This window comes from Coloeus monedula (assembly GCF_965178545.1).
Source record: "Coloeus monedula genome assembly, chromosome: 10".
Taxonomy (NCBI): domain Eukaryota; kingdom Metazoa; phylum Chordata; class Aves; order Passeriformes; family Corvidae; genus Coloeus; species Coloeus monedula.
Genome location: NC_138790.1, coordinates 8,986,791 through 9,057,093, shown reverse-complemented (window position 1 = coordinate 9,057,093; position 70,303 = coordinate 8,986,791). Strand labels below are relative to the sequence as shown.

Below are 70,303 nucleotides of genomic sequence, written 5' to 3'. Positions count from 1 at the left end.
CTTGGGAGAAACAATTGCTGTGTGTTCATCCAGCTCCTTTAATGACTGTTAACAAGTTTGGTTGAGTATTTATTCAGTCCTGCTGGAGAGAGTTGGTTAAATGCCTGAAGTGAAGCTGCTTTCTTTCAGCTCATATGTCAATTGAAATAAGACTTTTAAATTAGTCCGCCAGATGACAGTGGCTGGAAATGTCAACATCTCAGACTTGGAGATCTCCCTGAATGTTTGTTCCAGGCTGACTTTCTCTGGGCACATGGGCTGCCCAGTGCCTTCCCGTGGGCTCAGGGGATCTGAGGTTTTTGGGCTTAATACAATGACACCAGCAATGCTGTGAGACTGCTCTTCAGTTTTGGTCCCTTTAGCTGTGCTTGCTGCTGGTTATGGCTATTCACAGAAGTGTGGTCTGGTGTCTAAACTTCCTTATGCTTGGTATGTCTTTAAAGAAACTACAGAATCAATCTTGCAACTGCAAGAAGGAGCCTTTTGGACTATACATTATTGCTGTTGAAGTCAGGCTTCAAAATAAACATTTGGAGGTGTCTCATAGGGAGTGCTGTCATTACAGATATCTAAAAATCTATGGACAGTTCATTATTTCACCCTCAATCCACTGGAAAGTGTTCTTCAGCCTCTCTGGGAAAGGCCTTTTCTCCAGCTTAGATATTAAATATGCGTATTTTTTCAGATCATGTTTTTGCCTCTGATCTTGAACCAAACTAATTTCTCTTCTTCCTCTTGGGAAGACTGCAGCAGCTTTGTGTGGCTCTCTGAAAGTGAGGTCCTTCCTAAGCTGGTTTCTTCCTGTAGGAAGATCTTCATTATTAGCAGTTTTTTGTGCCTGGGGCTGAAGATGTAACTTTTCCCTGCTCTGCAAATGCTTTTCTAGACATAGATTAAACAGTCCATATTAATACAGCTTTGCTTTTGTAATAGGCATTCTATAAATGCAGGCCGAAAGCATTAATGTCCTCTTTGTTAATATAACTACTTCCATAATAATTTCATCCAAAAAATTTAAACTAGGTACTGTGGGGATGATCTGAATAGCTGAGCCTAGTGAGAGTTGAATATGCTGCCCAGTATGTCTGAGAGTTAGTGTTTGCAACACCAACTTGAAGCTGAGGTCATCCCAAGATTGGTAGCCTGAAGACTTCATTATCTGTCATGAAACAACACAGAACCATTGGTGTAGATAGGACATGCTGCTGTTTTCTTCCTCTGCCTTCCCCAGAGCTCTGTGCCTGACTGGAATAGTTGTCTAAAAATTCTCTTGTGGCTCAGGCTAGGCTCTGCAATTAGATAGAGGTATAACTGGTACTTCAGTGTGATGTATGGGAATTGGTGTGCTGCTGTTCAGTGAGGCAGGGGGAGTTGAGTTCTTGGTGTGCTTGCTGTGGAAATGGCATCTCTCATACAGCTGAATGTGTGACACTGATCTGTTTTGCTCAGAAATTCTAGCATTAGGGTTAAGAACTGGGTTTGCATAACAAATTGCAGTGCATGATAACACTGGCTACATTTCTTTGAGTTACTGACAGTATTTCCATTGCGTGTTAAGAAGTTTAAATTGTGGATGTTGTCCTTCCTGTAACTGCTCAGTCTAAGAAGTGGGCAGCCTACCCTTGAAGAGGGACATTTTTATGTGCTCCAACATCTTTCAAAAGCCCACATTTATGTAAATGAATTCACCTATACACCCTCCTTCTTCTCAGTGAACTTTGTAAAAAATATAACGGTCATAGGCAAAGAAATGCCTGGCTTGTATTTTTGTTTAGTTTTCTGAAGCATTAGATTCAGATTTAACTATCACTAAGGTTTTAGCTTCAGTGTTATGAAAGCTTGTTGAAAGCTTGTTGATATTCTGTATAGCAGGTCAGCTGTTTTCCATCCTACACATCATACATCCTTTTGGATTTCTTCCCTCAGCACTGTACTTAAGCTGTTTCTTTCAGGATATGCAAATACACTTCTTGTTACTGAACCGAAGTTGAATATAGTGAAATCCATGATGGAAATGTTAATTACAGGGATGCCACTTCTGCTCAAAGATCCCGTTATCTCTTCAGTTACCTGGTTAAGTTACGCAGTGGCCATAGCAGGACCAGGCCAAGAAGTGACTGCTCTGTAATTTGTGATAAAAAGTGCTCTTACTCTTTTTCTGTGCTCAGAGCACTGCATGACCTTGTTTCACTTATTGAATAGGTATCTGCTAGAGATTGTGCTCCAAAACAGAGAACAACCCACCTTAATGGTGTGTCAGGAGGGAGAGGTTAGGCAAATGTGGAGAATTCTGGGGAAACAAGATGTGGGATGTAATCGGTTGAAACAAAAAAAGAAAACCCACCAAAATTCTGCAGCAGTGGCCTTGGGAGCATAATTGGGTTGTTTTGACAAGACTTCACATGTCATGGGGAAAATGCCAGGCTGTCACCCTGAGTCTGGCAGGGACTGTCACCAGTGAAGTAGAAAACTTGGAGACTTGCAATATATTCTGGGAAAGGCAAGAAGAGAAGTGTCTGACTTCCTTTAGGCTTGTGCAGATGAAGTGTATAAATGACAATGAAACATTGTTTTAGTTGATTTCAAAGTCTCCTGTAGTCTTGCCATGCTTCTTGCCGTATAATGTGTCAAGGGTAGATTGCACTCAAAATACCAGAGTTTCCTTTGGTTTACTGTCAGGATCAGGTGGAGCTGCCTTGGTCAAGAGCAGGGTTTTCAAATTGCAGCTCAAACTGTGCTCTGTGATTGTTATCTGGCATGGTCCCTGTCCCTCACTGCATGGGACAGGCTGTATTGCACTAACATGAACCGTTGCTTGGTTCTAAGTGCAAATAGTAAGACTCTGTAATAGTTTTACTGCCTTGAAGTTTCTTTTTGCTGAGATACTAGGTCAAGGTATAAGTCTGCTTAATATCGGGATTAAGAATTTGTTTAAATTACCCCTTAGGTTTCCAGGTTAGGGAGAAGAGATGGTCACCAAACCAAAGAAAACCCTTAGCCCTAAATCTAGCTTTTCTTGGAGTGGTAAGCCACATTTGCCTCCTGCAAGGCAGCATTGCTATCAGTGTGGAGCTGCTGCCTGTGAGAGAGGGAATCCTTGCCCTTAAAAACAAAACTAGATGGTTCAGGTGGTTTGTGTTAGTATCGAAGAACACTGAAGAATATTCCTTAACAATTTAATTTTTTTTTTTTTAAATGCAAGTTTACTTTTGCTGTCAGGCTGTTGGCTCTCCCCCATAACATCTTCCTGCTGTAGCTGGTGGTGAGGGGTGCAAGACAAACCTAGGAGTGACTAGTGTAACCTGCCTCAGGGGGTCGGGTGGTGCTTGGGTTTTCTTCCTGCAAGGCTCAGCTGCAGCTAGCCCAATCCGTTTTAAATTTTGGGCTAACCTTGAGTAGTTGCAGTTGATGGCTGGTATGAAGCTCCTTTGGAAGGAATTGTACTTAAGTGACTTCAGAATTGCTTGGGGGATTAGTAGGTTGATGGAAAAGACTTAATTATTGGGTGGGCTGTTACCCCGCTTTGTAGGACAGCGTTTTCACTTTTTCTTGCCTAACTTAAATCAGTCCAGCAAGTTCCTCTGGTCAGAAGTATACTAAAGTTGGGTTCTGGGGAGAAAGATGTTTAAACTCCTGCATTATTGCATGTTTAGCATTTGGTTTATTCTGTGCTGCAGTGACAAACTTTGACAAAGCCAATTCTGTCCCCTCAAATGATGTAGAAGAAAGTGGAAATGCTGTATTTGTCACTTTCAAGTGTTTTAGCACAGTTAAAGTACATGCTATTAAAAGATGATTAAAGAAATCTGTACAAACACCAGCTGGTTTTCTGATAGTCAAGTGCTCCAGCATGGTTTGAACTCAGTGTAGGTAGGCTGGCGATGGCACAGCTCCTTGGGCTGTGTGGGAGGAGGGTGGGAATGACAAGGCTGTGGCTCTGCTGGGCCCCAGCACCCTGGGGTGCTGCACCTAGAAGAGCAGTGTGCCATGCTGCACAGGGGGCTCCGGGGGAGCAGAGACCTGTTTTTGTATTTGTTATGCATATAACACTTCATTCAGTTGCACACCTTCTGCAGTCTTTCTTCTGAAGTCAGCTCGGTGAGGAAACAGGCTCCTGGCTGGTCTGGAAGTGGAAGTCAGTTCTGTTAACTGTGCAAATGAAATGTCTTTAAAATATTGTGAACAGGGAATGTAATTTAATGAAATTGGAGATTATTGCATGTTTCTCTAAGTGTCTCTTCGCCCTAACAAAAAAAGGGGTTGAATGCAGTTTCCTGAGGAGGAAATACAGCCTAGTAGTTACAGTGCTCAGTTGTTGACATTTGGGCTTGGTTCTCTATGATCAGTTGCTGGGAGGTCCTGAACAAAATGTTGCTGCTGCTGCTGCTTCTTGTGCTTCAGTTCTTAGGAGCTCATGGGTCATGATACTGAACTCTGTCAGGTGTTAGACCTGCAGATGAAGATAGGCCCATTTTGAATGTTAACTTCATTGTGTATTCATTAGGTGCTCTATTTTCTTAAATGGAAAAGTACAGGTTGAACCCCAAATTTAACGTTTGCATTTTAAAATCTAAAATTTTCCTCTACATTCCTGTTATTGAGAATGTCAATTATGCAGCTAACTCTTTATTGTTCTAGGCTGGTGTAAATTCCCACAACAGAAGATCCGTTTGCATTATGTATATATGCTTCTGTTCACTGCAGAAAATTATCTGAGGTGTACTGTGCATCACATTGTAGTGGGTGAGGACCATACTACAACACTTCTCAGCACTCAATTATTCTAAAGGGCAATCTAAATAGAATGCCAAGGCTCGTTTAAACTGAAACATAAAACTGTCTGAACTTGGGTGTTAGTCTGCTTGGGAGGTAGTCTCCTAACTTGGTGGCTTTTGTCCTTTATCTAGGCACTGATATGTAGCTATGTCATGATTATCACTGCATCGGAAATCCCTAGACTTAAAATCCTGGTAGTGGTAAGTAAAATGAGGTGTGAATCCCATTGCCAGAGCTCTGTGAATGGTGTGTGGCATGTGTGCAAGACTTGCCTGCTCTTCAGGTAAATAAGAATTTAGGTTAAAAATGCTGTACTTGTGACAGCTGACTTAACTTTCCTCTCTGTTTTCTTACAGGTATCTCCAACCAGGAATCATGAATTGGCACTTTTCACTCCTCTTTGTTCTTGGGACTTTAATGTCTGTATGTTCCCAGTTCAGTTTTTACCCTCTGGAGGAGCTAAGCTCTGATGTTGGAATCCAGGTCTTCAATCAAATAGTGAAAGCTAAGCCTCAGGACAATGTTGTTGTTTCTCCTCATGGGATTGCGTCTGTCCTGGGGGTGTTGCAGCTGGGAGCTGATGGCAAGACAAAGAAGCAGCTGACTACTATGATGAGATACAGTGTAAATGGTCAGTGATCCTAAGGTGGTTTTGGGTGTGTTTTGTCTGACTCTTCATGATGTATGAGATGGCTTTCAAAGTGTGGTAGATTGCATCATGCACCAATTAGCTCTGTTTACCAAAGCACAAAATGGACATGCTTCAAGTTAAATGGCAATTTGAGCATGGGCATGTATATATACCTAAACTGGCTTGTAAGCAGCTTGGTTAATGACCTCAGGGCCCTGTCTAGAACTGCCTTTGTCCTTGCCAAATTGGTATTCCAGAACGGGGTGGATGATGGTCCACTGCTAGCTTTGAGCAGGAAGGTGGCAGTATCTATTTCAGGCTGTACTGAACAACCTTTAATGTGCCACTCCTTAGATAAGAGTGAGAGGATATTTCTTGGCACCTCACTGAAAGCAGTGCAAACTAACCATACAGTTGATACTTTCACTTTACTCTTCAGTTTTGTTTGTGTTTCTGCTGTCAAAATCCATGTATGTGTAGTTCTTGTAGTGCCCTCTTCTAGAAACAGCCATTTCTGCTTGCCTGTGCCTGACACTGCATGCATCTGTGTTCATATTCTTCTGCCAGTGTCTGCCCCTTGAGAGGGAGTAGGCTGAAGATTCTTCCTGCTTTAATTTGCATGCTATTTTTGTGAGTGTTTGCCAGCAAGACTTAACATCTTAGTGCCAGCATTCTGCCTTACTTCCAAGAATAGAAAACCCTCCAGGAGGTAAGTGCACATTTAAATCTTGAGCAGTAGTGTCATATAACATGTTGTCCTGTCTTCATTTGCTTTGCTGTTTTGGTCCTGAGTTTAAAGTACAACAAAATGATTTGACACCTTAACATCTAAATGATGTAGATTGGAATCTCTTCATGGGATAATCAGCTCTAGGAGCATTTGAATGCTCAAAATCTAAGTACTTGCAAAAATGTTAAAGCATTGTATCAACTGGTTTTATTTGGCCTGCAGACTTCCTAATCCTAACTGTGAGACACAGAGGTTCTCAAACACTTTAAAAAGTAGCCACTACCTGGTTAGAGACTTTTTATGGGATGCTACCTATGTCCTTGCACAGGTTTCCCCTGCTCTTGTTCATGACTGCGTTACAGTCCTTTGGCAACTGCAGCAACTGCTTCTTCGGGAAGGTAATAGTTGAAAAGTATTTAATTTGTCTTTAGCTGTCTTTTAATGCAATTTAGCAGCTGGAAGCAAAGAGGAGAGCCAGCATCATGAGACCAGCCAGCTCTCCCCGGACCACCAGAAAGTGCTCCGTGGACCACCAGTGGTCCACAGAATACAGTTTGAGAACCTCTGTTATGGTATGTTCTCCAAAAGAATTTGCCCATAATATTGGAGAGTGAACATGTAGAAATTCATACTAATGGTGCTGTTAAAGCATTCGTGATATATGAAACAGCAAAGCCATCTGAGGCTTTTTCTTACCTGCAGCTAAGAGAATAACACTGAACTAATTTATTCCCTTCATATCTCTTGTTTGTCTACATAAGAAAGTAGTCAGGAAATGTTTCTGCCTAAATTGAATTGGGAAACAGAGGGAACCCATTAATAACAGCAGTAAAAACAGCCACCCAAGGATGCTGTTCAATACAGTGGTTGAACATGAAGTTGCCTGCCTGGCATTAACTTCCTTGTGTAGACAAGCACTCCCTGATAAGCCATAACATGGGAGAACTGGGTATGGTGAACATAGCAGTTCTTCTGTGCTGCCATATGCTTTCCCTCACACACAGTGAAGGAGCTAGCAAGCACTTTATACAATCTGCTTTCAGGTCCTAAGGATCTTGACTAAGCGCTGGAACCATCTTTTCTTTTTTAGAGGCAAGCTCATGTGTTAAGGGATTAAGTCCTGCTTGTAACTGTTTTAGGCCAGGACTTAGTCTTTGAGAAAACTAAGATTCAACTTGAAGTTTATTATAGAAATCTTGACAGCTTCCTTTATTCTTCAGTAAATGGAAAGGAAGTAAAGAAAACAATTTTTGCTTTACATTCTGAGGCTCAGGACTATTTGGTACGCAAATCCTGCTGAGCTCTCTGAGCAGGCTGACCCTTTGACTTTCATTGTCACTGTCACAGAACTGACAAGGGACCTGGCTTACATGATATGAAATATTTTTGGAACAGTTTGTTCTGTGGAAGAGCATGATTTGTAGCTCTACACTAATATTTGAACCTCAGTGTAATCCCAAGCACTGTCTGTAACATTCTGAGCAGACAGCTAGAGGTGCAGTGGGCATCACAGTGGAAGTTCATGTTTTTGCTGGGAATCAGTAGCGTTCTGCAGATGAGACATCAAAAATGGGTATTTTGGAAGTCCTTTCAGAATGCTTGCTTTGGTCTTTCTTTTCTAGTCCAGACTTGATGTCTGACCTTTCATGTCATTAATAGTTGCATATAAAGTTACTGTTGGTTTATCATGTTATTCTAAATTAAACTTGCTGTTTTTTCCAACTAGGAGTTGGTAAAGCCTTAAAGAAGATAAACAGGCTCATAGTCTCAAAAAAGAATAAAGACATTGTAACAATTGCTAATGCAGTGTTTGCAAAGAGTGGCTTTAAAATGGAAGTGCCTTTTGTTACAAGGAACAAAGAGGTGTTTCAGTGCAGTGTCAAGAGTGTGGACTTCGAGGACCCAAATGCAGCATGTGATTCCATCAACCAGTGGGTGAAAAATGAAACAAGGGGTGAGTATTGGTGAGTGCCTTTGTGGTGTCTGAGACCTCCAATTCAGATGGAAATACTGGAGAAAGATGGGGAGGTAGAGAAAGCTCTGTCCTGTGGCTTAGAACTGTCTTTTAGCTGGCATTAGTGTGATGTTTTAGAGCTGGTGTGTCAGGAACCAGCAGTCTTGTTGCCCCAGAAGATATGCCTGTCTGGTAGCCTGGAGGGATGTGTGTCCATCTGTCCATGGGATCAGGGGAGCTTTTACTCTTCTTTGCATTCATATAATTGGTGAGAAATCCAAGCAGAGTTCTCTTAGGTCCATGCTTTATCAAGCACAGAAGATGCTTTCAGGAAAATCAGATGTTCTACTCAGCAAATCAGACTTATGAGAAGCTGTAGGGCAGTTCAGCTTTTGCTCTGACTGCCCTAAACTGTCCTAAGATATGACCCTGTTCTTAGGACTCGCATTTGGTGGAGGATTCTTAACTAACCCTGCCTTGACAGAACTCCTCATGCTTCAAGCCTCTTGAACCAGTTGTCAAGCTTACATACGCTAAAGCCAGAGATCGTGTTTTGCAGCATGTTCCCAGTCCAGGTGAACTACCTGTTTGGTACCTTTTGGAGCTAAAGCAAGTCCCTTCTGGATGTGAGGAGTGTGTTAATGATGTTGGATGTGGTATTTGTGAAATGAGGCTGTCAAATTCTTTCTCTACCACATCACCAGTTTTGCATAGTAATGTTGCAAGCAGTGTGTGAATGGGGAGGTGTTTCAGCTGAAACTATTCCAAGTAGTCTTGGATCTGCTCACATGCTGGAAAGGGTAAAGCCTTGTTAGTTGTTAAAACATCAGACTGTCAGCAAGATATGTTTGATTTCTAGTTATCCCAAACAAAGGATACCATTGACTTTATGAATTTTAAATATACTGCCCCATGAGGAGCTGGCACACTCACAGATCAAAGGGTCTAAAGTAATACGTGTGTCAGGTTGTTCAAGAACAGTTGTCCAGTGTTATGACAGCAAATGCTCAAGAATTCCTTTATTTCTTCTAGGTATGATTGATCAGATTGTAGCTCCAGATGATATTGAAGGCAGTTTGACCAGACTGGTTCTAGTGAATGCTGTGTATTTCAAGGGCTTATGGAAATCACGATTTCGACCTGAAAATACAAAGAAACGCCCATTTTATGGAGCTGATGGGAAGACCTACCAAGTTCCTATGCTGTCTCAGTTGTCCATCTTCCGCTGTGGTAAGCTCAGTGACTCCCACTACCACCAACAATGGGTGTAGAATTTGCTCTTTTCCTCAAAGTGAAACAAGAGCTTTCTGTCTGTGTGGTGTTTAATGGTGTTGCTTCTTGTAGCTGGTATAGAGGGATTGTGTTAGAGAAGTGTCTCCTGCTGCTGAGGCATGGGCAAGGTACTTAAGAGTTGCCTTAAGGTTGAACACTCTGTCAAGTATTGCCTTATCCTTTGCCTTCAAAAAGGAAAGTCTGAAGTACCCAAATTGAGAAGTTTGCATGTTAGTTAAGCTTTGGTGTAAGAAAAAAAAGTACATGTTTATAAGGGGTGAGAATAAAGGAAAGCTGCTAACAGGCAGAGTGGTGGAGGTTTACCTGATGGTGAGCTGTATATAAAAGAGAGATTGGAGTAGAATCAATTTATATTTCGCTGCAGATAGAGAAATGGGACTTGCACAGTCCCCAGTCCTGTGGGAGCCAGAGGAACACAAGGTTAGAATGTTGGCTGTATCTCCCGAGGTGTGAAACTGCTCTTCAGATTGAGTCACAAGTGAAAAGAAGTTCAGCAGGTTCTGCCAGACTTCCATCAGAGACTCTGAGCTGACACCAGCAGCTTGATGTGACTGACAATGTACTTCAGAGCTCCAGTTTGCAGCCTTATGGGGATTTGAGTGGTCAAAGTAAGATGGATGCTCTGATAAAAACTTGTCTTGCATCCCCCTAAGAAGTGCTGCCTGGAACTTACTTCCATGTGTACTAAATACAGTCTGAGACATAGGCCTGAGAATACAGCTTGCTATAAATCAAAAAAAAAAAGACCCATTGTACCTTTAAATGCTTAGTTTTACTGTCAGCAGTGCTCAACTAATATTAGTAGATTTATGTTAAAGTAAACAGCTGTGACTCTGTCCCAAACCTGTATATTAGAGCAGATGTAATGTAATACTTCAAGTAACTGCTGAAAGTGTGAGCAGGGGGAGGTAGGGAAACCTACTGCTGTATATACTAATAGTGGAGTTTCAAAGAAGTTCGTAACTTAAGGTGGGATTTAGCAAGAGTATTATATTGAAGGCTTTTGACTTCTGATACTGGTTAAAATATCCATTCTGTTGGCCTATGTTTAAGCTAGAAAAGCTAGAAAGGCTAGAAAGGAAAAAAAGAAATATTGCTGAGTTAGGACTCATTTGAGTTTGTGTATCTCTGGATTTCCTAACACAGGGCTTCTATTTTATTCATGCTTGCAAAGGGATCTTTAAAAGTTTAAATTTCTTAAGTATCTTCCATCCCATCAGCTGACTGAAGCTGAACTCCCCTCCTGTTTAGTTTGCCTCAGTAATGACAGCAGCATGTAGCAGATCAGGAAAGCAGCACGTACCTGTTGGACAGTTGGCCTTGTGTGACTGTCCTGAAGCTGACTTACACAACCAGTGTTAGGTCTGTGGGCTCTAGCCTGAGAACCACTGCCATAATAAAAGGAATAGTGAAACTGCCAGCTTTGACATGATTCCTGCACAATAGAGGTGCAATACTGCCAGTTTTGTAGCAATATGAGCTTAGGGCAGGTTTCATGACCCTGGCAACAAGATTAAATTTGTAATGAAGCTGTTGATTTTCAGCTTGGGCTGACAAGTACAGATTTAGATGAGAAAAGGGGAGAGACAATAAGATCTTGCTGCTATCCTAAAACTTTGCCTGAAATCCTATCTGTAGCCAAACTGACAAATTTTAACTTGAAACTACTATAAAAAGCATTTGCTTCCCAGGCACATGCCAGAAATCCCACATTAAGCAAAGGGAACTTGGAGGAGAGGGCTGCTCAAAGACAGTCTTGCTGTAACTTGGACGCATTGCTATCTCCCTCTAGCTCATCTAATTGGCCTTTTGCACTGCCTCGAAGTGGCTGCTTTCCACTATCTTGAAAGACATCAGATTGGTTCCTAATCAGATCCTTATTAAGCAAGAAAATTAAGCAAATGCAACAGACTACTTCAGAAAGGAACCAGGAGCTCTTGCAATAACTCTTGGAGGAAAAAGCTTGTCTGCAAGATCTCTTCAGTTTGGAAAGAGTCTGCTGCTATTCCTTGCTTTTTTAATTCTCAGTTCACAGTTGGTTCTGGTACAGCTGAGATCTGAAGCAGAGATCCAGCTAATTCACAGACCTGATCACTTCTAATGTAGCTGGCTTGCAGCTCTGGGCTGCTGAGATTTGTCTGGGAAAACAAGTATGTATGTCAAATGAGTATTTGCTCCATGGTGTCTGTGCTTTATGTCAGACTAGCATCTGTACAAAACCCATGCCTTTCAAAGAGCTGCCCAGAAGGAAGTCTGGGACTTTAGAGTCAGTTCTGAGATGTGGGCAAAGCTTTTCTAACAGACTCTTCTAGCAGTAGTTGTGTAAAGGTAGAGATTTAAGGCTGTAAGGGCTACAGCTCATTAGTTTGTTTGGGTTTGTTTCTATTTTTTTTAGGCACTACAAGTACCCCGAATGAGCTGTGGTACAATATCATTGAGCTGCCATACCATGGGGAAATGATCAGCATGTTGATTGCACTACCCACTGAAAGCACAACACCGCTCTCTGCTATCATCCCCCACATCAGCACAAAAACAATAGGAAGCTGGATGACAACCATGGTAGCAAAAAGAGTGCAGGTTATTTTACCAAAGTAAGTATTTATATAATTAATTTCTCCTTCAGGTAGTGTTTGGGGAGTTATTTATGTCTCTCATCTGCTACAGGAGAAGGAATACTTCAGGTGACTTTCCTGCATAATACTGATGGATTTTTTGTTGTTCCAACCAGATTCACAGCAGAAGCAGAAACAGACTTAAAGGAACCTCTGCAAGCACTTGGTATTACAGATATGTTTGACCAGTCAAAGGCAAACTTTGCAAAAATAACAAGTAAGGGGATTTTTGTTTCAATTCATGGTGGTCCTTCATAGTTTCTAGCTCTGAATAAAGTGCTGCTTTACCAATGCAGTTGTCTGCTTTCTCTTGGCTAAGTGTTGCCATGACACTGGAGCTGGTTTTATGTTGTAGCCAGTGAGGCATGACTGCTTGCTTCTGTTCAACATTGCAGTGGCTTTTTTTCTCCCTTATCGTACATTACAGCAGTAAATCATGCTGGTCAGCTTCTTAAGACTTGATATTGCAACCTGAGGGTCTTGAGCATTGCTAAAATCTTTGGTGGGACTTAATACCATACCTTAGTCTGTAGCAAATACTGCAACTACAGTGTATAACCTCTTCTGAAGTATGTGTTTAGTGACTTTTTCTTGAGCTGTAGGAAAGCATGTATGAAAAACATTCACACTTTAAGGGACTGAACCAACTCACAGCTGTGAATATTAGTATCTGAAAATGGGGTGTAAACACTTTTGAACTCACGGCTGTAAAATGTCATCTTACTTCTCTTCTCTGCTTTCATTAAGATCCTGATTAGCTTCTATAGAATTGTCTAACAAAAAAGCCTACCTCATTCTGTCTTAATTTGAAAACAAATTCCTGTGTTTCTCTGAAAGCAAGGTGTGTTGCTAAGTGCTTTTTTTTTCCCCTGACATTGAGACAAATGGGAGTGTAACTTAAATTCAGATGGCGTATTTTCTCGGGTTTTTTTTAATTAAAACAAAAAATGCATGTGAACACTTCTAGCTTAAGCCATTGATTAAAAAAAAACTTAGTAAATGGGGAGGAATGAGGAATAAGATATGTTATTCCCTATTTTTGTAATTACTCACTTACCGACTATTCAAAGGTACTGCAGTAGTGTTCTGCACTGCAGCTTTGGGATTCCAGCAGGATTGTAGCAGCTTTTAGTATTCTGAGTCATGCTAACAGAGCCACTTAGCTACAAAGTACTTCAGGACTCTCTCAGTGAGTTTTACTGAAGGTGCTGTTCTCCTTGCGTCCTTCAGGAACAGAAGGTCTTCATGTATCTAATGTTCTGCAAAAGACAAAAATTGAAGTTAGTGAAGATGGAACCAAAGCTTCTGCAGCAACAAGTAAGCAACTGTACTGGTAACTGTCAGACTTGGGAAAACTCTGTTAGAAGGCTATTGCACTAAGCAAAGATAGCCCACTTGGAGATCATTGCAGGAACATACATGGACTCCAGATCAGTTACTGGGTTTTATGTAATATCTCAAGGAAATCTCAATTTGTCAGTGTTGATCATTGTAAGAAATATTAACAGGCTTACTTCTAGAGAAGTGCCTTCTCATATCTCAGACTTTGTATCAGGCCACTGACAGCATGTTCTGGCTATCCAGGTTACAAAGAGGAGTAAGCTACTACAGCCTTTGGGTGACAACCCAAGACTTCCAGCTTTCTGTTGGTCTTGTGTTGTGTCTTTTTAATATGCTTCCTGTAAGAGTATCATGTGACCTGTGTGGCTTGAAATGTCCAAGTTGGTAGGTTTTAGGCATTTGTCTGCTCCTGTTCAAGCCTATATAAATATATATACACACACATACCTGTATATCTACAAGGAAACTTTACTTTGATAGAGTATGTAATGTGTTGTGGTGCTTGATTTGTCTCACTCTAAACCTTATTTTTTTTGCAAGCTGCAATTTTAATAGCCAGGTCATCCCCTCCTTGGTTCATAGTAGACAGACCATTTGTATTTTTCATCCGGCACAACCCTACAGGTAAGCAGCATTTGTAAGTACTTTTTGGCTTAGAAGTTGAGTATCAGCTATGTAATAGTGACAAAATAAGTCTGGAGCTACTGAATAACTATTAAAAAAATCCTGCAAGTGCATTTTTATGCCTTTAATTTTAGATTATTTTGTTGGGAATACAACTTGGAACAGGGGAAAAAAATACATATTGGCTGCCCAGTTAACAGAAACAAGCATGGTAGGTTTGTGGGTATAAAAGAAGTCTTTAATTGTCATAGTTCCCCTGAGTGCAGAGGAAACAACTCTTTACTGATAGTGAATTGGTGAATTGCTGAACTGCCCAGTTTTCTGGGCGGTCAGGTAGTGAGGGCCAAGGCAGAATAGGGCTTTGGGGATCCAGGGTGCTGCTCGAGCCTGCTCTGACCAGAAGGGAGTGTTGCAATAGAGTGCTCACCACTTCTTTGCAGTATGGGCTGGCTCTCCTAGAGCAGAATTGCCCTTCTTGTAGTGACATGCATGTGATCAATATGTCAGTTAGAAGGGGACAAGGTGCAACTGCCAGCACTGGGGAAGAGCAGGCTGCTGGCAGTAGTCCCCATCCTGAGGCTCTGCAGAGCATCAACAGAGCTGTGTGTCTCTAGAAATAGGAGGTGGCCACCTATGCAAACATGCTCTTCCCTGGGCTCACAGACCTGGGGTAGGCTGGACAAGAATGATGACACGGCTTGGATGTGCTCTGTGGACTTCATGCTTTCATGGGTAAGTTTATTTACAGATGTTGGTAATCCTTGTTTTTGTTTCATCCCTCAGGTACAATCTTGTTTATGGGACAAATAAACAAACCTTGAATGTGGAAAATACTTCCTTCAAGAAGTAAACAGGCACACCCCTGTTCTGTTAAATATTTTGTACACTACACTTTGACTTCACTCAAGAGCTAGTTTTAACCACCGACTAGGTTTTGAAACAGGAGTCAACATAGTTCTGGCGTTGTGGGGAAAATAGATTGAAAACTACAGTATCTCTTCAAAATGTCTAAAAGATTCTCTAAACTACTGAATGGTTACCTATGCTAACAGCTTTTGAGCTTTTTCTGTATCTACTAAGAATTTTATGTATGGATTTTTGTGAGAGGATTTTAACAAAGAATGTTAAACGTTTCTATTAATGTTGGTTTCTTCTTGTGTGTGGAAAAGGTCTAATTTTGTAGATACCACCTATCAAGATTACTTTTGGTTCTTGAGTATCTTGGTACCTGGACATTCTTGGTAGAAATAGAATAAAAGTTCTAGCAGTTTTTATATAGTGCATGTATCACTGAGAGTTTTAAAACGAATGTGGTGTTCAATACACATCGCATTGTCCTGTCTCATTGTAATGTAAACTTGTCATTGCTAGTATACACTTTCTATTGGATTTAAATTTTATATTTGTTTTTGTACAAAGGAAAAAATAAAACTGCATTATGAACAGTCAGTGTTGTGGATTGTGGATGTGCTGATGGATATTGGGGTCCAGAGCCCCATGTACTTGTTTGAGATTTACTTCTAAGAAGGGTGAAGGAGAGTGGTTCTCTGAGACTTTTTTTTTTTTGGGGGGGGGGGGGGGGGTGTTGTTTGGGTTTTTTGTGGTGGGTTTTGTTTGTTTGGATTTTGCTTGTTTGTTTTAGTCCCTCCTTGTGATGACCTTTTTTGCTGAAGTCATTCTGCTGTGGATGAATTATCCATAGGCTTGGTACCTGAAGAGAACTCTATTTTGCTGTGCCCAAGTTACTGCTGAAAACTGCCCTGTGAGGACATCTTGGTGCACCTTTGGGGCCTTTCCTCCTGTTCACCGTGGTGCAGTTTATATGCACATGGGCATCTCTTCATGCCCTTTGCAGGACTCCCCTGAGTGCAAAACTCTTTTCAAAAGATAAGCAGTAAATCTCTTTGGCTTGTCTCAGATGGTTCTTTGTTGTACTGCTTCTGTGGCAACTGAGGGATTTGGGAGGGTGAGGTAAATCTTTGGCTGCTCTGAGGGGCACACAGGGAAAGGAGGCTGCTGGTCTGGGGGGAGAAATTCCTGCAGACTCAGCCCTGGTGGAAGTAGGTGACTGTAGCATGTATCCATAAAGTGGAAGGTGAATGAGTGTTGAGTCTCTTGGTCAGGTGAGAAAACAAGATGAAGAGAAAATGCTTCCAGCTGAAAATACCTGAATGCGTTATGCATGGCCAGTCCTAACCCAGTACAAACCCCAGGCTGAGAGCTCATAATATGATGCCAGATATTGAGCCAATCTGCTTGCCTCTCTTTTCCTGCTTGAGTTAAACATTGCAGTCATCAAGAAGAATAAATCTGTAGGTGTTTTATGGGATGTATTAGCTGCCTACCACCCAATTCTCATAAACTGGGAAAGGGGTGCTCCTGCTGCATGCTGAGGACTAGGTCTGCTGCAGTAGGTGAATGGAGAAACTAGCATGGCCTCATTATCTTCCTATCTTGTTGAAGAGAAAGTGAGCCCTGCAGGTGGAGAAGGCAAAAAAAAAAAAAAGACAAATGCCAAAGCAACAACCAAAAATAACTAAGTATGTGGGTGGTGTAACTAAAGAGTCTGGTGCTGAGCAGGAGAGCTCTCCTGGCTAACCCAGACATACCTGCCTTCAGTTCCTTGTGTCATGGAGGGAAGGAGCACAAGTAACAACGGAATAGTTACTGGGTTGTAAAGTTACAGTGACACTTGCATTGGTTTGTCTTGCATCCATCTTGGATATGGTTTGTCCTGCAAGAATAGAAAAATGTTGCCTCACAGAAACTACAGAGCCAGGACCTGAGCTGGGCTTACCTCACACATGCATTGTGGTTTTTTTGACTACTGGGGTGCAAGACATCATCTTTGGGCTCTGAAGCAATTTGGGATTGTATTTTAGAGTAACAGCTGCTGTTTTGATACCAAATTAAAATTGCAATATGAGAATTAATTTTCCAGTTGCTTCTATTTAATGTTTGTGTTAAGAATTCAAATATTACAGGGTTGGCATTCAAACTGAACTCCCACAGGACTTACACACAGCAGCAGCATCTGCTTTGGGGCAGCAAGCAGGCTTGGGATTAGGTTTGGGCAAGGAAAAAAGTGCAGTGACATAAGCTTTCAGGTTTGCCTTAGCACAGTTTCTGTGTAAACAACTGTCAGTCCCTTCTGTTAGTCCTGAAATAATTGGCAAAATAAGATGATTGCTTTGGAGCAAGAGCAGTGAGTAACTGGGTATTTTGTTTTTTTTCCAGAAGTGAACAGTGAAGAGGGTGGCTTGGCAAAGGTGAACAAAATTATTTAGTCTGCTGGAGCCAGGACTACCTGCCCAAGCTGAGCTCTGAGCAAACTGATGAGGAATGTCACATGTAGCAGCTACTCCTGGTGAGCTTCAGGGTCCTGCAGTACAAGGGTGAAATAATGTCACCACTCAGAAAAAGGGGGCTTTCAGCTCTGCTGCTCCTAGGCAGCACTTTTTTTCACTGCTGGAAAAGAAAAGTTAAAGTGCAGGTTTGAGCTAAAATGCTGGTGGTATTTGCCTATAAACTGAGTAGAGGAGCTCAGTGTGAAGGGAAATGAATTAAAAGCCTTGGAAGGTGGGGGGTCAGGTTAGCTGGTAAAAACTTCCTCTTTAGTAGTGCTGTAAAAACACTGTCTGTTCTCTTCTATCCTGGGAGTTGATTAATATCAAATTTCCAGTCCTGCTTGACAGAGTAATGAGTTCAGTGTGAGGTTTTAGCATTAAGGCAGTTCTTACTATAGTCTATTAACCCTTAGTGTAGCAGTCTGTCAGCTGCTCTTGAAAGGCTTTGGGGAATCTGATTGCAGTCAGCAGAGGTTGCATGTTAATTTTTTCAAAGTCATCTTTGTCTCTAGGACTGTCAAGTGCAAGGTGCTCATGCTGCTTGGTCCAGCCTATCCCTCCTTTACTCCCAACTGCTTCACAGTCAAACTTTGTCTTCCTAGCAAAGCTGAGGTTGTTTTGAACCCCTGAGCCCTCCAATGCTTGAGGGTAGGAGGGCTGGGAAGGGACCGTTCTCAAGGAAGAGCAGAGACCATGAATGTGCAAAGCTTAACTTATTATAGTAATGGATTGGTAACGTCAAGCAGGAGTTGTAGAATTGCTGCTCAGATGGTCTCATTATCTGCTGTTCCTGGCTGCTCTCTACTGCCTCGTTTTCTGTCTTCAAAAGAGATAACACATCCTTTGTAAACTTTCCTGAGGTGGAAAGCCCTGAGAAAACTGATGGCTCTTCAGCACTGAGACTGAAACCCTGGGCAGGGAATGACTGTGGAAAATGCTTATGATTACAGTTGCTTTAGCCTAGAGATTAAATAGGGAGAAAGAGTTTGGTAAACCTTGCCATACATTTCCTGAGCCAGATCTGTAATAAACAAAGTGGTTAGTCATGAAGTAATTAACAGGTGAAATAGCAGGCTATTAATCTGCCAAACCATGTCTTAACTTTGTTTTCATAACTTCAGAGAGCTCTAAAAAGGCTGTTCTTCTTTTACAACTTCCACATTTTCATTAACACTGTTGTTTTCAAATCCTTTTTGCTGGACAGAGTGGAGAGTGTAGGGAAGGGCCAGTTTCTCAGCCTGTGTAAAGGGATAACTGTTGTTCACCCTTTGGCATCACAGCACATTTCCTGCTGGCAGCCTTCTGACAGCAACCTCTCCCTTAAAAACATGGGTGCATTGCCTCCCAGCAGCAACGAGGCTTAATAAGAAAATGAGCAAGAAATGAAAAAGATGAAAAAGAGCAACAAATTCAAATATTTCTTTTGTAAGCAATATTTTAAAAACTTTCCCTTGTGCTTCAAAGAAAGTAAAAGCCCTTTAGCTTAGCCCCACCAGTTTAAACTATGTGCATTTATTAGTAATGCCAATACCTGCAGTGGTTGAGACTTGTCTAACACTAGCAATTTCCATTATTGCTGTGGTACCAGGAGGCTGTGACGGTCTTGTGTTGGATGTGATACCCAGGGGATCAGCCCCTATCAAATGCTGTAGGGGAACCTAAAGGTAGAAGCTGCAGGTGCCCTCCTCCCCAAGAGGGTGGTAGTGGTGACAGAGTGCAGCTCTCCTTGATCTAGGACTTCTGGGCTTGCTGCTATAGCCTGGTGGGCACTGTTCACTTACTAGATGACACTTCTCTGTGCTGCTACTGGAGCAGTGATGGGTGTGTATTGCCAGCTCACAGCAGGATGGCCATCTCAGTGCTGTGCTGTCCTCTCTTTCCTTCACATCATGCTCAAGTTCCCAGGGATGCTGATTTTTGCTTTCAAGGCTGTGGTGAGGATAACTGCTACAGACTGGAAGAAACATTGGGCCCTGTGGGATGCATGTGCCATGCATTGTGCTTTAACCCAGTGTCATTTCCATTCCAACATGCTGCCAACGCACAGTCAACCCTGATCCAAGGATTATCTTCCCAAACTTTTTGGGTTGCTAAGTCCATGGCATCTCCCTTGAATATTGGGCTCCTAATACACCTTGGTCCCTGTAATTAAGTGTATAAGCTCCTGAAGGGTGCTTGTGCAATAGAGGGAGTGAATCAGATGATTTTTCTTTGGGGCACTGAGCACCTGGAGCCTGTGGCCATCAGTTAATTACACTGGCTGTGAGCCACCCTGTCCTAGACAGAAGGGCTGGGTTTGTCTGCTTGGATCCCAGGCAGCATTTGTTTCACTTCCAGACTAAAGCATGTCGGCTGGTTTGGGATCAGAACAGATGGTGGAGAAGGGGGAAGGCAGGGCTGTATCTTTTACTGTATCTGACCAACCTGGGCTCTTCTCCCTTCCTGAAATGGTTGAGGTGAGGACACTGCAATTGGCCTGTTCAAGGTTTTGCTAGCAGCTGTGTGCCCGTGGGAAGCACAGCCCTGTGTCACCTCTGGCCCTTCTTGCCTCTGGACCGGCCTGGCTGCTAGCTGTCCCCAGCAGCACTTGGACTTCAGGGGCATGGGGCACTGTGAGTGCCTCTGAGAAGCAGTCCCATCCTCGATGCTCCACCTTGGGCTTAAAAAAGTTCCCAAACCAAAACAATGACAAAAAAAACGCAATCAAAGAAAATCCCCCCAAACCCCTCTAAATCCATTCTGAGGCAAAATGATGGCATTTGAACAGTTTTATTCTGACTTTTGGCGTTTTTTTCTGTTGGTAGCTCTTACCAGTGTCCTCTAAGCACTAGGGTCAAGCAGAGGGGGCTGAACGGGTAACTTTCCTGCCCAGCTGGCCTCTGCACAAGGCAGTGATTCAGCAGGAGGTTCTCCATGCCCTCCTGTCCCCATATCCCCCTGTCCCCATAGCCTCCTACCCCCCTGTCCCCATCTCCCCATATCTTCTTCTCCCTCTCTCCCTCTCTCCCCCTGCTCCATATCTTGCTGTCCCCCTCTCGCCACATCCCGCTGTCCCCCTTCACCGTCTCCCCATCTCCTGCTGTCCCTATCTCCCCGCCCCCATCTTCCCCGTATGCCCATACCGTGCTGTTCCTGTCCCCATCTCCCTGTATCTTTTTGTGTCTCTTCCCCTCTCCCCCTGCCCCATATCTTCCTGTCCCCATCCCCATTTCCCCTGCACCCCTTTCCCCACATCCTCCTGTCTCCATATCCCCCTGTCCCCATCTCTTGCTGTCCCCACATCCCTCTGTCCCAGTGTCCGGCGGATCCGTCCCTCAGCCGCGGGCGCGGCCGCAGCGCCCCCTGGCGGCCCTGAGCGCACGGCGCAGCCCGGTGCCGGTCCCTCAGCCGGGGCGCGACGGGGCCCCGGTGCGGGAGCAGGAAAACACCGGGCATCGGCACACCCCCGCAGCCTGAGGGACGGGCGTCCCCAGCCAGGAGACGAAGGAGCGGGTAGAAGGATGTACCTCCAAGCCGAAATACCACCACGCGTCTCTGGCCAAAGTCAGCAGGGTGATGAGTAGCAGGCGATGAGGCCAGAGGGAATGTGTCATGTGATAAGAAAGGAAGGTTTAAAAAAAGCTCATAACCACTAGTCATCAAATAAAGTTTTTGGATAGTAGTTCTTGAAAACGTTTCCCTGTGGATATGCCATCCTAGAGCTGCACGTTCGTTCAGAATCCCTGCTGCGAAGCCTCTGTATGGGGAGAACACTGTCTTCCCCTCCTTGGGCAGAGAGCCAGACTCACTCTGACAACTGGCAGGAGCTAAGCAGGTCAGGCTTAAAAAGCAGAGGAATAGGTGTGTACAAGTCTGAATAATAACCAGAGCATTGGGCAACAAGGTGCTTTTTGGTGTCTGCTTGGATCACAAATTATCATTCTGACTATAGGTATGTCTTGGGCCAAGCACTGCATTGCTATTTGCAAACACAGTGAAACCTTACACAGCAAACGGGGTCAAGGCCTGAAATATCATGTCTGAAGAATTTTAGATCCAGCTGTGCCAGGTATTTTGCTTAAGTGGTCATTGCCTGTTGTCTTGACTATGATGATTTGTTAGGTCAGACCTGAAGTAATATTCTTGTCCTCAGTGACCAAGTCACTCTGGAAATACAGAGGAAAAATAAGGAAGCAAGGAAAAACTGAGGCAAAACAAAGTGTATTTAACCACATGTATCTTTAAAGCTTCAAGATGGACCCATTCTTCCTATGTCTGTTTTCTTTGCTGCATAGCCAATCTCCCTTACTGGCTTTCTGAGCTACAAAATTCCTCTCTTGGGACAGCTCACGGGAAAGATAATTGCTGTCTGCTGCCCTCCCCCAGGATCCTGGGGAAGCCTCATTCACCCTCCCTGGCTGCAGGTGTGTGACATGGTCTGTGACAGCTTATCAAATGGTACAATCCCCAGCCCCCTGCTCCAGGAGGTTTGTCTGCAGCTCCTCTTGGAGCTCAGCTCCGTCTGGGACATCCAGAGCACAAATAGCTTCACCCAGTTCCCAGTTAGAGTTTTCAGTTAAGCACAGTGTGTGTTGGCTATATCCAAACGCTGGTGTTCAGATATAAGACCAAAACCCGAGCACCGAGGGGAGGAATGCCGCTGTTGGTTACCCAACTACGTGGCCAACATTCCCATGCAGTGTTCACAGAGAAAATAACAGCACACTCCAGCTGCTTAAGAACTTATAAAATGAAGGATTACAGCTGCTTTAACAGACAGAAAGGAGCTAATGTATTTCCTGTGACTACACATCCTTCCTCAGCCCCTATCCCTCCGTTAGTTAGTGCAGGGGGAACAGCCTTTCCTTTGCTGCCTTGTGGTGGCCCCATGCCAGCGGGGATGGGCAGCGAGCTGGGCTCCTTGAGCCAGGGTCACGGCAACGACTTTTCCTGGACAGAACGCACGGGGAGCACAGCCAGCCCCCCGGCCCACGCCACAGAAACCCGTGGTTGAGCCCAGGGACAGCGGAGGGGACACGTCCCACCCCGGGTAGGCGGCCGGAGCCCCCCACCGCCAGATGGATTTCTCCGCTCTTCTATGAAATACGGCCTCGCGGCCGTTCTATTCCAGCGAATACGGCTGGCGGCGGCCCGCCCATGCCCGTGACGACATCGGCGCGCGGTGGGGCTGCGCCGCTACTCGGGACACCTCGGCGCGGCGGGGCGGCGCCGCTACACGCAGCGTTACGGGCCATGGCTGCCGAGATTCACTCGCGGCCGCAGAGCCGCCGGCCCGTCCTGCTCAGCAAGGTCGAGGGCCACCAGGACGCCGTGAGTGCCGCGCTCCTCATCCCCAAAGAGGACGGCGTCATCACGGCCGGCGAGGACAGGTGACCCAGCGCCCGTTCCCCGCCGGGCAGGGCTGGGCCGCGGGGCTGGGGCTGGGGCGGGAGCCGGGGCAGCGGGGGCTGTTGAGGGAAATCCGTGTGTGCGTTGTCCCTTTGCCGGGAGGCGCCAGGGACTCCGTGCCTGCAGCCGTAAGGAAATCCGCGGAGCCGCGGTTCCGGAGGGAGGAAGATGCCATCAGCTGTGAGGGAGGACTGGCTCGGCCCGCCCGTGCGGGACGCGGGGCTGACACTTTCCCACCGGCGGGGAGAAGCTGCTGTGCTCCATGGGCGCTGTCCTGCGGAGCAGCTGGGAAAGCACAGCTTGTATTATGTGTAAATGGGTTTTGCAGAGGTTATGAGCAGAACAAGGAGTGAGGGAATATGTTTCCCTCGGCCTTCCGCTCTGCTGGCTGAAACACTTGCAGTGTGTTACTGCTTCCCCTGCCCGTCGGGAGAGCTGGAGCTTCCCGAGCTGCTCCAGTCGGAACGAGCCCATTCTGATGGCTCGGTGTGCAGGTCTCAGACCTGCTTCCCTCTGGCTGAAGCCGCTCAGGGAGTGAGGTGGCAGACTTGAGGTGAGAGCGGGTGATGAGCTGCTGAGCACGGTGCTTTCTGCTTCGAAAGGAACGTGTCTTCAGAGTCTGATCCTGATCCTCGTCACTGGCTCGCATAGCATGTGAAGCGTCTGCCACAAGAGCTGCTAATGTCATTAAGCAGTTACTCAGATGATAGGAAAGTGGAAATGAGGAAGCAGATAGCACAGAGGGTTGTGGCCAGGAGAGTGGTGAGGGGTCTGCAGTGTATAGCGAGAGATGGAATTTCACCCATGCTATGTGGAAAGTGACTCTTAAATGTGAAGAGGGGTAGGAGACGCTTCTTAAGAAACTGGGGCATGGTTTGGAAGGAGGATGGTAAAAGTATGAAAGTGCATTCTTTGAGGTGTAGCTTGATGCAGGGATAATTTTACTATTATACTATAAAACTTTTAATATTAAATTTGCATGAATTTTTGTTTGAAAAGCTTGACCTTGTGAGAAACAGGAGGGTATGAGTGCTGAACTGGGTGTTACCTGAACTGGGTTTTCTGGCATTTATTTTTAGGTCAAAAAGTGCAAACATATCAGCTGTCTAGTTGGTTCGTATCATCCCTTCCCATGGAGATGGCTTCGTGCAGTACATGTTGGACAACAGCTTTTGGATGGGACTGGGCAGCTTCCTTTTTATTCCACACTTAGGTGTGATTCTTTGTGCTTGTGTTCAGTTTGCTTTGGTGGGCTTCCTGAAGGAGAGAAGAGGAAATAGTAAATTTTGAGAGTCCATATCAGAGCTTACCCTGCACAGAGTTTCGTGGTACAGGCTTGCAGAGGCTTGCCTGTGGCAGACAGTGCCAGCTTTTAAACTCAAGGTCTAATGCCAAAGGTTAAACAGTCTGCATGCTTAGACTGCTGATAAGAGGCAAGGATGGAGCTGCATCTTTATCTGGGCAAGTTTCGATGTCAGATACAGACCTGTGCAAGGAGTACAGAGGCCACCACCCACCTTTGGTGTGTGTAATTTCCAAGTGAGTCTGTGGACTTGTGGCTGAATTTGTGTCACCTGCCTTACTGTGAGAAATTACTTTAATCTTTAAACTTTCAGAAACCGTTGCACTGTATTACCTCTAATCTGGGATACCTCCTACAGTACATCAAAGCTTTCACCTGCAGTTTAACATGTTGTCAAACAGTGCTCCCCTGTTTGTTCACTACAAGTGGGGTGTAGGTGTTAATACTGTGTAGCTGATTATGCTACTGGCAGCTAAGTACAGAGTAGAGTACAAGGAGCAAAAGAGCTGCTGTGTGCACTAAGAGCAGGGCTAAAGTATTTTTTATTACATCTTAATGCAGCTAAGGCTGTCAAGTATTTCATAATAACCAGTCAAAGGAATGTGTTTACAAGTTGGGTAGTGAGGAAAACATTGGTGCAAAAACATTCTTTGAGAATGTTGTAGATTATTCTCTTGTTAGAACTACTTGTTGTAGTTCTATTTTAAATTATATTTCCTAGAATGAAAAGTAATGGTTTTATTTTTTCAGAGGATACAAAAAATTTCATAGTAGATGTGTTAATGCCAACAAAATTCTAGGATTTTCTTTTAGAGTTTTCAAGATGAAGAACGAAGCAAGAGTACCTGCAGGAGACAAAGAGTTAATTTTCCCAATTGGATTTTTCAGCAGGACACTTGCCATCTGTGAAGCTTTCTCAGAACTTATCTAGAAAGGATGATTAACTCTGTGTTCCTGTTGGCATCTTGTCTGACCCTGGCTCGAGGACAATGTTGGGAATTGTTGCAGTGTGTCCCTCAGCAGACAAATAGCTACGCCAAGATGAGTGTTTCCCAGCTGCAGCTGGGAGTGCTGAGGGATGATAAGCTGTATACAAGACCCTAAATGCAAGATGAAAGTAATGTATTTACTACATGCTAACAGGAGCTCTGGAATCACTGGCACATTTCAGTGCTGGTGTTTGGTGACCATCAGTAGCTGCTTAAAGTACAGTATTAGCTTTTGTTGGTTTTTGCTTATGAAACTTAAATATTCGTCAAAACATGTTTTAGTTTTAGCAGAAATTTGATAAAAACTATCAGCTGTGTCCTTGAGCTTCCATTGCACTGTGATTAAACCAGATTCCTAATGCTGTTTTGGGAACAAGGTCATTAACAGTATAAATATTTTTTATTTAGTTTAACTACCAGAAAGAGACAGTGTTCTGTTCTTGCTAGGAAAACAGCTGTCGGTGATTGATTTTGGGTAGGAAAGCAGTTGGTGGTGGTTTGAAGGAGTTAGGAAGATGCACTGCTGGGAACAGGGCTGGTGTAGCTGTGTAGTAACCTGCAGCAATGCTGGTATTGTAACAGATTGGGATTTGCCTGCTGGTCTTTCATCACTTCTCCGTCCCTGAAACCTGTGTTGTTGGCTTTCAGAGGGCAGCTTTGTAGCAGGAGCACAAACACTGTTGGAACACAGCATTATCTCTGCTCTCAAACCCCAATTTTTTTCTCCAGCTCTGTTGGGTGCTTACTCACTCTCTAAATGAAACAGTGATTGAGAACAATAAAAACTCTTAGAAATTGGTAAGGCCATGGTCAATGTTGCTTGAAGATGGCTTTTGAGTGTCTTTCTTTATGCAAAAACCCTTTTGAATTGCTCTTCTATAAATGTGCATGCTGCCCAGCTGAAAGCAGCTTCTGGCTCAATACTGAATGTTAAGTTTGGAGGTAATTTTTAATCTTTTTTTAAAAAGTTTTGCTTCCTCCTGCCACTCTCAGAGATCCGAGTCTAAAATTTTAAAAGTCTGTATCTATCTCTGGGTGCTCCTTAAAGAGTTTCAGCATTTTTATCTTCTTACTGAGACTGCTGTCAAACAACCCTGTGTCTTTCTAGACCCTTAGGAGGGAATGCTTAAGGAGAAGTGAGCAGTAGCCAGCTCTTCTCAGGTACTGAGCACAGGATTCTCCATCAAATAAACACCAAGTTTTGAGGAAAGTGCTAAAGACTCTAGGACAGTTTAGTGGTAGAAGGAGATTGTGGGAGCAGCATTACTGGAGGACTTCTCTAGTTCTTTAGGAACTAGTATTTCACGAATTAGTTTGTCCTAACATAAGGAGATGCATCACAAAAACAGGTCTGTAGGAGAGAGAATCAAGGAGAAGTGGCACTTTGGCACAGATCACTTGCTGACTACTGTGAAACGATCTCTTCAAATTTTGCTCAGTCAGAGCTTTATATAATTAGATATAAAGCTGTCTGACAGCTTATCTTTGCAAACATGAGGTGAGCAGAGTCTAAATCTTACTTAAACCAAAATAAGAAGCTTTCAGAAGTTAATTTTGCTAACTCTTGCAGCTATTTGCTTAGGCTCTTGACTTCACTGAGGAACTGTATTGTTGATAATTAATGCAGAAATTATATTCCCATTAAATAATTTCTTTAAAAAACCAAATCTTTGCTTCCTTTAGTTTAGTATAATTAACCACAATACTGAGAGGAAGCTAAGTCTGCTTTTGAAAAATCAGCAATGCATGGTCTTGATCATCATGATAACTTGTTATCATGTAATTTTTTAAAATAAAAAATAATTACATGACTTTGGCTTGAAGTGAAAGAGTCAAATAAGTGAGGGTGGAAGGTACCATCTGAGATGTTCAGAACAGTTTGAATATGATGGATCTGCTTTAAAAAGCAAGTTAAAAAGCTGATAGAAGTCCATAGGTGCTAACCTGTGCTATTAGTGGCATTGGCATCATCAGAATGACTTAGAAACATTGTTTTCCCCATATTCCGTGTTACCAAGAAATAGCAACTGCTCTTCTGAAGTGTTGACTTATGGGCATAAGGCAGGCTGTTGATTATTGTAAAGGGGAAGTGATACCTTTTAAGAGACAGGCTTAATGTAAAATATTTAGTGGACTACACTAATGTACACATGCCCCTAAACTGGTGAAAAAGTAACTTGATTTAAAAGCTGAAAGTCATTGTTTTGGGGCAGTGTATGCTCAGCTGTAGTGATTTCAAGTTTTCTAAAAGTAGTACATTAAGGGTGGGCATTGTCTGCTTTATTTTGGATGGTCTGTTAAAGAAAAGCCCTTAAATGGATTGCAAAATTAGAATGCTACTGTTGTATCTTCAAAAGTAAAAGTTCTGAAAAGTTCTAGTTCTGGTGCAAGACACCAGCCCCCTCCTGTGCTCTTTTAGTTAAACTCCTTACTGTCGATCTTACACGATTAGCAAATCAGTCCCCTAGTATTTTTCTAGAAAATTCTGAACACCAGAACTTCTATTAGCTAACAGTAAATAGAACAGCACATCTCAATGAAGCCTCTTGACAGTGTTTCCAGGTACGTATATTTACAGATCATTTAGGAATGAGGAAGTTGGATTTAAACAGTAACAAAAAGGCAAACAATTGTTTGGAGAGGAAATTTCAAGAGGACTTAAATAAACCTTAATACTGTCTACATGTGTGCTCTTAATTTCTTGATGTAGAACCCCTTCAATGTGTCTGTTGTAGCAATGTTTTTAATTGACAGTAGTTTTCCACTTCCTTACTGATACTCTTATATCCCCCCTCCCAGGATTTGACAGTCATCAGAGTAGTATAATGCTAAATGTTCTCAAGACCATTTATCCCTTCCTTCCAAGAGATTATTCTGGAAGGTCGCAAACTAAAGCCATTTTTATAAAGAATCTGAACATGCTGTCCAACTTACCTTGTCAGCTTTTCACTTTCCATTTAACTGGCTCATCAATCCTAATCATATTTAGGGCAGAGAAGCAGTGGAAACTAACAGCAATTAATGTTGCTTGCCCTTTGCATTCCTGCATGAGGGATTAGAGGCATGGCTTAGAGGAAATAATACTGAGTTAGATATGTTGTCCTCTATGGATTCTTAATATTTGGGGATGGAGATGTCAGTAATGTGCTGGTCTAGAGGATGAGGTGCTTCTGTTATTAATATTCAGTATCTGGCTTGCTGAAGGGTGAGTTACACAGAGATGCTATTAAAATTAAAAAGTTTGGACTTCCATAATGAAATTATTTGCAATTCTTTTTTTTTTTTTTTTATGAAATGTATCAGACACATAATCTGCCATAAACAAGCAAGCTATAAACAAACTGTGGTTTGCTCTTCCAAAGACAGAACATTTCTGCAATTTGAATTTGACTTATATCAGCCAGAGCCAAGAAGGAAGTAAAGGGATGCAATTTGTAACAGTTTCTGAAGTTAGCTGAAATAGTATTTCCATTTCATACTTACTGAAACTCATTGTATAAATAGTTTTGAAGAAAACTTCTCCAAATCCAAGGGTGACTATTCTTAGTGCTAATATTCTTGTTATGTTAGAGTAGTATTTGAGTACTGTTATTTCTGGTATGTCATTCCACTATTATATTTGAGTAGCACAAAAACTTAGGGGAATGGAGCTGATACATAAGTGATGAAGTGGTTCAGATGCAAGGGCTGGTGCACTTACAGCTGGCTTCTCCCTGCTCTTCCCATGACACAGAACAATCCGAGTATGGCTGAAGAGAGACAGTGGGCAATACTGGCCCAGCATCTATCACACTATGGCATGTAAGTACAATATAGAGATGGTAAGTGGTGGCCAGGCATAGTGTGGGTTTTGTACCTGTGCTGTGTGTGGGAATACCTCCTTCTCATTTCCTCAAGGGCTGGATTCCCTCAATGGTCTTGATTTTGGGAGCTTTGCAGCATCTAGCTCAGACTTTGATTTGAAACTAGCTGCATAGTGGGTGAGATCTGTGGCAGTGTTCTGTCAGAACCACATCCTTTACCAGGTAAATCATTGTGGATCTGCAGCAGGAGGTGCCTCAAATGATGGCAAATAATTTGTCTGCCAATTAAGTGAGCTTTTCTAATCACTAAGTGAAAGTTCAGACATAAGAATACTCTCTGCTTTCCAAGGTGTGTATTTTTATCTTTCAGGGCTCCCTTTGAGATAATTGTAGTGAGCTCAAGTTCTTAAGTGTAACCAGCTGTTACTGTTAGCTCACCTTTCAGCCTGTGTAAAATTCCTCTTGCTGAGCTGTGCCTTGTGGAAGGAAATCGTGTTTGCATATGGTTCCTGTTGGTATATCTGAGTTACAGTAGTCATGTTCCTGTCCTCAGCTTCATATGTGGGAATTGAATTGTCTTTCCAAGGGATGTTAGCTATGCAGACTAGTTTCTATCATGTTACTTGAACAGCTTTTGTCCTGAGTGAAAGAATTTACTCTTATTAAAGTCATGTGTATCCTAATACCTTCATTTAAGTAACTGTAATGTACTTGCTTTTTTTGACAGCACCATGTTCTGCCATGGCTTATCATCATGACAGCAGACGGATATTTGTTGGCCAGGATAATGGAGCTGTCATGGTAAGTTGTTGTGACTTTTCTTCCAAATGTAGGTTAGAATTGCTCTGATTGTCCGTGTGTTGCTGGCAGCCGATAGTCTGTTTTCTTTCCATTCATTTTGGAATGCAGCTACTGCTAAATGGCTGAGCTTCTTAGCAGTTCAGCTGAGATGTACATGAGAGGACTGCAAAGCAAAGGTTCTTCTGACTAGGTGTGAGCCAGGTAGCCTCAAGAAGCCCTTGAGTCATTAGTGCAGCAGTGGGCCCAAACAGTTACGCTTTGCCAAGGAGTTGTTTTGAGGGGAGTACAGTAAGCTGGGCAGAGTGCCATGGTGGTGCTCTGACAGGGGTTGTGAACTGCAGTTGGTTTGCTCCTGGCCAGGAGTATGGATCTGTCTGTATCCTGCCGTGCACACATCTCTGGATTTGCTTGCTGCAGATCTTTTTATGATGTAGAAATTTCAACACTAGCTCTGAAGTTATAAGAGGCTGGGTTCATCTCTTTTCTTGCTGGGAATTCTTTCTTCTCTCTTTCTATACTCTTGCTGTAATTGCTGTCCCTGTCTTGGAGAGCATACACTTGGCAGAAGAGAAATTAGGTTTTATTCTTCCCCCCTTGGTAAAGGAGGGGAATCCTATGACTCTCAGATGCTTTAATGGTTTCCTTTCTCTGTGAAGATAAGGTCAAAATAATAAGGAGCCAGGGTACATGAGTGTCATAGTCATATTCTACGGATAACTGCTATGAATAGCCTACAAAGAACTGCATAGAATTCTAGTGATAACTACTGGAAATTTTAAGTTGAGACTTCAAAAATTTCATTAAGTCTAATGGATCACATAGAAAACACTCTCACATAAACCTGTCCATTGTGAAGTCGCAAACATGCAAATCCTAAATACTACAAGATAGTTTTGTTTGCTCCTGCTGGGGACAGATGAGATCTTATCTCTTCCTATAATCTCCCTTCAGCAAACTCAATTCTGAAAGAATGTTCCCTGCTGAAAATTCAGTCACTTAAAACTTTAATTTACAGTTGGTATTTCAGTGTGCTTTGCTCCAGCCTCAGAAGGTGCTTGGTTTTTTGTGAGATATACTGCTGCTATGCAAATATTGGTCTGTGAGGTTGCTGCTCTTTTTTGGGTATCAATGTTGCTTGTGCCACTGTGGTATCTTCTAACAATTTCACTTTGCTTTTAGGAGTTTCATATTTCTGAGGACTTTAATAAGATGAACTTTGTGAAGACCTATCCAGGTAAACTGTTAACCACTATCTACACTAACATTTGTGTGAAGGAAAGGCATCTAAAATGCTTGGGAAACTGGACACAGTCACAGATTAATCAAGACCAGATATGCTTTAACTCTGACTGACCTTATAGTTGTTGCTTAGTTGGGGATAACTGCTAAATTGTAGTCATTATCATTAAGTTCACTACATCATTAGCCTGCAAGTTTAATGAGCCAGAACTAGTGAGCTCAGATTTTGCTCTTCAGCTGAAGTAGTGCTGTGTGAGTGTTGGTGTAAGAGCTTTCTAAAGGTGCATTTTGGTATTTGCAATTTCTGTCCTTACTTTTTGTAATCAATGGACTTGGTTGCTTCTAGCTCAAGGTAAGAGTCCTTCCTTTCTCTGTCATCTTAGGAGAGCAACAGGGATGAAAAAGAGCTTATTTTTCCATTATGTGGGAAACAGGGATTGTGGGATTATTCTAATATTTACAGAGATGCTAATTTCAGCATTTGTCTACACATCCTTTAAAGAAATACAAAACTCAATTGTTGGTTAAAATTGGAATATTAATGTGAAAGGCCTGAAGGAAGCTCTTAAAGACTGCAGATTATGTAGCAAAACAAAGTGCAGTTTGTCTTGTGACTCCCTGACACCGATAGAAGCAATGTTCTTGCTTGGGAGAAAAAGACCTTGTTCTTAAAGCAACAAAACCTCCCTTTATCCTGAGGGAGATGATTTGACAATTCAGTCAAGGGAAGTACTTGCATCTTGGGGGGCAGGGGAGGCTTCTTTCTAAAGGACGTGTAACTTCTTGCTTAGGGGCAGCATTCTCAACAAAGCTGGGCAGGATTTGGTTGCTGTCACAGGAAGCAGTTTGAATGCCATGGACTAGATATCCCTTCAGGTGCTTAAACGTATGAATGTGAGCATAGCTCTCTGGGGTAGGAAAAGATGCATTTAGTAAAGCAATTCAAGTTTTTAGATGTGTTGCATTACTCCCCAGAAGTCCTGGGCTAACTAGAGGAAGTTGAGGGTTTGTGTATTCCTTAACCTTGGGTGTCTGGGCTGAACTCAGCTTCTCTCTCTTCGGGAGAAAAGCTTACATCAGCTGACTGATGGATTTGGTTCACTTGAGCTATTCAGAAGGCAAATCCTAAACAGAGCTATGGGAACCTTTTCATTCAGCCTAGATGCAAGTATAATATAATGGTAAAAGGATCTCCCTGGGGCATTGCCTAGATATCATTTTCAACCTCTGTCTGTCTGAATTAGAATGGAAGTACACAGCACTTGGATTTTTGGGGAAAAAGTGCCAGAATCTTTTTCTTATTGCAGCTCACCAGAATCGAGTGTCTGCTATTACTTTCTGCCTGGCATCAGAGTGGCTTATCAGCACAGGTCATGACAAGTGTATCAGCTGGATGTGCACCAGGAGTGGGAGCATGCTGGGGAGACATTACTTCACCTCTTGGGCTTCATGTCTGCAGTATCCTTTGAAAAATGGTTGCTACCCTGAAGCTGGAAGAGTACTTTGTTCCTTTACCTCAATTTGTTCCCAACTTTTCATGTATAAAAACTACAGTGACATCTCTTGCAAGTCTGCTAACCCTTATTCTTGTTATTTTAATACTTTTATTTCTATTAGTGGTTATTAGATAGCAGAAGAGACCTTGTGCTGCAGAAATCCCAATCTGTACTAGTTGCTAATTTTGAGGTGTTTGTCCATAGCATCTCGTGGCAGTGACTGTATCTATAGCCTGGCCTGTAGACTTACTGGGCAAGTCACTTTGTTCAACAGATGTCAGTGTGCATTTGAGTCCTTCTAGAGCATAAAACATCATGAAAACCCTTTGAACTGCTTTAATTTTTCTATTTTTGCTCAAGTTAATCTTTTCTATCTTTGAGCTACAAGGGTACATTGAAACATTATTCACCACCAGTAGTAATTTGTTTGTGTGCAATTTGCTTTCTGCAAGCTGCATTTAACTGCAGCATTTTCAGCTTAGGCACTCTGGTTGTCTGTTCAGCTGTAAGTACTTCAGGGCATTCTTTACCCTATGTAAAAGACTTACAAAGCCAGTAACTTGAAAGGTAGTTCACTTATCAAAGCTTTTGAAAGCAAGTTAAATACTTGAAATTCTAAAACTTTTTTTTAGCACTTGTTAATGGTGGCAATTTAGATGTGGCTGGACAGTAATTGAAGGTGTACTGGTTGCTGTATGAGGTTTAATGGCAGTAATGTTTTAGAAATACAAGATTCAAAAGCTGAAACAAGTCAACTACATCTCTTGAAAACATGAAGAGCTCTCCAGAGTGGCTGTACACCTGTGTCCTGGTAAGAAGCTGGGAGGAAAGCTCAGTTGCCAGCTGCATGTCTGGCCTTCTGAGGTCTCCCATCTGTGCAGACCCTGCCTTACTGACTGAAGAATTGTCAGGTTTGTACTGTTGTACTGCTGCTCTTTTTTAGAGTCCAGGGGAGTTGCGTCCCCTAAGACATTCCATGTGCAGCTCACCTCAGCTGAGTGCAGCACAGAATAGGTTAAAGCTGGTGTGTGTGTTGGAGACCAGCTCACAGCACAGTCTGGTGAACAGTCTGAGCCTCACTGAATTTAGTGGGTTCTATAGCTAATGCTATTGCAAATAATGGCACAGTTTATTATTAAAATGGAGAAAAGAATATGACCTTTTATATCAATATAAAAATAAATTTCCACTGAAGAACATGACATTTGAAAATCCATTGTAATTGATCGGCCTTTGGACTTGTGTTTGGAAGAACCAGCCTGCACTAGGTGCTTGGCCTCCCTAATCAGGAGGTCCCTTAGAAGTTGTTTCTTAATGATCCTATGTGTAAGCTTCTAAAAAACACATCAGAGTGCCTATTCTTTACTGAATTAGTGGGGATAAGGCAAGTCTGAACTTCCAAGATGAAGAAAGGATCACATATTCAGGGACTTAGAGGACTTGTTGAAAGCAAATTGTTTATCTCAAGATCCTGAAGGCTTAAGAGATTTCGGAATGTCATCAGATGGCAAAGGCTCTACATTTTCACTTAGGCTGGTGCGCTTTTTGGTAGGCTGTCTTTTTAAAGTTAGCGTTTTCTGTTGGATACCAGAGACTACTTTTCTAGCTGCTGCTTTTGTTTTTATGTGGTTCCAGGAGGACACCTAAGTTTATACACAGCTCTTGGGTTTTGTGGTGTCAGCTGCATGGGTCTTTCATAGCTCTTGCTTATATTCTGAATAGCAGAAGTCTTCTAAAAGCAGCAAATTATCTAGTTCCATTGGCTTGCTATGCTTTGGTTTCTGGAGTTCATAGTTACATCGTGGCAAAATTTGACTATCAGAACTGTTATGAGGTGTAATGCTTTTGCCCAATATGCCACCCTGTTAATGGATCTTATGTTAGAATGTGGTGTGGCTTTTGTCTCAGTGTTAACTGACAGAATCCTTTCTGAAATACAGTTCAGTTTTCAATACCACACTCAAGGACCTGTAAACTGGGAAGTCCAGAGAACAGGACAAGAAATGAGACAGTCTTACCTTGGCAGTAGCTAGATAGAACACTGTGTGTGTACTTCCACTGTAAGGTGAACTGGCTGTGAAGGACAGCATCCTTGTGTCTTGGTTTTCCTCTCCTGGGGATATCAACTGCTAACATGCTAGAAAACTAAGGGTTTATTGGAGGAGATAGTAGGTAAGACTGAATGCCACCCAGTGTCCAGTGAGGTGCTCGTAATGGTTGTAGAGAGCTCTGCACTGCAACAAGTAGCCTGATGAGTTTTGGCATCTTGTAGACGAGCATGAGTGTTTTCTGTGAGTATCTGCTAGAAATGGCCTAAAGCTACTTGGCTTGCCTTAAACTAAGGCATGGATTATCTCCTGGCTTCCTCTGCTGGCTTTCTAAAACTCTCATCACTTAATTTCTATACAGTTTTACTTGCACATGTAGGGAAGAGTGATGGGAAGGAAGGAATGAAAAAGGTTTATTACACCCTCTAACCACTTTAGAATTAATTATGTAAATATTTATCTGGCATATTAAAATGTTCTTTTCCAATTTTTTTAGATGCTATGGCTGACTGTTTCACTCATGTAAAATACTCTTTGATCAAATGAAGCTTCTCCTTGACTGGTGTTCAGATATGATCATGAAACTCAGCACGCATTTGTTGGTGATTATTCTGGACAGATTACTCTTCTGAAGCTTGAGCAGAATACCTGCTCAGTTATCACAACTCTCAAAGGGCATGAAGGTAAAGTAACTCCTTGTCCTAAATCCACTTGTCCCAGATATGGTCCCTCTTTGTAAGTTGGGGTGAGATGGTCAGTTGCATATCTGCCTCTCAAGAGTAGATATTGGATGAAAAACCAGTTCAGGGTAGTGGTTATCATAAGCTGTTCAAAGCTGTACATGACTTCCTGTTAAAGAACAAACACATTCTTGCTGAGGGGAAATCTTAGCCTTATAAATGCCTACAGGTATTTTTATTATAGATGAAAAATAAAGGTAAACATATGCATTCAGTTAAACACAAGTTACCCACTAGATGGCCACCTTTAAAAGCTTTAGTCTCTTTAACATTGGAGAAGCTGCCTAGTCTAAGGCATATGTCTCATCCTATATAGTACAGCTGAAGTCCTTATATCAAATGACGAATCAGGTGGTCCATAACATGATATGGAGCCACCATCTGCTGTAATGAGTAAGGGAAGAAGCAAATCACAGAATAATGGGTAACTTAATAGCATGCTGAGAAAAATAAACAAGACAATGTCTTTTCCCATGTGGTCACTTTCAAATCAGCTGACAGTTTGCATGTGGGTAGAGATGGAACTACTGGGTCATGAGTCTCTGACCCACTGGAAAAGGCTGCTTTGTATAACAGCTGTAAGTATAGAGTAGACTTTGTTAAAGCTGTGTAGACTCCTGATCTACAGATGACTGTAAAATGATACAGCTGGTTTTGAATGCAGGAGGCAAGTTGAGATTTTCAAGTGATAAATGTCTCTTCTGCTTTCAAGGAGAATTTCAGATTGTTTCAGTTTAGAGCAAAATCATTCTCTTGGCCCTAGAGACTCCTTTGCCTCTCTATACTTTTGCACTGGTCTGTGTTCAAATGCAGCTCCCTTGGTAAATGTTACTGTTAGTCTAAAAGCAGTATGTCTGTGTGGCACTTTCTTATAGTGTGTGTTGTATCTCTTGAGTTGTGATGGGCTTCCAAGCACCAGCTTCAGCAGTGCTGTCCACAAAGCCACCAACTTCGGCTCATATATTTCCATATGGGGACTGTGATCCTTAAAACAAGAATTGAGCTAGCATAAAAGAGGATTTCAGGGGCAGAAGCAGGTTTTTCTTCAACTGGTATAATCCTAGTTATTTCGTCTTTTTTCCTTTTTTTTTTTTAAAGCAAATCAGATTATGTGTAACCTTTTTTCTTCCATAGTATTTCTGTAATATTCTCAAGATACAGAAACTCTAAACTTAAATGGCATCTAGTTCTTTTTTGAGTGCAGCTGTGTTTGACAGACTTCAAAAGTCTGATTTCATCTTGTTTGCTTTCTAGCTCTTGGTAAATGTGACTTCATAAGCAAGCAGTGTTTGCTTTGCAGTTTAAATGGTTTCAGAGTTTGTTCTCAGCTTCCAGAATTCACCATATATAACAGCCTGCTCTGTGTAATGCTGAGATAATACTCAAAGTTAGTGCCTTTTTGGTGCACATGCTATTCCCAAATGGGTCAGTCTGAAAATAGTGTAGCCTTAAAGGAGGCAAAAAGCCGTCTTGCTCCAGAGCACTGGAAAGGACTGATTTGGGTTCTAATTATCATTCATCATCTCAGTTTCAGACTAACAAGGCTTTTGATGACAACTGAGCAATGGAAGGATTCTTTAAAGTTAAGGATCTCTGCAAGGGAACAAAATGTCCCAACTTCACAACTATAGGTGGCATGAGTAACAAAATTACTCCTTTAGTCTCCTGGCTACATTACCATGCATATGGGTTTAGTATAAGGCTGCTACTGTTAGATGACTCATTTCTTTTTATCCACTAATTCACAGCTGCACTGGGCCTTCTGAAATCTAGTTTTGTAATTTAGTGAGTAGTGGCAGATTTGCTAACAGCAGTGAAACTGTCCCTTCGTTTCTTAGTCCAGCTATTTTAAGGTTGTAAATGGTTATGTGACAGTGGCTTTACCTGAGAGCACTGTGAGCTGTCCCACAACCACTGACCAAGCATCTCATTGTGTTGTAGATAATGGTTTCTGCTTGGCAAGTGTTAGTACTTCCATCTTCCAAAGCTCACATAGCAGCCTGGTAACTCTTAAAATCACCTACCTAAATACAAGGGGCAGAACTCAGACTTTCTGGCTTACGCTATATCTGTCTTCTTAGGGACATTCTGTTCTACTGTCCAGTACTCCTTGCCTCTCTGTCAGGACTGCACCTTGCTGTTGGGTGCTTCCTTTGCCTTAAGGCTTTCAATATGTTACTGGAGTAAGGCAGTACCTCAGGTTTCACTTTAATGCTCCAGGAGGGCATCACTGTGTTGGGGAGCCAGTCCCTTAACATCTAACTGCAGAATGTTCTTTCCTAGGGAGTATTACTTCCCTGTGGTGGGATCCTGTTCAACGGCTGCTCTTCTCAGGTGCCTCTGACCACAGCATTATCATGTGGGATATTGGTGGAAGGAAGGGGCGAACGCTGCTGCTCCAGGGACATCAGTATGTAATGGAGTCTTATTTTTCATACATGTCCTGTAATGAACACACAGTCCCAGGAACACTAAATAGTGTGGCAAGATATTTCGGTCATTTTGAATAATGGATAAAGTTACTCTTTTCAGAACCCTGAGGACTTTGAGCGGGAAGAAGGATAATCAGTACTAGGAAAGCCTTACTGATGAATCTTTTTTCTTGTTCATGTTTAATATATTCTTATTACCATGGTTTAGAAGTAACACAGAAGTAGTTTAGAGAAAGAGGTGGATAAAACCCTTAAATCATCTGGTTTGGCCTTTATGTAAAAATTGCATGTGTCTGTATTGTAAATACTGCACTGAGTTACCTGTGAGAGGAGGGCTAAAACCTTTATGTATAAGCATGTTCATGTACCCATATAAAATAAGCTTCAATATGTTCCTGTTCTCTCTTTCTGTCAGCAAGGTGATAAACTGGCTAAATTACAGGGATAGTCTCTCAACTTCAGAAAGTATTATGTCTCCCCTCTTCTGCAGTTGAGGTAGTTGCCTGTATTAATCAACTCTTAATTTTTAGAGACACAATGCTAGCTGTCATTTTTAAATGTAGGGCTCTAATTCAGTCTGATGGGCAGTTCACCACTGAAGATATATTCTACTTAGAAATGCAGTGGTAGTAGAGATATTTTTTATGTTTAAAGATATTTGTATAGTGTATTCTCCTCTTGTCTAATTCCATAGATGCCTCCATCCACCTTTGATCAAGACTGATAGCCTTAGCCCTAGAACTCTTGTTAAATCTTGAGGATTTAGTTTTATGGCTAAAGAATTAATAATAGAGGCCTAGTTAACAAAAAAAACCTGAAGTCAGTGACTGGAGGACTTTATACTGCTATTGCTGCTGCCTCATGTGTCCTGGTGAAGACTTGTAACAGTTTCTCTTCGTACTGAATGGGAAAGTAAAGTAAGTTCTTCTGAGAAGCAGAATGACTTTTAAAATTCAATTTAGATGTTGCAAAGCAGTGTGATACTATTCAGATTCTTTGTTTACTTTCTTAGGGTAGACTTTTGTTTTGCCATTACTTTCTTTAGGATTAAATTGTTTTACTGGTGAATCTATACTTTGCTTGGCAGCTACACACTGACTTACTGTGATTTGTTAGCAACAGTGGAACCTGCTTCTTAGCTGCATCTTCAAACAAATATTTCTCTTTATTTTTCCACTTGTCTCTGTTTTGGTAAGTGGCTCTCCTTGCCAATGCAGAAGAGTATTTGCACACACACTCTGAGCCAGCTGACACTCAGTTCACCGTCAGGGCTTACTGCCAGCAAATGTTGACATGGAACTGTACCTCTGGTATTCTGGTCAGGCCTGTAAGAACACTCTCAGCAACATCCTGATGCTAGGGTAGCGCTCAGGTGACAGCATCTGTTCACTCATCCTCAGAGCTCTACTTAGTGGACTTAGCAAACTGGAAATCAGTTTTGGGCTTCCTCACTAGCTTTATTTACAAGGATAAATCAGGGTTTGCTGGGAAACCAAGCTTTGTTTAAATACCTGTGGGTAAATAGTGTGTGCTTTGTTCACAGTGACAAGGTGCAGGCTATCTGCTACATCCAGCTGACACGGCAGCTGGTGTCTTGTTCAGCTGATGGGGGAATTGCTGTTTGGAACATGGATATCAGCCGAGAAGAGGTAAGTTCATGTCCTAGGTCAAAGATTTTTTTTTTTTCCCTTTTTCAGAGACTAATGTTACTTTCCTTAGCCAGTTCTGCAGGCTGCTTTCCTCATGTTCTCTGACACTTTAAGGCTGGATGATATTATTGAAACCTGTTCTGTTCTAGTGGCTGTCCATGCTGCATTGTTGTAAATGGGTTCCCAGAACAGGAAAAGTGCGAGACATCTTGGGACTGCTTAGAGTTTTTTCTCAAAGAGACAGCAGGTTCACTGGAACAATCTAAAGCTGCTGGAACAATCTAAAGCAGTCACACTCTTGCAGTAAAGAAACTAGCGGACTATGCTTCAATAGTCTTGAAATAAGTTCTCAACTTGTGGCAAAGCAGGTAAAGAAGTGAGAGGCAGGTTTTGAGATGCAGTTCAGAAGGCAGAGGTTCAGTCCCCAGGCAACATTTTTTTTAAAAGATCGCAGTACACAGCAATTGACCCCGCTATACACTTTTTTCCTGCATCAGTTCATATCCATAGTGGTGCAACTCAGAATGCTCTTGTTTTCTTACTGTCAGCAGTGTAAGTGAATTGAAAAGAAAAAATGCTTCATTGTTCCAGCTTTCCTCCTGTCAAGTCTCGGGGAGACTTCCTCATGAGATGTATAAAGTTGTATAGAATATACATGTTCAAATTCAAGTCTATGTACTAAAAATATCGTGTCTCTTTTACAGCTGAAATGTGCAAAGGCTCTATTTTCATTTGGCCTGGTCCATTTATGGCAGGAAAAGTGGGTGGGTGGGCAAAGGGTTGCTTAATGAAGGTGTGGGCAGGATGGAAAATGCAGATGAGTTCCTAATTATTTCAACTGCAATCCCATGAAAGTAGAAAAGATAGTTACTCACAGAATTTATTTCTGGACACCCCCTTTCTTAGAGGGGATTACTGCCTCATAGTTTCTACAATTTGGACTACACTGGTCCTTAAAATCTATCCAGGCAAACCAGAGCAGCAGTCTTTGAATGCCTGCAGCAGGTTTAGTAACTTAGATGTTTGAATGAGTTTTCTTATTAAGGCAGTAACATAACATGTTATTGTAGGCTTAAAAAGTGTAGGAGGTGTGTAGATAACTAATAACTGTATTCTGGGGTTTGGGGTTTTTGTGTTGAACTTACTATGTACTATGTTCTAGGCAATTTACTGTTGAAATGTCCAGAACTGAGCCAGGGCATCTTTCCAAGTAGAATTTTACTTTGGGTTCTTAAAATAAACTTCCTTGATTGTTGTATGAGGGGAAAACAATTCTGATTGCTTGCATCTCCTGCTCTTTTGTAGGCTCCTCAATGGCTAGAAAGTGATTCCTGTCAGAAGTGTGAACAACCTTTCTTCTGGAATATAAAGCAAATGTGGGACACAAAGACGATAGGGTTGAGACAGGTGAGATGCCTGCTTTCAGTGCTTAGCTGTACTTCAGCATTTGAGCAAAATGCAAACAGAAAACCACTAAGGCTGGTAGATCTTTTCAACTCTTGGTATTTTTGCTGCTTTGAAGTGAGGGTATATTGAGAAGTTACAGCTTCTAGGCACTGCTAAGACATTTCCAAATTCTATGAAAGTGTTGCATCAAACTTCTGTCACAGGTTGAAGCAGGCTGGGCTAGGAGTGCTCTTTTGGATTTCTCTGAATGTTTCCATGCTTTGGAACCATGGGCAGCTAATCCTCAAGTGTTGTGTAAAATGGCAAACAGTGCCCCATAACTGAGCATATTGATGCTCACTCCAGGGAAGCAGTAATGGCCCTGTTCTTACTGTACCAGAATGTGAAAGCTTTCCAGGTAGTTTTCTTTAAGAAGGGACTGGACAGGCACCAAGACATTCATCTGTTTCTGGCTTCCTTAGACTGTTTTTAACTGGGTTGCTTGTTCAACCCTCTTTTTCCCCTTCTCCCAGAAGGAGCTTGCTGGAGAAGATAATGTATGCCGAGAATATGGAGATAAATCCATTAATGACCCAAACAGCTGTTCAGAACTTCAGAGACGGTCTTTGGTTGAAGTAACAGAGCATTTCCTAACAGGTTGCTTTCTAACAGGTTGCAAAACAGAAGTTTTGTTGTATTGTTGTTTGGTGGACCCTTGGTACGGTGCTCAAGTGACATAGTATAGTGACTTACTTGTTTGTTTTCTTCTTGCTCCATGAAGCATCATTGTAGAAAATGTGGACAAGCAGTGTGTGGCAAGTGCAGTACCAAACGGTCGAGTTACCCAATCATGGGATTTGAGTTCCAGGTCCGTGTCTGTGATTCTTGTTTTGAGTCAATCAAGGATGAAGAGTGAGTATTAAGGAGTAATAAACTGTACTAACACTGCTGGTGTGCAGAAACCCTTGGGCTTGCTCCACATCCACACACAATGCTACAAAACACACTGAGCTGACTCTCTGCTAATAGGCCTTGGGGACTGAAAGCACTCTGATGGCAGAGATCCCCCATCTGGCTCTGCAAGTGCATTTGGATCAGATGTGGAATTACAACTTTTTATCCTTTTTAGTTCTTTTCCAAGAGCCCAGATCTAAACTTGAAATATATTTGTCTCAACATTTCAGTTTAGTTAAAAGCTATTGATTGCACTTAACATTGCTAAGTGGGTGCCAGACAATGCATTTCAGCTGCCAGAATGTATATGCATTAGTTCATGTACACTTTCTAAAAACTATTTCTTTGGGAATATTCTTCAGAGCTCAACATGATTTTCCCCCTGCAAGCAACTGGGGTTAAACATCATTTGCTGTCTCATTAAACTTGTCTTAGAAATGAAGGACCCCCTTTTCTCTGGATATGAACAGAGTAATCAGATGTGAAAATGGGGGGGGGGGGGGGGGGGGGCTTGGGGTTTTTTATTGTGTTGTTGGGTTTTTCATTGTTGAGGCCTTTTGTTTGCTTGGGGTTGGGTTTTTTTGAAAAGTGAGATGTGGTGCCCTAGTTGGTTTCTGCAGCCAGCAGGGGAAAAATGTAGCTGAGCTTGACTTTGTTAACCAGGAGCAGAAGTATTTGCTAATGCAGTGTCCCACTTCTGCTACAGTATTATTAACAGGCTGCAGAAGGCCAGGAAATGTCACACCTGTGTAACTCCACAAGCAGTGCCTTAGCATGACTTACTAATTTAATTCTGTCCCCTTTAATATGGCACTGCAGCTCTTGGAATTGATCTATTAGTACTTGAGCAACTTAATTTTCTTTTAAGTTTATTTTGCACTACTGTAATGATGCCATGGAACTTCATCTCATGGCTGGCTTTCATTTCAATTGTTCTTGTGCAGCCGTACTTCCTTGGCAACCTTTCATGAAGGAAAACACAATATTTCACACATGTCCATGGACATCTCCAGAGGGCTAATGGTGACTTGTGGGAGCGACCGGATTGTGAAGGTATTCCTGCATATTTTTCTGTATTTCTTAGAGATATTTAATAAGAATTCATTTTTGTAAATTTTTTTTCTTTCTGACAACTACTGCTACAAGCTATCTATTGTGGGAAGAAGGAATTGTATTTGCTAGGCTGTTCTTCAGCAGCTGCATGAGGAAATGACTTGTAACTCCACTGTATGGAGTGCAGCTGTTGGATCTGTTACTGTTGTGTCTCTGAACAAACACAGCAGGCATGGGCAGCAGGAGAATCTGCCATCAGCGTTAAAGACACAGACCTGAGGAAATGTACAGGTTCCTTTGCTCTGAGCTCCATGGCTAGGAGCATGGCCACTGAAAGCCCTTGTTGTGAGACAATGACATGGAGCTCAGACTGATATGGAATCTTTCTGTGCTTGAGCTCTACATTCACCATGCGTGCCAGAGCTGAGACTGTGCCAGCCTGTCCTTGTGTTGCTGTAAGCATGTTTGTGACAAACTGCATAGCACTTCTTAAAACAGACCTCTACAGAAGTGCAAGAAGACTCTTGAGCCCCAAATTTGGCTTTTGGTTTGTAAGGCTGGTATAACTCTTTATGAAATTTTCCTCAAGCATAAGTTAAAAAGGAATTGTTACCTTGTGTCCAGGGATGTCTTTATGTTTGCTTTTATGCCTCTTGCAGAAAGACCTGTGAGTCTGACACTAAAGCTGTGTAATTCTCCACAATATTCTCTTCCAGATCTGGGACATGACACCAGTAGTTGGTTGCAGCCTTGCCACTGGCTTCTCTTCCCGCTGATCTCCTCTGTGGCAGGTTTATGCACCTTATGTACAGCAATATGCACCGAATGAATGGAATCCTCCTCAAGAATATTACTGCAAACACTGGTTGCTTGATTCTCCTCCTGCTGCTGTTCCAGGATGGACAGTCACCCTTGTAGAGCACAGCTTTTCTGTTGGGCTCCCCGGGAATCTCCGTGGTGCTGAAGTGCGGTTCCGCAGCCTCTCAGACTGACATCAATGGTTTATCTGCAATATGACACCTGGATGGAAGGACCTATTGTCTCTCAGTTTACATATGTAGTGTTAACAATGTGCTATCTCTGCTGATATATCTTGTACAGATACCTTGTAGCTAAAGCATTACCAGAGTAAAATGAGTGTAGTAAATTCAATTTGTGCAAATAGTAAAATAACTTCCAAAAAGCAGTTCTGTTGAAATGGTTTTGAGCAGTCACTGTCTAAATTGCCTCAAAAAGGTGTGTTGGTTATTCCTTTGAAAGGAGGAGATAGTTCAAAGTGGAAGGTAGCTTCTTTCAAATGAGATAGTAAGAGAACCTTTGATCACACAAGATCCTTTGTTGGCTTTCTTGTAGTGTTTGTCTTCAAGTTCAGTCGTTAGTGAAATCACTTTTGTGGAACAGCTGTTCTGTGTAGGTAGCTGGTGAATCTGCAAACAATCCTGGGTTTTTTATGTAGTGTTTTAGCATAGCTGATAAACTTCTGTAGTTATGAAAATGTGCAGCCCACCTGCTCTAAAGACTGGCCACAGGTATGAGCCATGTACTTTGACAACTATAATGTTGTTGGAATGGGAACCTAAACAAATCTGCCTTGTTACAAGTAACAGTTGAGAAAAAATGGCCAGTTAAATTATAGAGATTTTCTTCTGTGGAAAGGCTCATGTTCTTTAATGTTAGGGAACCTGTCTGCTAAAGTACAGCATAAATTCAAATACTGTCTTGATATTGCTTAAAACAGATAAATACTGAGCAATAATTACTGAGGTACAGAAGAGTTGCTTTCTTCCCTGCACCTAGGTCTGTTAATTCTGAGATATCTATATTGATCCTTTCCTGTTTCAAAGCTGAGAAGTATGAAGAAGAGCTGGGAGGCTTTTATGACTGTGCAGTTGGCGCATAAAGGAAATAACTAGTGAGAGATACTGTCAGTAAACTGGTTTGTCAGTTGAGTGAATCTCCCACATCTGAATGCTGTAAAGAGAATTTATTTTGTAACTTTGGAAGCTAAGGTGATATGTCACAGAGTTTAAGCTTGGAGCTGTTCAGATTTATCTGAAAACAGATGCAATGTATGTGAGGACAAAAAAGGGTAGGTCAGCTGGCCTGGAATAGGTGGTGTTACACAATTATCAAAGGTAATACGCTCTTTCTGGCAGAAGAGTTGAGGGTTAGACTGTCTTTACTTACAGCAACAATCAAGTGGTGCTATGAGTGTTAGTGAATTCAAGTCCTAGGTGTGTAATTTGACACTAATAATCTGCACTGGACCATGCTGTAGACTGAAATAGATTAAGATCATTAATACATCATGATTCATTGCACTTTAAGCCAAAAATCTGGTAGTCTCCAAAGGGCATTAGAATCCAGAATATGATAGTTAGTGTTACTTTGTCTGCTTTTCCATGGGCCTTCTCTGGATGTTTTGTGAAGTCTTTTAATTTGCAAGCCTTATTGGGCCACTGAAGAATAAACAAATCCATCTCTCGTGAGGATCCCAGAACTTGTCTTGCCTTCAATCCAGGATTTAGCACTTGTCACACTGATTTGATTCAACTCTGGCTACATGTTGTATAGCTTAGGTTTTTTGGGAAGGCATATTTCTAAGCCATTGAGAGAAAATCAGCTTGCACTGGAAAAGCAGTTGCAGCTTTATGCTCTGAAGGCCTTCGCTGTTCTAAACTAGGAAGGAAAGTGTTGCAGGGGTCAATAAGCTCTGATAATGCTCTTCATTCACTTTCAGACTTCTTCCTATCTGGTTCTGGAAGAGAACAGAAGCCTTCCTCCTTGCAGCATGTAAGGCAGAACATGCGATACAGTGCTAGAACTGTTTAATATCCCACTGTAATAGGTTAGGAGGATCTAGGGTGTGAGTTAAGCTTGGAGATTGATGTAGATGTGCAATGAGTACCATATTTTTCAACCCAGACATTCTGAATCCTATTCCCATGATGCTGATGTGTAACTCCTTTGCAATTAGCACTCCAGAACTCAGCATTTTTAGTTCTGATTACTCAATATACCCCTGCTCAGCACACAGCTCCCCCCTCCCTTCCCTGTGAATACTTCCTCTGCTTCTTTACATTATGTTTTTGCCACTAGATAATATATTCTCTACTGCCTAAGGAATCTATTTTCTATAACTGATATACTTAAAGATAGTGTCGGTTCAGATATAATGACAAATATGGCCACTAAATCATTAGTCTTTTAAGTATACTCTTGCTGTTGAATGAGTAATGCTTACAAACCACTAAAGAGAGAGTAGTTTTGTTTATAAACAACTATTTTGAAGGCACGTGCTCTCTCATGAAACTGAACATACTTCAACTATGTCAGCTCAAGTGTGCAGTTACTGAGAAGCCTTGATTGAAAGCATTACAGATCTCACTTGTGTAACCTCTTCCATTGCAGCAGGGAAGGGGAGCAAAGGGTACTAATATGTGCTAATTCTTTCCTAGTTGTAGTTCTGTACCCTGCATAGTTAAGACAACCTAGAAAAATCTGTCCTTCTCTCCTTCTTGTCTGTTTTTTAAACTTTGATTACATGTACAATAAAATATTTCTTGATATTCACTTAGTCTATTTGGATGATCCATCTTTTTTTCCATCTTGTGAAAGCACAATCCACATTTTGTGCTCTGGCTCTTCCTTTACATGTCCCACAGACAAACTGTAGGTTCCTGGGAGAGCTTGTCAGGTGTGCTGTATTGGAACTGAATGAGCTGCAGCAGGTCAAAGGCCCACAATGAACCTATGAGCTGAGAGAAGAGCAGCTGCTGTGTGGTCCCAGCTCATATAGACCTCTGGTTCATCTGGCTCCACTTCAGAGCTCTGCAAAGGTTCTTATCTACAGAGTACCACAGGATCCTTTCCTGAGATGCCTTGGACCTGTCTGAAGTGCCAAAGAAATGCTAATTTTGCTGGATGGGGTAAGCAGAGTCTACAATATAATATATACAGAGGACACAAACTGCAGGTGGTTTGTGTGGTTGCACTCGTTTCATGATACTTTCTCACAGAGAAAGGATGGAGATAAACTGGGAGGCATCCTTATCCTTTAGAGTTGCTCACAGCCTTCACAGGCTCAAGTACAGCACTGGCTGGCTTTGTAACACTTGGAATGTCTGAATGTTGGTTGATGAATATGTTGTGTAGCTCACTGCTTCTTTGGTGTATTTGGGAGCCAGAGAGGGAATCTGGAAGAGTTTTACAAACTTGCCACCTTTGAATGATGGCTGAAGAGCCTGTGTGGTATATAATATTTTTTGTTGGGTTTTTTTTTAACATGATATGTCTCATTTTGAACAGCTTAAACTTCTCACCTTTCCCAAGGCAAATTCCCATGTTTTGTAGTTCCAACAAAAACTGACTGGAAAAAATGAAGCTGTTGCTGATCTATAGTCAGAAAAGCCTATTTAGATGTCTGTGTAGACCATCTTATGTTTTGAATAAGGCATATGAATTCTAGTTAAAGTTGAAGATGCTGGAGAATTGCAAATGGTGTCCTTGTAGTGAAAGCACAAAAATAGATGTATTGGTTTTCTAACTGAGACTGCACAGTTGGGAAAGCACAGTTGATGACTTCTCAGTTCCTGATGTTGAAAACTTCATTTACATTTCAGATAGCAGTGTGGCAAGTCTTAGTACCTGTAGTGTTGACTTTATTCATTGAGGAGATTTAGAATACACTAGATGCAGGAAAGGGACAGATTGTTATGTTTATCAGGTTCACTACTACAGAGTTCAGAAGAAAACCTCTCTAAGGTTCTCTCTGTTGACCAAGTCCTCAGTGCTGAATGACCTGACTAACTGAAATGCCATGATCAAACTCTACAGAAAATGATTAATTTCTGCCAGCCTAATGTTTAAAAACTTATTTTGTCATGAACTAACCATTTTAGAGGGAGTTTCAATGTGGCCTTTGAAGGCTTTCTCTGCCTCTCATTCACAAAAAGCAAGGATCAAGGATCTCTTAAGTGACTCCTATCAAGTGATCCTACAAAGCTTTTTGTCCCTTTGGAGCATGTAAGGGCATGGGCTCTAGGTAGCTCTGTAGTCTGCTCAACTCTTAATATGTAAAAGCTAATTGTGGAACAGATTCAAGGACAGTGTTACTTGTTTTATTACTCTGGCAATAGAAGTATCAAAATAATAGCAGTAATAAAATCTATACAATTTTTTTCATAAAATTAAATATCAAATAATAAACTGAAATAATGGGGTCATTAGAAACTTTGCTTTCTGCTTCTATGCATGACCCTTTTCCCCCTCAACTTAGCAACTCAGAGTTGCTGTAACTACCTGCTGTCTGACTCACATTTGTACCCAGGGTCTCTGACAAGTTTTAGTGTATAACCTGCTCACACAGAGAAGTAGAAGCATATTCTTTGACTTACTCTTGATGTATTATATTAATTTTGGTGGGATTGACTGGCTTGTCTGCAGAAAATTTGGTACATTCATTCCTAAATTGCTTTGTATCACAAAGATATGGGTTGTTGAGGTGCATGTTTTTCTCTTTACCTTGTTTATAGGGAAAGACATATTAGGGTTTAACTTGCTCCTAGCTTTGCTACTCTAGCTGTCTTTCAAGTAAAGAAGATACCATGCCTCTCACTATCTATATTGAGTCTTCTTTCTGAAGCATGTTTTCAGGTGCTCTCAAAATCTACATGTGTGTATCCATCAAAACTCTTAAGTTTTCATGAGCTCAAGTGCACCTGTGCAGCTGATCAAGAGTGGGCACTGCTTGCCAGTACTCCTTGATGGCACTGCTAAGCCATGTTTTCTGTTCTACTGCTGTTCTTTGTCTTTTCTCTGTTCTCATTCATTTCTCTTTCTTTCTTCCATAGTTTATAGCTCCTTCTCCAAGTTTCCTCCACAGCAGCACATCCATGTTGGAGTTTGGCTCCCTGAGACAGGTGATAGCAGCTCTTGAAGCACAACTGTCCTCGTCACCCGAGCCTCCTGATCCTCTCCTGCAGTGGCTGAATGAAGGATGACCAAGGCAGCAGACATGGAAGGTGAGTGTTGTTTAGGAAACAAACCATTTCCTTATCCTCAGTTACAAGACTCCATCCCATTAGGCACCCATAGGAGCGCAGCCATAACTTGGTGATTGGCAGGGAAGGTGTGGAATAAACAGAACTGTCAATAGTGCTTATATGGTTTGGAGAATATCAGGGTGATTTCTGTGAGAGAATTACACGTATCTAAATGGTGCTTGTGGGACACTCAATTTAAAACTTGAACCAGGCATGAACTAAAAGAGGGAAACAAGGCTGTAAATTGTGTTCATTACAGTCCTTTTATGGAGAAGAAATGCTGGGAATATCAGCATGGTCACAGGCAATGAGGGGTGCTTTAGTCCTCCTACTCCAAAGCAGCAGTTCCCTGTTTTATGGTATGAATATACCAACTGAGCACTCTGCTGTTTCAGGAGCATGGCCTGAATGGGATTTGATTTTACAACCAGGATGGAAAGAGGAAAACCATGAAAGAAACTGAGTGAAGGTGTACAGGACAAAGAACTGACTGGCAGTGTGGTTAAGGCATGCAGAGCTGTGATTTTGGGGTGGTAAGGAAGGATGCTGTGAATGTAATGGCTGTTAATCCAAGTGAACACAAGAGGGCTACAAGAACACGTTTTCTCTGGATTGAAAAAGTTCTCGATGGAGCTTTGTTAATGCCTGTCTACCTTTTGGCCTGGTTTTAATTTTGTACAGCTGGGAAATGAAATAAAATGCTACTTGACACCCTTTAAGTGCTTGTATACACCTATCATTCAGTACTGGTTATAAGGATTTGAGAATGCTATTTTTAACACTTTTCTAATACTTTAAAGTACTTAAATGTTGGGACTACCTACAGAACACATTCCTGCTGATAAAGTACCAACATCTGTGGCACAGATACATAATTTAGGATGTGCTCTAGTGATATGAATGCTTTGTTCTGCACTTAAATTGTGGAGAATCCAGGCTGTGTGAGCAAATAAGGAAAAGGGAACATAGGAAAAGCAGTCTGGAAAAGTACAAGCCCTGCCTAGTAACCAAGAGCAAGTGTTAGGTTGCTTCTCTATTGATCCAAACTGCAATTAAAAGCTACCTCCTGCAGCTGAATTTAGATTGGGCTTTTAAAGTTTTTTTCTTTCCCCCACAGACCTAGTATCAACTGGTAAAAAGCCTGCACAGCAGGTCTCCTATAAAATCACCAAGTGAAGTGTTCATCAGCCTCAACTCCTTGGTTTGCACGGGGCTACTTACCTGAAGTAGTCTGTGAGCTCAGTTCAGGTGCTGAAAAACAACACCAAGGCATCTGCTGGCTAGAATCAGAGTAAGTGTTCAGTGTTCTGCCTCATTTGTTGTGGTACTCAGTGTCAGTGAAAAGGCTTCTTTCTGCAGTAAAAGGGTGGTTTGGGGTTTTTTCGGAAGGAAAGGTTGTGCGGTTTTGTTTAGAAGGAAGCGAGAATGTTAGATTTTGTTCACTCCCTACTGTTCTTTAGACAGTAGTTTGTGTCTCTTAATCGAAGCTGTCAGGATTTGTTTGTTTCTCTTGAAATACACAGGAATATAACTTCCCAATCAATTGTAAATCATTGCTGAGTATATAGCTTTACTTATATGGTTCAGGATTAGCTTCTGAAGTGCATAAAGCTTGCAGAGATTAGGAGGGCTCAACAAAGCCTGTTGCAGGTTTAGGCATGACATTGTAGCAATGACTTCTTTTCACATAAATAATGCCCAGACCCACCAAAACTGATACTTAGGAACTTGGGAAGTTTTTACATCAGGTGTAGGCACACAAGGCTCACTGAATCCACTGTAACTCTTGTGGTGAACATTTTCTACTTCTGAATGTGACAGGCTGATACGAGAGTGGAATATAAGCAAAGAGGATAAAATATCCTGCCGCAGTAAAAACCTCCTTGCCTCTCTTAAAAGCCTATTTCAAAGAGCCCTTAAGAAAAAAAATGTTCATACTCCTTCCATGCAGACATTGAAGCAAAAAAGAAGGGTATTAAAACTGCCTTTTGCAGCAGTTTTGAGTTAGAGGAATAAATGTGCATTACTTTGCAAACACTCATTCAAGTTAACTAACTGGGCCTAAGGGAAGCACTGGAAGGAGTTCATGTTATGGCATTTTACTGACATAAATTCACCCCATTGGTTCACCTGGCACAACTGTGTGCCCCAGCTGCCTTCCCCTGCCTCCACCGCTGAACGACACTAATAGCTCAAACTTCCCAGCTAGGAATTACTGATGGTTATCTTCTTTATCAGAAAATTATGCAGGTACACAGTGCTAGTGGCAGAGAGGCAGGGAGGGGAGAATTCCAAGTCCTTACCACGGCTAGTTAGGCAGTCGTTAAGTGCAACCTGGCTTTCTGAGCTGGAAAGTGTCTATTTTAGGCATGACCCTATACCTACAGCCTTGTTTCTGTTTCTCTCTGCCAACTTCCAAGATTGGCTATAATACGTTGACTTTGGCCACTGCTGTTAATGTGCACTCTGTGCATGTTGTTTGCTGCTGCTGCTTTTTATCTGATTATTTGCAAAAACACACAAGCAGCAGGCTAGTTCTCTTGAGTTTATGGCCTAATTAGGTAAGGTCTTTGCTTAGAGAAGTAAGATTATTGGGAAATGATTATTAAGCAAAAAAACATTAGTCCGTCACCTGAGTAAATTACACAGGTATGGAGCGAGGGGTATGTTCATCCCTTAATTTTAAATTCCTTTTGGAGATGAAGGTATTGATGCCTCACATCTGTAGTACAGCTGCACTGTGGTGTCCACACTCTTGTGTGTTAGGCGCATCTAATTCTGAGTGTTCTCTGAGGCCTGGCTTTCCCAGAGCTGCAGTGCTATCTGTGAACACTCCCCGTTCACCAAGGGTGTGTTTGGGGTTTAAGTGCAGAGTCAGCCCTCTGCTGTTCTGCACAGGCCACAGCAAGTAGAGCTGGGGGCTGCAAGGGACAGGGGTGTGGTGGTATCCCGCAGTGGTAGGGAGGAGAAGAGAGATCCAGCAGGCAGGAATTGTGCAGCAAGATTGATTTATTTAATTATTTTACAACTCTTTTATAGACTTTTTTCTTCATAGTCTAATTGGTCAAAGGATCAGCCACCCCTTGCTAAAATTGGCTAAAATTGATTGGCTAAAATCCTAAAACCTCCATTGTCAAAATATTTTTCTACTGTACTATAAACAAAGCTCTGCAAGGTCACAAGTGTTCATAGTTTATAGAACTCTACTAATATCTTCCGTGAGAGAGAAAAAGATCTCACGGGACTGGAAAGAAGCAAGAGAAATTCTTGCTAGCAGCATATTTGTATCCACACAGGGGTATGAAAACGGTGGTGCGGAGGGCAGATGTTTATCTCCTGGGAGAGGCAGTGTGGGTCTGTGGCATTTTGTGTGGATCTTTCAGAGAATCTGGTAAAAGGTTTCAGTCTGCTTTAACAGTTTCTGATTGCACTAAGTGTGTATTTGGCAGTGTGTATCACTGAAGGCAAGATGGTGCCCCAGTAAAACCAGTGAGGCCGGTGCTGTCTGGCAGCACGGCACGGTGTGTGCTGCACCCCACAGCACAAAGGGTGAGGTGTTCCTGCCCTCTGGAGATAGTGCTGCTTTATGGGCCCGGGATGTGTACTCGGGAAGGACAGAGGCCAGGGGCAAATGACCAGATGAAGTATCAGATCTGTGGGCAGCTGGGGCTTGTAATTTGTGTGTTGCGCGCTGGCAGCATCACAGCACATCAAAGTGTGTGAGGTGCTGCTTGGCGGGCTTGGGCTGGAACACGCAGAAACCAGAACTGAGCAAGCAGCAGTGAAGGACTCCAGGAACAGTATCTGTATAGACCAAAACGAAACTTACGGAGGGCTGAGGGGAGTAGGGTCATGGACACAGGGAAATGTGGAAATTACCTCCACGTTGTTGAATGAGCATAAGGAGCACACACCTGCATTTGCACTCTGCTCTTGCAAATCTGCATTTCCGACTGGGAGCAGATTTCAGCCCAGTCACCCTCTCAGCTGTACATGCACAATTGCTTTTGGCAAGGGATCTCTCTCCCTTCTCTGAAGCCAGAGGCTGACGAGGGGTTGTCATTGACACCACAGTGATCCCTGAAGTCCCCAAGCAGGATTTGGATTTCTTTCCCTTTCTCACTGATGACTCACATGCATCACTGCACCCAGGAGCAGGGCGCAGCTCTTCCCTGCCTGAGCAGTTGGGATCCATACCATGAATTGATGCATGCTGTGCTCTGGGAGATGTCTCTCCTTTGAACTACAGACACGGGACTTAGCATGCTAAGTCTTCTCATTTTATGCTCGTGTGGTAGTTTGCATCTGAATCAGACTCCTGGTAGAAGCTTGAGAAGCCTTAGGCCTGGATTTAGATCTTTTGATTCAAGTGCTGAGTCTGTAGATGTTGCACATTCTTTTGGCACCAGCTGCTTATCAGCAAATCCCTGCCACAGGTTACCAGGGATTTGCTGATGTCTTGCCCTCTCATCCAGCTCCATCACAAAGCACTGGTGAGCAAAGCCCAGCCATTGAAGGTATTCAAACTATCAAGAGTTCCATTTTGATGGAGATGGGCTGCAGAGCAATCATGCCTGTAGATCTACCCGTGTCTTTAGGGCATGAATGCCTGACAGGGGAGTAGCTCGAGCCAGTGGATGACTGCGTTTTATTAATCTCGGGTATGCCGAGGTGAGAAAGGTGCCCTTTGAGCGGTTCACGCACGTACAGGGCAGCAGGTGGAGTCACCCCGTGCGGGCGGGGGCTCGGCACACCCGGCCTGTCAGCACCCTCGCTGCCGGAGTGTCAGTCCCTGGAGCCCTGCCCCTGCCCTTGCCCCGCCGGTGCCGTGCGTGGAGCCCTACCCCTGCCCCGGGCGGCGGGGGAGCGGCGGAGGAGGCGCCGGGAGTTCCCTTTCGGGGCATTGTGGGAAGGCGCGATGCGGCCTGGCCTCACCTGAGCGGGGCGGGCGGAGCGGAGGCGGCCGGGCCCCGCCGGCTCCCAGCCAGGCGCCGCACCATGGTGAGTGAGCGGGCCGGGCCGGGCCGGGCGGGAGTAGCCGCTCCTGCCCCCCGCAGCCGCGGAGCCCCCGGGCCGCCGAGCCCCTCGACGGGCGCGTTGTCAGGGTACGGGGTGAGGCCGGGCGGAGCGGGGCTGCCCCGCGCCCCTCGGCACCGGCTGCGCCGGGACCCTGAAAGCCATTCCCAGGCGGGTTCGAACAAGGTTTGCTTCTGTTTGGGGAAAAAGAAAGTTCTGTTCTTTTCCTTTTTGTTTCCCGACCCTCGGGGTGAGTTCGGGTAACGCCGAAAGCCTGTGATAGACAACCAGGAAAACAAGGCTGTTACAGACAGGTTTTATAAAGTCTTCCTGTAACTTGAGGAGCTGAGGTGCAAGTCGGCTCCAATGCCTGGAGAAGGATCGAGTGAAGTTTCTTATGGATCTGTCTTTAGCCTGAGTGGTGACAAAGTGGGTCAGTGTTGGGCAGTGGGTTTTCTTGTGACAGGATCGTTGGGCAGAGCTTTTCCCCAGGTGTATTCCCTGGTGTCAGGTAAGTGGAGGGCTTGGACAGTAGCATCACCTCCAGCTCGGGCGCTTCTGCGCCACTGCCGGGTCTCATGGGGGTTGTTGGGATTTGGCTGCATCTTTGCATCAGCGAGAGAGCAAATGGGTCTGGTTCTGTTCATTGTGTATCGGTTCACCAGTCTTACTGTGCGACCCGGCTCCAGGGCTGGCAGTGGCTTGTTTGAGCTTGGAAGGGACAGCAGCCCTTCAGGTTAAAGGGCTGATGGGCAGGATCCGGGACGGGAGACCCTTTGCCTCTCCAGTGCTGCGCTTGGTAGTGGTGCTGAGATCAGAAAAGGTTGCTGTGGATGCTCTCTTTTGTTCAGCACAATGGCCAACATCTTGAAAACAATTGGCTAGATTTTCCCCAGGGGGAACTGCGGGCTCACGAGCAGTGAGATGGTCAATGGTGCCTCTTAATAGAGAAACCATCTCACTGCTTGTTAATTCAGGCTTGAGTCAGGTTCTAGGGCATGCCCCGAGCTGCTGTCTTGCACAATTTCCCATTGTGTGCACCTGTAATACCAGTTACTGGTAATACCAGTGCAGCTGAACAGAAGTCTCTCAACTCCTTCAGTGGAGGCCAAGTGCTGTTGTTTGTCTCTATCCTCAAAGGCAGAGCTGTGTTGTTTCTCTTCAGTGGTTTAGCCAGAATGCTAAATATGCGTTAGTGTCCTGTATTTAGAAAGGTGTACCTGTCATTGTATTTGCAAATAGAATATGCACAGTAATGAGTTTACAGATGGCAATGCAGTCTCCACACCTTAAGTCCCCATAGAGATGTAATTTTTCTGGTTACACCCTGAGACAGCCCTACATACCGACTTCCCTCTGGTAAAGCTTATGTAAACAACTGGAGTTCCTATTTTGCCCTTGAAGGTCAGTAAATAGGGCAGCTGATTTCAGGGAATCTGATCTCAGAACTCTCCTTGATGCATGTACTTTGCAAATGCCAGTTTTCAAAGCACTCATGATGGTCCCAGGGGAGCACTGCTTACAATAGTGCTGTTTATTGACGATTTGGAGACTGGCTGCTGTTTTGATGGTTAGAATTTTACAAGGTGAGTGTGCATTCTTACAAGTACGAATTTTATTTTTCCTTTTTTGAGGCCATAGTACAAATACTTGCTGGTGTTATTGCATTATGTTAGTGCTGTCAGCCTTACCCTGTTCTTCTCTTGTGGGTCTGGTGCGGATGAAACAGTGCTTTTGTCAGGGAACTCTTGCTTTAAATTCCTCTGTCATCCAGTCTCTAGAAAGGGGTTGTTAACACTGGGTTATGAGTCAAGAAATAAGGTTTGCTGGGTTACAAACCAAGAATAAGCCTTATCCAGGTTCATGAGTGATGAGCTTTCAACAGGTAATTGAAACTCCGTACACTCATTCCTCTGTCTTGGAATGACAGGGTTGTGCTTGCCACCGTTTTCTGTGTTCTGGGATGGAATTAATGGTTCTTGTGCAAGTGGTACCATGTCTTAGTAAGAGGGTTGTTCCAGTTGTTTGCTCTCTTTTTCTGCAAATTTCCTGGCAAGTTTCAGGGAAGAGTCTGCTTAGCAAAGGTGACTTCATATCCTGCTGAGAAACACAGCTTTTGTACCCAGCTGCTGCTTTGTGACATGGTTTTTTTTAAAAAAAGACTTTTTAGAAAGACTGAATTCTGCTTTCTGACATACATGGGTGCAGCAGAGATACATGTCTTTAGGATTGCTGTCTCAACAAAGTCAAAGAGTGGGGAGAGAGCACAGAGGAGAAAAAGATAAGTCCCCCCAAGGACGTGTTTCTGTAGTCTCTTGTGCCTGTAAGTGTTGCAAAACCTCAATTCTACTGCTGCCTCAGTGTTACCAGTATTACTTTTGTGAATAAATACAGGGCTCTGCTTGCATAGCTCTGAATGCAGAATTGGTGCCTGTATAGTAAAGGGTCTGATTCCCTCCTACCTGTGCTACTCATCATTACAGGGAGACAAATTAGTACTTGTGGGCATGATCTGAAACCCTGGAGAAAGATCAAAAGAATCCCATTGAGCACAGTGGCTCTAAAAATGTACTTGGCCTGAATAGAAAAGGAGTTGGCAGGCACTGTTTCCACTTAGCAAGACATTTGATAACCAGTCACTGATCTTGAAGCTGGGGTGGAAATATTAGTTGCTGTGACTGCAGCTGCTGACACCTGCCTAGTGTTTGGAAATGAGCTCTCAGCTCTTCTGAATATTGATCTAACCAACACTCTCAATGCCCTTAATTGTTAAAATGGACCCAGATCTGCAAAAGATGTTTTCAGTGCTGCACAGATTTTACTATTTACAGTTCTAAGAATGACTGCTTGTTTTCCACTCATGATACAGCTGTGTATTGGCTTCACAAACACTAAGAACTTTGCCTCTAGACATTTACCTCTGAAAGGCAAGAAGGGCAACAGATTAGAACAGAGGAGAGGAGAGAAAATCACAAATAAATTATTCTGTTGTTCAAGGCAGCAGTTCTTATGCTACATGACAAAAAAAGTTCATGTGGTATTTCTTTGTTAATTTATCTTGTAGTGAAGTTTTACTGTGGTAGTACATAGTGGCAATGGAATGGCATCCTGTTTAGAAGATCCTGAGTAGACAGACTTCTGCTTGGAAAGAGGTCACTGTAGGGGAAGTGATAGAAACACATGAAATCATGAACACTATAAAGATTGGTTGCTACACAAAGAGTCAGGGTGCATCCTGTGAAATTTTTGGGCACTAAATGTATAAAAAATAAATGGGAATACTTTTTCACACAGCGTAGATGACTGTTTTTGATCCACTGCTGAGGGTGCTGTGGGTGTCCCAGTAGTTAGGCAGTTCATAGAGGGTGGGGCCACAGTTACGTTCTCTGGATGCAGTTTCTCTCCCTGAATCCTTAAACCTGCGATTATTGGAGACAGGACTACCAGAGTGAGTTTACAAATGCCCTGTTCCTTATGCTGTGCTCTTCTGGAAGCTGCTTAGATTAGAGTACAGCTCAGGGGATGATCCATAATCTGGCATTCTGTTGTTCCCTGTCATTCAGCTGGATTTTAGAATACCATTTTGTGGGATTTGTGAGGAAAAACATTTTTTAGGGTTCTTCTTTGGAAGACCCTGACTTGCCAGTTTTGGATGTTCCTTTTCCAAGTGCTCATGACTATTACAGGTTGTCACTGTTTAATGCTGGAGCCTGCTCAGGCCATGCAGGAATTGCAAGGCACACTTTACTGTCGCTGGGTAATAAGATCATTTCTGAAAAGCAGAAGAAATGTTACGAAATGTTTGTGTTTTTTTAATGTCTTCACTCAACAAATAAGGAAACTGCAGGCATGTCTCAGAGCCAGGAGTTACTAGGATGTAGAGTGCCTGGAGGGCTTTAGAGAAGGCCATAGTATCTGTAGGCAAATGCAGGAAGAAGGCTGGAGGGGTAATGGGCAGCTGGGTCTGTCATGAGGCAAGAAAATGACAGATTTTGCTGCTTTTCTGTGTCTTTAGTTACTTCAAAATCCCATGCTTTATAAACAGTCCCGTGGACCTTCTGAAGCCATCAGTTCCCTCAAGAAGCAGCAAAAGGACAAAATTATGAAAGTACTGAGGAAACTGGTGGGTCAGGGAGGGCAGATAGAGCTGCCCCTCCCTGAAGTACTTGAAACATTTATGTTTTGGCATCCATATCTGGCATTTCTGTGAGCCAGTCCTGGTCTTGCCAGTGATGCCTAAATTAAAACAATAATGCTCATGTGAAAATAATTCTGTATCTTGTGTATCCAGCTACATCCATCCCTGCCCATTCATTTCCCTATTATCCTATTCCTGCAGGCTGTCATCTGCATTTTCTTCTGTGTGTTGGCTCTGTGCTTTCTTGAGTGGCCACCCCTGGGCCTTTGCATTTCTGCAGATGTTGCAATGTAGAGAGGGAGTTGCAAGATCTGGTCCTGCAAGCATGGCATTTCATTTGGGAGTAGGAATACAGCATGCCGAGGCATTGGGGTAGGATGGGAAGGTGCAATTTACATTTGTGTGTTTGAAGGCAAGCTTGGCGTGCCTTTCTGGCCAGACATGCCTTTCTGGCCTGGAATGGCCTGGTGTGTGTTTCTCAACATTACAGACATAACCCCAGGTACTCTATGCACCAGTGTTTTTTCCTTCTCTAGCTTGCTGAGCTTATGTAGGATGTCCATCTGCTCTCGTCTGTTAGGAAGGGCATGAAAATCCCTCTTCACTAACCAGTAAATGTCTATTGTTGCCTTGCTGCTTGCTGTTGGAGCTTGGGGATGGCTTTGCTCAGATGCTTGCAGTTCTCAGTGCCTTGTTAACCAGCACAGCAGCTCTGTGGTCACCATCCTCTGCTTAGTCCCCTGGGGTAAGTGGTGGGCACAAACCACAAAGGAATGAGAAACAGACTCACTGTTGTTGAATAAGATGCAGAAATGTACCATGTTGTGCCTTTGTCGTTCAAGGCTGTGTGCTGGAAGGAGAGCAGGTGAAGTGTTGGGTGAGTGGCTTGTGCTCTTGAGTTCTAGAGGAGCCATGGGAAGGGCTGCATGAAGCTCTCAACAGCCTCTTGGCTCAGGAGATGGGATGGGAAAGAGGCAGTACCTCAGGCATTTCCTTACTTTCAAGTCTCATGACAAGACTCAGATAAATAGCAGAATGGATTTGTGGTCCTTTCTCATTCTAGAGGCTAAATATTGGGCCAACATATAAAGCATTTTGTGAGATCCTCTGCTCTGGCCCTTTCTTCTGTAAACAATGGTTGCTTCTTTTATGTTTATGCTTAGGTTAAATCCATGGGTTTTTTACCTTAATGAAAAAATGCCATTTAAAAGGGAAAATTGAGAATTTTGTCTATTGAAAATGCCTAAATTCAATGCTTCAGTGTTTCCAAAAGATTATCCCATGCTCTTTCAGAGTAATAAACATGATCTGAACTCATGTGTATCTTTGGCCCTTTTGGAGCTCAGGTTTTCTGTGTACATCTTTGTTGGGAGCTGGAGGAATGGGTGTGAGGCTGCTGCCAACCTGCACTGTTCCTGTTCCACCAGACATGGGAATCCCCAGGCTGGAGCAGTGTCTGTCAGCTGCCTGAGGAGCCAGGGAAGCTTGTCACCTTCTGGGTGTGCCTGCCCTGTCCCAGAGCAAAGATTTTTAACTTTGCTCCTAGAGAGGTCAGAGGCAAGGGAAGGGCATTGCAGTGCCTTCATGTAGCAGGGCTTTGCAAATAACTGATAAGGCAAAGTGGAAATGAAACTAAAAGAGCTGCACCTTTTGCTGGAATCCACTGGGTGAGATTTTAGCTCTGTTTCTTCACTAGGAGTTCAAGGAACAGACTGGAAAAATACCTTCCTGTGACTGTGAAGTACACTGGGGTTGTAGTGAATTAGGTGTAGCTCTCGGCAGCTTGTTCAGCCTCTCCCTGGTCTCTTCCTCCTTGTAGTAACCTAATGAACGTGTCCTCTGCCTCCCAAAAACAGGTAAGCAAATAAAAACACCTCTAAGAGGCCAGCCTAGGAGGCAGAGGGCATGTGACTACCTAGTTAGTAATTGTTTCAAATCTCTTCAAACTGCTGTTTTCTGTGAGCTCAGCCAGCTCGCATGCCTGCTGTGTCTGTCCCGTGGCCGGCATGGAAGGCACAGTGGTGTGGCTGCTTCCCACGGCTGTGCTGCAGTCCCTGGCCTGCTCTCCTGTGGCAGAGCCTGAGGCAGCTTTTATGCAAACTCCAGCTAGGATCTGTTCTTGCTTATTACCTGAAAACTGGAGTAATTCCACTTGCAGCAATAAAAACAAGAAAATCGAGAGTAATTGTCCTCTGTAAAAACTGGATGCCATTGCCTGCATCTACCTCTGTGGAACTGTTTTGGGAAGCTGTGCTGCCCCTGCTCTCCAGAGCAGTGCAGGAAATGCAGCGTTGATGTTGGTGGGATAGCCGAGCATGTGAGGAGGAGGAGGCACAGGCATGCCTGTGCTGTGGAGGGGACGCTGGGGAAGGAATGCCACCAGTTTATGAGGAATGAGCCAAGGTCGGGAGGACTCAACCTGCTGGATGTAGAGATAAGCGGGAGCAGAGCCGGAGGGAAATTGTGGGGCACTTGCAGGGCACTTAGAAAGCTCCTTGAGCCTTGTTTTCTGGTCCTTAGGTAGGGATCGGAAGTGAGAAGCTTGAGCTCAGCTATACTGTTGTGATTATAGTTTTATTTAATTCAAGTGAGGCTATCAAGAAGGTTGTTGCTGTCTGGATCGATACCATATGTTATAAATATCCTTAAAATGCTGGTGTGCTCGTCCATTTAACATCTTCAGTAATAAGATAAGGGTGACTTCTGCATCATGAAAAGCATAAAATCAATGTGTAACTATGGTCACGTGTGCCTGTAATGATCTGGCACAGCTTTTATTGCATGGACTTTGGATGTATTGTTTAGGGGAAATTGCTCAGAAATATTCCTAATGGAGATTAAATGAGGAAGAATCATGTGCCAGGTAGGCAGGAATACACTGCTTCGGGATTTCTGTGTTGCTGCGTTTGTGCTTATTTTCTTTTTTCTTACTTGCTTACATCATGCAGACTAAGTACATGTTTTAAATTTTAAAGCTGAGAGCCAACAGTATTTAACAAACATCTGTCAGCTCCTGTGCTGCTGCGAATTAATGTTTTAGTGACAGAGTAAACAAGTAAGGAAATTAATGTTTTTAATATATTTTTAAGTAGTCTGTTTTGAATTTTACATATTTGCTTTAGAAGTGTCTGAAACCTGAGAGCGTATATTAAAGGTCAGTAGCCAGATGGGATTTCATGTAATAGCAGAATACCAAAATACCTTTACTTGAGTGTGTTAGTATTCTGTCTTGTCCTGATGTGGGTAGATTGTTAGTAGGTCAATTGTTCTCTGTTCAGTACATCTTTTTCCTTTCACCCTAAACACCTGGCATTCCAAACCAACTGTGTGTTCACAGTATAGGTGGATTTTTTTTTTTAATTTCAGTATTTACTTTCCTCTCCCTACTCCAAAATAAAACAAAAAACCCCACTAAACAAAGCAAAAACTAAAAGGAATTTTTTATTCTTGAAATGTTTTGGGGAATGAAAAAAAAAGCTAATGGCTGGAATAATGTGAATGTTCATATTTTTTTGAAGAAAAAAAATTACTGAAAGTAGGTTTTGTTCATTTTCAGTTGTGATGTGAAAATAAATACTGATAAAAAATCTGGATGCCTATGTTGGGAAATAGATTCTTTCATATCAGGGGAAAGAATGAAAAATAGTAAAAGAGAAGCAGAATATGAACTTAACTAGACTAAAACAGTGGCAGCAGATCAAGCAGACTTCAGGGGAATCAGAATAAGTTAAAAAGGAACTTTATCATAGCAAGTCGCTTCCTCTCCACCAGGTACAGCCAGTCAGTCTGGTTTTCCCCAGGCTCATGCTGGCAGCTAAAGGTCTGGATTTTCATCCCACTTCCCATTTTATGTTGTCTGGGAATTTTCGTTGGTTAGCAGGTCCTGTATTGTCTGTTGCCCTACAGGAAGTTTTTAAGGAAAGATGAAATTTTCCACTCTCTGCCAAGATGTCTGTTTAAGCAATTCCTAATTTGCAAATTTTACTTACATGTGAGTTTCAGCTGTCTGTTTTATAAAGGTGGCTTTGATTTTGGAGGGCTCTTAACCGAATTTGGAGAGGTTACAGCTGAAGCAGAGTGTAAGCCCAGAGCTGCTGGAGTGACAGGGCTGCCTCACCGAGCAAATCCTTGCCCAACCAACCGCTCAGACAGGAAAGAGGATTCTTGCTGGTTTTTTCTGCAGTCTTCCTCTTCTGTCTTCCCTCCCCTGAGGCTCCTCATAGTGTTCCTTCTCTATGTTCCTCTCCTCCCCCAGGGACATGGAGCAGCCAGATGCCACAGAACAGGTTTGAAACCAGTCAGCAAATGTTACGCAGGTTGAATTACAGGAGGAGGAGAAGCAGTTCTAGTGCACATTCTTCTTTCTCACAGTGGGGTGAATTACAGCCTCTTGCACACCCCTGGAGTTCACCTTGCAGGAATAAATGGGGCATCTTTTACATGTTTGTGTTATTGAACAGTAAACTGGAGAAATTACTCTGGGAAAGGAAAGCCAGGAAAGCCCCTTCCCTGTGTATTCATTTTTATCTGCTACCCCTGCAGGTGGTTTGTTGTGTATGTAGTGGAATACAGCCCTTTAGACAGTTGTACTAATTGTCGCTGATCAGGTTAAATTTTAAACCCTCTGTAAAGGCAGAAATGATCCAAGTTTAAAACCAGTGAGCCAGTTGTAATGTGTTTGATCTGTCTGAAGTGTATAATGGCCAAATACTGGGGAAGGCTGCACCAAAGGGGACCTGCAGTCCTGGCAGGGAACAGTCCAGAAGACAAGCTTGAGTGAGCTGCTTATCAGATTATTACAGCCCATTAGTTAAAGAAGGAAAGGTCTTCCAAGGAAGGTGGAAAGAAATCACAGTGTGTGTTAGTTTTACATATCTCTTTTATATTTGCTGTTCATGAATATCCAAACCTTCTGTATTTTGCATTTTTTAATATCTGTTCTATTTACTGGTAAATTATTTCATATCAAAATCTAGCATTTGATTTTTTCATAGCCCTGAAACTAAGTGTGTTGGTTTTTATCCTGGTACAGTTTTGTAGATCTTGACAGAACAGAAAGCCCCATAACTTTCCAACCTGTTATGTAACTTAGTGCTGCAATTGATTCAGAGATGCATGAGAAGGGGATAGAGTTCAAGTTTAGAAATCTGGTTTAAATGTTTGGTTTAAAAAATACCCCATCAAATTATTTCCAACAGCCTGCAAATGGTAACCAAATGACTGCATTTTCTTACTGACGTTTATGGAGGTCATTTTGCATGGTGTTGTGGGCGGTTGGGTCTGATTCAGTAAACAAGCTAATAAAGTTACTCTGAGCTCCCAAACCAAAGCTTGTCTCCACAGACTCCACATGTGAAGGAATCCAATGCTCTCCTATGAGCTGTATTCTTCATCCCAACCCACTCAGTCTCAGACCTAAAAATTCCCTCCGGTATCGCCCCTGGGTCTGGTCATTGTTAGTCACAGCCAGCATACCTTGGGATGGTAGGAAAGGGAACTAAGCACCCTGCTTTTTAAGGTATTCTGCTTGTAGCAAGTCATTTGCCTTTGTTTTCCTCTGGAATTGGAACTATTAAAGATGAGTAAAGCATTTCAGGATAATCTATTCTATTGGCAGTTTGGCTGCTGAAAACCAACCAAAAACTTCCAAATCAACATCTGTCTTGTCATCAGTAGTATAGGAAAGCAAATACGTTTTCACAGTCAAGGAGCAAGGAACAAATGAGCTGTTAGATTTGTGTTTGTGCAGTACTTCAACGTTTCCAGGTTTATTGATGCATCAGAGTCTTTCCGGTGGGATGTAATGAACAGAGCCATGAGAGTGAGGATTGTGTTGTGTTGTGACAACAGTGGGGCTGGGCAGAGCAAAGCTGAGCTGAATGGAACAGCATTGGATGTTGAAATTGAAAATGCTGAAAGCCGTTTAACCTTTTAAGAATGTATCATTTACCTCCTGCAGAGTTCTCCAGATTGAAGGGGCTTCAGAAATTAGTAAAAGGAAGAACCAGAAGAGGAGAAACTCCCCACACTATTTTTGCTTCTAAGTACCTGCAGCATTCTAATATGTTGTTTTGTTACAGTAGTTCTTAGCTGGCCAGTGATATGTACCTAAGCTTGAGGGTGCACTATTTTGCTGCAGACTATAAAATTAGAATTGTGCTACAGTAAAGGCTTTACCTATTTTCTAGCTGTAGATATTTCTGTTATGATAAAATTGCCATGTGAGGTATGCAGTTATAGTCCACATATGAAACTGTGGGACAGGAGACCCAAACAAGGAGATTTTTGGAGCTTGTGTATGAATGTTTATGCATTTAGGAGCATTAATGGATATTTTCTGATTGGAAAGAACATTGCCTCGGCTCATTAAAGTGGTGCTGAGACATCAACTGCATGTGTAGAAGAAACAGTGGAGTTCTCAAAGCAGTTTCAAGTGAAGAGCAACTCACTTTCTTATGGGTGAAGCATAACATCCTGAAGTAACTAAGTCAGAAAGTGGTGGTAATATTCACAGTGATTCCCTGGTTTGTTGGTATTTAACCTTTTAGGGGCATAAGGTTGCACTTCTGGAGATATATGTGTATTACTTGAAGGCACTCAGGTTTAAGGTCTCTTGTGTTCAACAGCTGACACTAAACCAGAATACCTTTTCATTTTCTTTCCTGTTGAAACACTGCAGGCAAAGGATGCCACAAAGCTCAGTCTTACGCTGAACATGCCGTCAGCTTTTGATAGAGTTTCGTTGACTCATTCCCTGCATTTCCAGTCAAATCTGATCATCCTCTCCTATCTGATGATTCAATATATTTTTAGAAATTTGTTTATCAAATAGCTGCTACCTGTATCCAATGACTTTTAGATGGACTCCCGCTGACCTGCTGCTCTTATCTGCTGTGGAACCTATGCTCTGCTTTTCAAAACACCCTCATCTTTACAAGGGCTGTGGAGTTAATGTGCTGTGCATCAAGCAAAATAGCCTTTGATTCAGCCAGCTCCTCTCTGCGGGCAAGTGTGTGAACAGTGAGTGCTGTCCCTACATCACCTGGGAAGGGGTAACCCTGGCAGCTGGAAGATTCCCATGTCAAAACCCAGCTGGTAATATGAACAGAGAAAGGAAAAACCTTGGTGCTTTGCTCTTCACTGTAATCAGGCCACGTGTCCTGCCAGCAGCATACTTGTTTTTATTTAGCAAGCTTGTCTGGAGAGTATTACAGGACTCAACACAAGGCAGCTACAAAATCCTTGTAATTTTATCAAGCACATTAGACTAACTATGGCAAGAGCCTTAGTTCCAGCAGTAGATCCTGCCACAGACACATGACTAAAACAGTCCTCCTTTCCCTAAAATGATCCCACATTTGAAGTCTTTCTCAGTATAGTCAGAACTCTTATCTCCAGACTACTCAACAACTATGCAACTCAATAGCTAGAGAATGGTTCTGAATTATGAATGAATGCATTGTTTAAAATCCAGTAGCTTTTCCTTTTTTTTTTTCTTTTATGTAGAAGCTTCTCTGCTCAGAGTTTACCGGAGTGTGGAATGATTTTATCTTCACAGAAATCTGCACTGTTATCTTTATAGCGATTGTGAACATTAATTTATAATCCTCACTGTGGAAATGTAGTGATGGAGTATAGGTACAGCAATAAACTGGAACAGGAAACAAGGAGCAAAAGTGTAGATTGAAAAGCTCTAGGGAAGGATAAAGTTAGGCTAATGGTGAGGGATGTGGTAAGAGACCTGCTGGATTGGGGCTTTGCAAGGATTGGGAGCAAGTGAGGAAAGTGAAGCTCCTGTGCTTCTCCCTGGTCCTCCCAGGATCAGGGGAAGCTACCAGTCACTGTATGGACAACTGGCAGTGTACCTGTCATCATCCACATGGATGTGACTACGCTTAGACATCCTTCCTGCAAATCCCTGGGTCCTGGTATTGGTACTGGTGAGAACAGCAATCAGGAGGCCTGGCATGAACAGGGCAGTTCAGATGTCTTCAGCCATTAAAAACGTCTCTATCCCCCCTAGGTGGGGTTGTAGGGTTTTTTTTCCATTTAGCAGATGTCCTGTTGGAGAAGGATGTTGTCCTCAAACTGATGTCCTGCATTCTTAAAGCCATTTCCATGCTCTGGGTGAATGGGTTACTGTACTGCTAATACACACTATGGTCAGTTATTTTAACCTGCTAATAGTAGTATTTGTATAAATGTGAATTGATACTTTCCTCCCAAAGCCCCACTGGCATTTAAAAGCTGGCTCTTACGTATTTCAGTAATACTGCTTATGTTAGCATGAAAAAATCATAGGTCAAACCTTGTAAAATTACAACTACCTTTAAATTTGAAATTTTAGAACAGTGTAGATATTGTCCTTTATTTAATACAGTATCACTCACTGCAGTCTGTCCTTTGTCATTACAGTCATCTGAGTTTCATAATATCCTGATTTCTTCAGTAAAACCAGTCAAGCTTCCTTTCCAAAGTAGGTTTCTTCTGCCCCTTACTGCCTCTTCTGGGAACGTGCTGCTTTGTGATCTGAAATAGTCCAATATCAGAGTTGTTAGTGATTATAATTGCTATCTCAGTATTCATATTTCTAGTCTTCTGCCACACTGATCTTGATTTCCCTACTCCTGTTGTGGATAAGTCTTTATTCCCTTCACTGAGGTATCTGATTTTGCTGGAGGAGGGGGTGGTGCCCTCTTGTCACCACTGCAAAGTGGTGATGCTCCTCCTGTTCCCCAGGGCAGGGGCAGAAAACGAAGCAAAGCTGCTGTTTGCACAAGGTAAGGAGGGTGGGTAGGAGAGGATGTAAAGTGTTTGCCTAGGGAAGAGGTGCCACAGGGAGGGGAGAGCTGCCTGGGAAAGGACTAGGAGAGAGGAGGGATCTTTCCCATGCTGAGCCTCCCCCAGACTTCACTGACACCATGTCCAACCATCATGCCAGGGCTGGAGATGTGTGTCCAGGACTTGGATTTCTGGTGCTAGGCAGAGGAATGCTCTTCCCTGGCCATGGCCCTGGTGTTAACCATGTTGCTTTGTTTACTCTAGATACACTTTATACTGCTGTTCAGTCGGCAGGGGAAGTTAAGGCTTCAGAAATGGTACACGACGCTACCTGATAAAGAGAAGAAAAAGATCATTCGAGAAATTGTTCAGATTATTTTGTCTCGCAATCAAAAAACAAGTAGTTTTGTTGACTGGAAAGACCTCAAGCTTGTTTACAAAAGGTGTGAGTAATTTTGCAAGAACATATAATCACTATTCATATGAATAACATGCTAGAAGAGTCAAGATAAAGGCTCACTTGAAGAAAAGCAGGAAACAACACTCATGGTGCTGGGCTGAGTCAGGAGCATGCCATTGGCAATCTGGGTATAACAAGGCAGTGTCTCTGGACAAACCAGCAGGGTAATTGTGGGGTGCAGAATACTTGTACAGAGTCTGTCGAATGAGAAAAACAGGAGTAACCTAATAAATATTAGTGTTTAGAAGGCTTTAGACTTCCCTGCTCCTTCAGATTCCCCAGGGTAGCCTGGCTGAGATTTATGTGCTGGGTTTTATCAGCTGTGGAGGTTGCAGGAACTTTTCCAGGGCACTTTCATAATTTTGTCAGGTTTTGTTTTTGAGATATTTGTTGCTCTGGAAGGTGTTAATTCCCATTTCCTTTTCCAAAGAAATCATTGGTCCCCAGTTACATGATGCCTAATGTCAACTGTCTGTTTAGTCTCCTAAAGCTGTAGCAAACAAAAGTAGCCTTAAGGTGTAGCACACTGGGTAAATGAAACATCTCCCACTTAGCAGAAATTGAGTTCCATGCTGCAAAGATAGGGATATAAACATCTGACGAGGAGCTGTGACAAATTGGCCTCCAGCCAACAGCATCAGCAATCTGAATGGATCTTGGCTTGGTTTAAACATAAAGTTTTGATGCAACTTAGTTACAAAGCTTGTTTGGTCTAAGCAGTTTCATGCATTCTGGCCTTATGTAAAACACTGTCATTTGGCAGCCAGCAGGCTTGTTGACATGTAACTCCTTTCACCTTTATTTTTGCCTTATTTTTATTTTTTAATTAGAAGGGGTAGCTTGTCTTCCAGTTTTAATTAACCTCACTTACTGTAGTGCTATTGCAGCAGGTAGAGGAGACCTGAAAGTACTACTTACTACTGATTTATTGCTTGTTTTATTATGTCCAGTGTTATAGGTGTCCACTTTACCAAGGGTGGAGTTGGTTTTTCTAATTAAAATAATAATTTGTTTAAAATTACCTGGTCTATTAAAGTGTTTTCTGGAACACAATAAGAATGAAAGAAAATGGTTGGTTTAGAGACTAGGTAGGAATTAAATGTCATATGAATGACCTTTAAGAGATGAGCAGAGCAGTGAGGTCCCAGCTGTTCACCCCCATGTTTTTGCCTGTTTCCCCAGGTATGCTAGTTTGTATTTCTGCTGTGCAATAGAAGACCAGGATAATGAGCTCCTGACACTAGAGGTCGTACATCGATACGTGGAGCTCCTGGACAGATACTTTGGAAACGTAGGTTTCACTTCCTCCCATGAACTCGTTCCTGTCTGTCTGATAAACAAAATTATGTGCAGCTGATTTGCTTTGTGCTCCATACTTGCCCTGCAGGTGCTCACAATCCAGAATGAAATTAATGATTAGAGTATTTTATAAAATAGTGCTGAAATGATCAAATTGTTTTTCCATCCTTTTTCCACTCACCTGGAATTAATCTTGATGCTTTTTATATCTGTCTTGGGATAGAATTTGAAGGCAAAGCTTCAGGAAAAATTATTTTAAAAAATCCAAACCAGGTTAAAGTACTTTAATTCTCTCTCCTGACGTCTTCAGATATGCTGTTTTTGTTTGTTTCCTAATACTGTGTAACAATGAAGGACATAGAGGCAAAAGATAAAGTCGGTGTGTTTTTAAAGAAAAGACTTTAAGGAGGTCCAAATAAGTCTTTCAGTAAGTCTTTAGAGACTACAAGAGACCCATCTTTTCTATGAATATTTTTGAAATTATCCTGCCTACCTTAATTCATATTTTACTTAAATCAGTGTGCCGTGACTCACATCTGTACAGCCTCAAAACTGAAAAGCAGTTGGTGGCTGTTGCTGGGCAGGGAATTGTCTTTCTCCGTGGAACTGTGAATGTATGTAACCCATGTTACAAGGGCTATATAGGACCTGTGATAAGGTTAGTGGGCCAGGAGGTCAGCTTTGGTCTCTGAAAACCGGCATGAACTTAATAATTAAGTGGAATATCTTTGCTGTAAGTCTGTATATGTGGAGAGAATATGTGCAGAAGCTTCAATATTACATAACACGCAGTTTGTTTCTTCAGCCTGCTACCTGCCACAGGGGTTCATATGCTGAGTATATTTGATCATCGCAACAGCCTTTGGCCCAGTAGTGCTTATGATACTGTAAAATACTGTAAAAGTGATTTAAATGTGGTTGTTGCCTTTTGTTCTGGCAGGTGTGCGAGCTGGATATTATCTTTAATTTTGAAAAAGCTTACTTTATTCTTGATGAGTTTATAATTGGTGGAGAAGTACAAGAGACTTCAAAGAAGACTGCAGTGAAAGCCATAGAAGACTCTGACATGTTGCAGGAGGTAAGGCAGAGGAGGACAAAAGGCAAACACCTCATCTTCCTACATCTTTCTTGTTTGACAGGAGATGAAAACACAGCTAGGCACTTCTGGTGCTTAATTATCTGAGTGTGTCTTACATTCAGTTTCAACAGGTACAACAGTGCAGTTACAAATAAGCTTTAAATTCAACCCTCTGGAATTACATGGAGGCTCTTTATATAAAGCTGTTGCTCTCTTGCAGTTTAACTGCTAGAGTTTATTAAGAAATAGTTTAAGATGTATCTAAAATATTTCTGTAATATATGAACATAATCTAAGGTTATATTTTATGTATATGTAAATACAGAAAAATCTCTTCTGTTTCACTAATACATTGGAAATGTGACCTACTATTAACATTTAAAATTGGAAAGAGTGTGCTGGAAAATTCTGCTTTCATTCAGAAGCACCTGTGTAGTTTTTCTGCAGGGCACAAATACATAACCCTTATTCAGAACCCTGCAAGAATTCTCTTGTTGTAACTTGGAATGTAACTGGTACTGTTGAGCCAGGAATTGCAAAAGCAGTTGAATATGATGGGTTTAATTAGTTTTTATCTCAATAGTGAAGTATCCATCACAGTCCTGAAGGGAGCAGCAGATTTTAAACCACTCTTTTTACATGTTTTTAAAGCAGAATTATTTCTGCATTTTAATCAATGTGATCTAATTTCATGCAAAACTGCAACTGTCCTCAAAGAGGACAAGAAGGTTTCTATGAATATTACTGTACCACTCCATAAGGCAATGCATCGGTTGTTTATTTGTTTTGTTTCCTAGACAGTGGAAGAATACATGAACAAGCCTGCATTTTAACGTTAAACTACCTGGAGAGAAAACTGCTGTATGCACCTCTAAGTGCACTTCCTGAAATTGCT

The 70,303-nt window shown here is 42.5% G+C and overlaps 3 protein-coding genes across 4 annotated transcripts in view; all 3 read left to right on the top strand.

Annotated features, from left to right (window-relative positions):
- SERPINE2 (serpin family E member 2) overlaps nt 1-15,403 on the top strand; it is a 23,708-nt gene extending 8,305 nt beyond the window's left edge. The window contains exons 2-10 of one of the 2 annotated variants that reach the window (XM_082287733.1): nt 5,133-5,407; nt 6,590-6,709; nt 7,864-8,091; nt 9,124-9,321; nt 11,780-11,978; nt 12,116-12,216; nt 13,230-13,316; nt 13,881-13,964; nt 14,748-15,403. In XM_082287733.1, coding sequence (XP_082143859.1) covers nt 5,152-5,407; nt 6,590-6,709; nt 7,864-8,091; nt 9,124-9,321; nt 11,780-11,978; nt 12,116-12,216; nt 13,230-13,316; nt 13,881-13,964; nt 14,748-14,785 — 1,311 coding nt within the window. In that variant the 5' untranslated portion in view covers nt 5,133-5,151 and the 3' untranslated portion in view covers nt 14,786-15,403. The remainder of the gene's footprint in view (nt 1-5,132; nt 5,408-6,589; nt 6,710-7,863; nt 8,092-9,123; nt 9,322-11,779; nt 11,979-12,115; nt 12,217-13,229; nt 13,317-13,880; nt 13,965-14,747) is intronic. The other variant, XM_082287732.1, reaches the window with a different exon arrangement.
- Nucleotides 15,404-22,511: 7,108 nt separating this feature from the next.
- WDFY1 (WD repeat and FYVE domain containing 1) lies at nt 22,512-46,165 on the top strand. Its single transcript, XM_082287690.1, has 12 exons — nt 22,512-22,680; nt 28,725-28,792; nt 29,522-29,595; nt 30,775-30,829; nt 32,142-32,292; nt 34,949-35,061; nt 37,402-37,528; nt 39,094-39,199; nt 40,505-40,606; nt 41,367-41,497; nt 42,484-42,592; nt 43,309-46,165. The coding sequence occupies exons 1-12, from the start codon at nt 22,544-22,546 to the stop codon at nt 43,366-43,368; spliced, it is 1,233 nt and encodes a 410-aa protein (XP_082143816.1). The 5' UTR covers nt 22,512-22,543; the 3' UTR covers nt 43,369-46,165.
- A 7,343-nt stretch (nt 46,166-53,508) lies between these two features.
- The window catches only part of AP1S3 (adaptor related protein complex 1 subunit sigma 3), a 17,171-nt gene continuing 376 nt past the window's right edge, over nt 53,509-70,303 (top strand). Inside the window, exons 1-5 of the mRNA XM_082287910.1 lie at nt 53,509-53,637; nt 66,836-67,014; nt 68,214-68,322; nt 69,271-69,408; nt 70,206-70,303. The exon at nt 70,206-70,303 is cut by the window's right edge and continues 376 nt beyond it. Of these exons, the coding sequence (XP_082144036.1) occupies nt 53,635-53,637; nt 66,836-67,014; nt 68,214-68,322; nt 69,271-69,408; nt 70,206-70,241 (465 nt within the window). The 5' untranslated portion in view covers nt 53,509-53,634 and the 3' untranslated portion in view covers nt 70,242-70,303. The remainder of the gene's footprint in view (nt 53,638-66,835; nt 67,015-68,213; nt 68,323-69,270; nt 69,409-70,205) is intronic.

What these genes read in the sequence shown, in the direction of transcription:
- WDFY1 (XM_082287690.1), top strand. Translation starts at nt 22,544, where the DNA reads ATGGCTGCCGAGATTCACTCGCGGCCGCAGAGCCGCCGGCCCGTCCTG. An exon ending in AACTCTCAAAGGGCATGAAG is followed by an intron (nt 35,062 to 37,401) that starts GTAAAGTAACTC and finishes GTTCTTTCCTAG; the next exon opens with GGAGTATTACTTCCCTGTGG. An exon ending in GGAGCGACCGGATTGTGAAG is followed by an intron (nt 42,593 to 43,308) that starts GTATTCCTGCAT and finishes ATTCTCTTCCAG; the next exon opens with ATCTGGGACATGACACCAGT.